This window comes from Artemia sp. Qi Xiang Cuo, chromosome 21 (assembly GCF_049724085.1).
Source record: "Artemia sp. Qi Xiang Cuo chromosome 21, ASM4972408v1, whole genome shotgun sequence".
NCBI lineage: Eukaryota > Metazoa > Arthropoda > Branchiopoda > Anostraca > Artemiidae > Artemia > Artemia sp. Qi Xiang Cuo.
The window spans coordinates 24,307,044-24,379,132 of record NC_142814.1 but is presented as its reverse complement, the minus strand read 5'-3'; the positions used below and the strand labels follow the sequence as shown (position 1 = coordinate 24,379,132).

The following is a 72,089-nucleotide window of genomic DNA, read 5'->3' as shown; positions in this document are numbered from 1 at the left end:
TTCTGCATTGCGAACAGTCGAAGCCTGTTTCCATTTGTGCAGCGGTCTCCGAGGCCATGCTTGCCCACCGCCTGTTCCAAGTTATTCAGCTTTCTGCCGATTCTGGCATTGAAGTCGCCTCCAGTTAGGAGGATATCTTTCAGGAGAATCTTATCAATGACTCTCTGCAGGTCACTGAAAAACTGATCTTTTTGCTGTTCAGTGGCATCTCTTATTGGGGCGTAAACGCTAAGGATAGTCAGATTGTTCGTGCGACCTTTAATTCTTGCCCGCACGATTCTCTCAGACACAGGCTCATATTTGATGAGCCCAGTGATTGCTTTGGGGGACAACAGGATACCTATTCCTGCCATGCCAGATCCATCTAATGGTCCCGAGTTAAAAAAGAGACCGCCTTCCCAGCCGAGAATTCAAGGGTCAAGATGTTATGTCCATTTAGTCTCGTGTCAGAAACACACAGATTATCAAAGTTATAAAGATAATATTCATCAGCTACCTAAGATTGTGTCAATAAATATTTAATCGAGCACAGGTTCCAGCAGCCGATATTCAGGCCTTGTCTTCTTGATAGGACGGTAGCTAGCATACTTTTCGACGAGAACGCCCTTCTTGTCACATTGCATAATACCGGGGATGCCGTAACCAAACTTTTAATCATCATACTTGTCATCATTATTGAGCGTTTCTTGAGGATAAGGTACATCACAAGGTCCCCAGTCTTGAGTCGGACTTAGTAATAGCCTGGGCAACTGATTTCGCAGCCTCTTGATCGTTCAGAACAACTTTCCAGTCGGTTTTGCGAGTTTTCAGTCCCACAATATTTCCACAGTTTCTTCCACATACTTTATCGAGATAATCCTTTCGTGAAACAGGATCGTCCAGTCCTTTCGGGGGATTCTTTACCACGACTGCATAAGTCGACACTGTCGCAGTTTTCAGTGGAACAGAGGAGGCTGCCGGTTGGAACTGACTCGCGGATTTCACAAAACTGTCAAACTTAGCACTAAGCTCATTCACTTTCCTGGTCAGTGTCGCTGAGATTTCTCCGGCGATCATAGGAACCTCGTCAGGCTCATAGATAACAAAACACGGCAAATTGACTTTGTTGTCATCGCAGTATTTCAGTGCTTTTATGATATCGAATATGTCGTCAGTAGGTTTGTCACGACTAGTTAGCCTAGTTAACTGGCCTAACTCACACTCGAATAATTTTTTTACATTCTGCACATCCAACACGATAGATAACCAACCCGTATATCCAATATTCATCCAACTCGAAGAACTCTGCAGCTTGTCTCATTATATCCGCACTCTGATATCTTGGTTTATACGCCCTTACTACGAAATTCAACACAGCAATTCGTTTTAGTCTCTCTTTGTACTAGTTTCATCCGGTGGCATATTTCGTAGAGAACGTAATCACACAGAGTCCAATATCAGTCCGTGGGCGGAGCCAAAAATGTTAATAGCAGAAATTTACTTACGAGAGAAGTAAGGGAATCGTTGTAGGCTGTCTACCTTGTCCCCGCAATTTAAGGGGCAAGCCCTGCGGGTACCACGGCTCTTGCAGACAACTCTCTCACCCCTCTTCTGCTTACTTCTCTCCTATCACTTTTATCGCAGCGTAATTGCCTATTCTGTTCCGAAAACTATTTTTGAATTTTGGCTTATTTCGTATCGTATGTCTAATTTATATTCGTACTGCTTAGCTTGATGGCTTTTCTCCAATATTATCACTCTTGACCTTGACCTATATCATATAGGTCACTGCTATGAAAATATCAATAAGAAAATCCACAGTCCCAAGGGTATTCTCACCCAAGTTGCAATACTTATTCAAATTATAATCCTTTGTTCACTGAATTAATGATTTTCAAAATATTGGCTGAAGGTCAAGAAGCGACTATAATCCTTTACCAATTATTAGCGATCGGTTAAATCCAAAAAGAGATCTTACCACCATGAACTCTGAATCTAGACTGAATATATGAACTCCGAATATATATGTCAGCATCTAGCCTCCGCGATGAAACCTCCGCTTATTATAGGCTACGAACGAATTCCAGTCGAAAACTTTCATTTTCTCCCGAGGCGTTGCTATAAGTGTCAGGCCTATGGGCATATTGCAAAGGACTGCTCTAATAAAGCAAGATAATCAAACTGTGGAGGAGGCCACACTAATTCTAAAGACACCCCGTGCCACAACCAGATGAAGTGCGTCCTCTGTGGCTCCGATAAGCACCCCTGCTACAGTTTCAGTTGTCCAGAAGTCAAATAGGCCCTATCTAAGCGATGACTAGCTCCAGCACTCTGAGAATAGTGACGTGGAACATAAATGGCGAAGTACTATCTAAATTACCCCTTTTCGAAAATCTTGCTAACAAATTTGACATTGTGTGCGAGCAAGAACATTTCCTGTCGGCTGAGGGACTCCAGCTCTTACAACTAAACGAAAACGTAAATGTGTTTGGCATTCCTTTTAGGAGGTCGGGAAGAGGTCATCCCTCTGGTGGTGTTGCTATCATTGTCCGTGACTCGCTTCGTGCCTCGACGTTTAAAGAAGCGGACTTTTATATTGCAGTGAAAATTGAAAATAATGTTGTGCTCTCATTCTATATGCCAACGTACTACAGGAATGTCCGATCGGACAATAGGTTTAATACTGTTTGTGGAAAAGCAGCAGTTGTTGCTACATTATGCGCGGCGGAAAACGTTCATGTCTTATTGCCAGAGATATGAACTCTAACCTCTCTGATGCTAATGATCCGAGAGGTCAAATCCTGCTCGATGCCTACCCAAGTCTGCGGGTACTGAGAAACAGAGTACACTTCACGTATGTGCATAATTCCGGTTCCACGTCCGTCTTCTGCTCTGCTCTCCCGACTTGAGGACTCACGGTGACTGTGAGGTTGATATCGGCTTCTGTTTTTCTGATCACCTTCCAGTGGCTAATACCTTCATTATTAATGACCTCCTGAATAATGCCCCAAATGATGCTCCAAAGGAGAAAAAGTGGTTCCGGAAGACTGAATGGCAAAAATCCAATTTAGCCATGTTCAGGTCTGTGTGTGACGGAATCCTGGAAAAGATTAAAGTCCCTTTCCAGCTACTACTCCAAAGCTCGCCGATTGCATGTGATGAGAAACAAATACTTCTAAATATCTACTGTAGTGAAATAACTCACGCCTTGCGCTGTGTAGAAAAAACTGCGGTTCCTATTCGTAAAGTGAGAATTGGGTCAGAAGTTCCAGGATGGTCGGAAAATCAAGTTATTGTTAATACGTGTCATCTTTCTAAAGCGTTGTATAGTGTGTGGATTGATTCCGGCCGTCCTAAACAGGGCGTTGTAAGCAGTGTTCAATTGTATATAAAGTGGCAGTTTTCCAAATGTCTCGCCTTGCATCGCTCTTGTGTGATTGAGGAAAGCAGTGAGTCGCTACGAGTCGATCCAAATAAAATTTGGAAATTCATCAAGAAGAATCCATCTTAAAAAGCGCTCAGTAACGAATCCTACCCTAGTGAAAATGAATAGAATAGTTATTTCACGAGCGAGTTTTCTGCACCTGATCCTGAATTGGATTGCAAGTTTGAGAGAGATCTTGATCTCTGTTTAGAATCTTTGGAACCGGATCTTGACCACGTAGTGAGTGTGTCGGATCTTCGTTCGGCTATCCGTAAACTAAAAAAGAAGTACTCTAAAGGAGTAGATAATATCTGTGGTATGCATCTGATTCTCGGTATCGAACTGTTAACAGTAAATCTAGCACTTATGCTCCAAATGATTTTTAGTTGCGATCTAGGGCCAGATATTTTTTGTACTGGTGTAATCACCCGTCATCAAGAAATGTAAAGACCCATCTGAATGTTGTTTTTACTGACCAATAACCGTTGCTCCCGTGTGTTGTAAATTGATGGAGTTATTAGTTATTGAAGAGATAAAGTATGTTGTAGTACGCAGATTCGCAGTTCGGTTTCAAGAGAAATATTACCCGCGAGCACGTGCATAGCCTATTGTCTAATGGTTTGTTGGATGCAGATGCTAAAGGAGAAACCATGGTACTTGCAGGCCACGACGTCCGCGGGGCTTTTGATTCGGGTATCCATGCACAACTGCTTGTCTCTGCGTTTAAGAGAGGTCTTGACAGATCTATAATTGCTACTTACTGGAACATGTATTTTAGGTTGAAGGTCAGAGTACGGGTAGTAAAATACAAGAGCCTGACTGTATCCGATTTCCTCATACCAGTACGGAAAGGCATTCGCCAAGGGGCTTTACCATCACCGCCTCTTTATAATAACAGTATCATCGAGGCTCAGAAGACGGTGAAAACGTGCTTTATTTTTCGTGGAATTGATTTGTCTCTTGTTAATTATGCCGACAACAATTTTAAATCTGAGTAGATCCGTCAGTGGCATAGAGAGTAATTTCAGAGTTTTGTCTAATGAATATGCTAACATAGGCCTAGAATTCAACTCCAGGAAAAGCGAGGTGGTCGCCTTTGATTGTCGTAAGAAAGAGTTGGCGCCTGTCATATTTGCACTAAGTAGTAATACTGTTACTGCAGCAGCATCAATGACTTACCTTGGTTTGCCAATTGGGTCTAATCTTAATGCTACCCGATCCTGTCTAATGAATGATCTCAAACAGAAAGTCCGAAAAGCGTATGGGATGATTTTGTCATGCAAACGCCTATATAACCGCCGCATTCTAGTACGGATCTTCAATTCCTTTGCCACCCCTCATATCTTAGCTTTGTCACCTTTCTGGTCTTTGTTTACTTTTGATGATAAAAAAACAAACCGTACAGTGTTCTATAAGTTTGCAAAATATCTGCTTAGCCTTCCCCCCTGGCGAAGAAACCGCCAGATTTCAGAACATTACGGACTCGATGTCCCTTCGTCGTGATCGTGACCAGGAGGGAAAAGTTCCTGAAATCTTTAGACCCAACGCATAGTATTTTTTAAGCTATAGTCAGTAATGTTTATTGGTTTTCTTTTTATGTAAATTTTCTCGCCATTTTTTTTTTTTTTTTTTTTTTTTAGTTAGTTATTGAAGTATTAATTTAAGTTGTTCGTTTGTTCAATGTGTTTTGTTGTATTCTTTTAATTTTCTCTATACTCCATTTTTACTTTTTTGTATTGCTAAAGATGGGTAATAAAAATCATTCATATATATATATATATATATATATATATATATATATATATATATATATATATATATATATATATATATATATATATATATATATATATATATTCGATCAGAATTATATTCGATATACAAATCCGATCAGAATTTCCAATTTGAATTGCCATCCTCAAAGACCTAATTTTCAGAACTTTCAACTACGTTGAACAAAATGGCTATCTCAAAATTTTGATCGGATTTGTTTGGGGAAAAGATGGGCGTGAGAGGAGGGTTCGTGTCCCTCCAATCACTTTCGAAAATCAAAAAGGGCACTAGCCCTTTGAATTTCCAATCGAATGAGCGTTTTTTGAAGTTTCTACAACAACACTTTTTATAAAAATCTTATATGTCCCCAAGGCACAACTTACAACCCTTGTCCTGAGGGCTGTGGGAGGGTTTCCTCCTCAAAAGCATAATTTCTATCTGGAAATCCACTACACTGAACAGAATGGCCATCTCAACATTTGGATTGGTTGTGTTTGGAGAAATGGTGAGCTTGGAAGGGGTGTTAGTTGCCTTCCAATAACTTTCGACTATTAAAAAGGGCACTAGCCACTCCAATTTCCAATCGAATGTGCTCTTTTCGAAGTTTCTACGACAACTCCTTCCATACGAAGTGCCCTGGTCTACCCCCCCCCCCCCCAAAAAAATACATTATGCCAACATCGTTCTTTACTTAGGCAGCGCGATTGCGCTGCCTATGGTATCCTCGGCGATAGAAACGTGTGTTAAATCCTCATGCATCTGATAACTTATTTTAATATTTCAGTTGCTAGGAGGTAGAGTTCGTTCTTAACTAACTTTTTTCATTTTTACTGCACTTGGTACTTCTATTGATTGTTGCTAAAATAGTAAAATAATAAATAGTCGTTATATAGTAGCTTTAAACTGAGAGGTGAAGTAAAATTGTTTTATCTGTGTGCCTTCTATAATGTTAAAAAACAGATCCTTTTTATAACTATGCGTATTTCGATTCAAAGAGTAGAATTGGTGCTGAAACACTATAATTTTTTTTTATATCATACAATAATTACTTTTTATGAAAGTCATTCTTTAAAGTTAAAAAATGTATTTCATTTTAATATTTCAGTTATTATGGACTAGAGGTTGTTCCTTATTTTTAACTACATATGGCGAATTATTTTTATATTTCAACTATGGAAAAGGTTCGTTCTTTACTACAAACGATTTTATATGTAAATGTACTAGTAACCAGTTCTATGCGTAAACGTAGCAGTGTCTAGTTTTATATACAAGTGTACCAGTTTTCAGTTCTATATATAATTGTCAAGAAATTGAATTATTTAATATATCGTTGTTTGTTAAATATTATTATGAGTATTTATATTCGTCTACAATTAGCAATAAACTCCTCGGAAATTAAGTATATTATTTGAGTCCGTGAAATAACTTTTCGTGGAAAGCAAAATCTGCACATTTCCAAATTGTTACGAATTGTCATTTCCGTGGTGTCAGCTATCTCTACAGCCATTATACCGATAAAACTTCATTAATCCCTATTTATCATGAACTATAGTCCGTGAACTAACTTTACGTGACTTTTACAGTTACTTTTTTTTTGCTTCAGCCTTTTATAGTAAACTTCTTCATGCATAAAAGTTTTAAATTTTTCCAATTTTTCACATTGCTGTGGCCACAAATTTACCATTAAGAGCTTGCCTAGATATATACCCGATCACAAAACGGGAAAAGCCTACGGCTATTTTTCTTTGGAATAGTAAGGGACGAATCTAAAAGAATCGGGCAGCTAAATATGTGCAATATGTTCAATTGTTTGTTCTTCTAATGATCGTTTTTTATTATAATACCACGACGAATTTTTATCCTTTATATACTATGGGCTAGTTATCGTTCTTTATTATAAAATAAAAATTTACCGTTAAAACTTGCCTAAATACCTGATTACAATCAAGAAAAAGCCTACGGCTTTTTCTTCTTTGGAATAGTAAGAGAGGAACCTCAAAGAATCAGGCAGCTAACTAAGTCCAATATATGCAATGGTTTGTTCTTCTAACGATCGTCTTTTAAAATAACCTTTCTAGGTTGCTAGCTACTGCTGTAACCAGGACATTAATTTACCGGATCTTTTACAAAGCCTCTAGAGATGCGTGACCAAACAATTTTTTCAATTTTTTCCTTACTTTTTTTCTATTTATTGTTATATTTTATTTCTATTTTTTGCCATTACTTATGGCATGACGTCGTCATATACTGCGCTGAAGTTATTATAATTATGATGTAGGTTTTGCTTTTTACGTTGTCTTATAATCCACGTTTATGACGTCATTCATCATCTTGTATACAAAAATGCTGTTTTTCGTACAAAATTGATTCTATTTTAAAAATTATTTGTTAATTACAAAAGGTTTTAAAATATCTATTTTCTTTAAAATGAGCCATTAAACAACTCTCTATGATGTTACAGTGCCACGCTAGCTGCGGAGAAAAAAAAAAACGGAAAAGAAAAAAGATGCCTTCGATGCGGAATATCGTGGTTTCAGCCACCTTTCTTATTTTTCAAGCCAATAGATTTTCTTTGTTATTCAAGTCAAGGGACAGTAAGTTTCCTATATAAGGATTTCGGAAAAGGCGGTTCTAGTAGTGTACTTCTTGTTTTGATCTGACACTGTTTCCAGGAGTTATAGGGTGTTGTAAATTCTACTATGGGACGTGATCGTCTCTTACTAGGTTGCTAGCTACCACTCCAACCCGGAAAAAAGGAAAAAGAAAACAGGGGAGACACATCAGTGCTACAAATCCCAAAGAGTGATTTTCTTTGCTTTTCAAGGCGGGGCTATGTAATTCTCTTGTATAAGGTTTTCGTTTCGACCACGACGATTCCAAAGATGCAGTTTTCATTTCGATCAGGCAACAATTTCGAAGGATTTTAGGTTTTTTTTTCCAAAATCACTATAGTTTTCTTTTGGTTTTAAACTTTTATTTTTAAAGTGCGCAGAAAAAACAGTCACCATTTCTGAATCACTGCCAGATGGCAATTTTTCTCATTAGGCAGTTTTTTTTCAAGACGTACTTTTTAACTTTTGGTTACTATGGGCTGCGGTTCAACTTTTTACTAGGTAGCAGCAAAAACTGCAACCGTGATAATTCTTTACTATAACAATGATGAAAATTATTTTTTTTATAGCTATATCTAAGTGCCTTTTATAATACTCTTAAAGCAAAAAACCTATTTTGATCTTTGTATGCAAGATGATCTTAATAACATTCGTTACTCCAGCGTTATACAAAAGGTTACTAAATACAGCAATTACCTTTAAAAAGAGCAATTAAACAGCTCTCTATGATAATAAGATGCTGTCGATGCAGAATATCTTGGGTGCGGTCACTTTTCTTCTTTTTCAATCCAATGGATTTTCCTTGCTATTCAAGCCAAAGGACTGTAAGTTTAATTAGGGGTTTCAGACTAGGCGGTCCTAATAGTGTACGTCGTGTTTTGATCTGACATTATTTTTGGAGTTATGAGCTATTGTATTTTTAGTATTGGACGTGATCGTCTCTCAGTAGGTTGCTAGCCACCGCTGCAACCCTGATTATTCAGTGCCAATTAATTGTAGCAACGAGTTAGTAGTAGTCGTGGTAAGGACACTTGCATTTGGAGTAGTCATTGTAGTTGAGTTTTGCACATTCATGGCAGGAGCCGTCGAGGTGAGAGCAGTAGTAATCAGTTAGTGTTGGCAGTTGTATGAATAGTCGTAGCCTTGATGGGCGAAGTTGTGGCGGGACTATCTGTCAAAGGAAATGTTGTCTCAGGGATGGCAGCGGCAGGAGTAGTCATGGTAATAATTGTAGTAGCAATATTTCCACTGTAGAGGTAGTCGTGATAATAGGCAGTGCAATAGCACTACCTAAGTAAAGAACAATAAGGGTTGCCTGTATTTTTTCCAGGTCACTTCTTATGAAAGGAGTTACAGTAGAAACTTCGAAGGGGTTCATTAAGTTACAAATTGAAAGTTCCAGTTTCCTTTTAAGAGTCAAAGTAATTGGAGAGCAACAGCCCCCCCCCCCAACAAACTTTTTTTTAGATGCCCCATAACCAACAGACATCCGATCAAAAGTCTGAGCTGACAATTTTGTTCAAAATCGTTGAAAGGCATAATAAATATGCCACCGGGGATGACATATAACCCTCGGCCGCTGGGGCAAGGACTGTAAATTATTTGGTTGCTTATTGTTTGCATACATATTTTATTATTGGTAAAGTAGGGCGTGTTTGATCCTGGGTGTCCAAAAAGTCTAGAGATATGAAGATGAAACTTTCAGGGAATCTTGAGAGAGATACAGAACTAAATCCAAATGTATTATGTGCATACAGTTTGTCAAAGAAGTGTATCTGCAATATCTCAGGTGCGGCTGAGAGTTTTAAGTTGAAAATTTCACGGCATGTTGAACTAATCAAAAGATAGTATGTGCATTCAGGTTGTCAAGAGGGTTTATCTGCAATATCTCAAGAACATCTAAAATTATTACGTTCAAACTTTAAGGGCATCTTGACAGGGATATAAGGCTAAATCAGAAGATACTATATGCATCTAGGTTGTCAAAACGGCACGTCTGCAATATCTCAGGAACGGCTAAGGGTATTAAGTTGACAATTACAGGGAATGCTGAACTAAATCAAAAAGCAATCTGTGCATCCAGATTGTCACAAAGACGTAACTGCAATGCATCACGAATGGTTAAGCACATTAAGTTGACACTTTCAGGGAATGTTGGATAAATCGAAAGACACTATCTGTGTCCAGGTTGTCAAAAAGGGCATCGGTACTTGTTAATTAAACGAAACACACTCATGAATTACGCTTAGGTTAGATCCGAGAACTGGTATCATAGCCACAAAGACAAGCGACAGGTGATAGAATGCATTAGATTTATAAAACTTGGGCTATATATTTGCACTTAAGGGTTGGGAGGGGGGGGTTAAAGTATTTGGACAGCGTGAAGTAACCTAACCTAAGCGTAATTCTTGAGTGTGTTTCATTTAATTAACAAGTACCGGGGCATCTGCAATATTTCTTGAAAGTTGAAACTTTCAGGATAGGTTGGGAAATGTAAAACTAAATCAAAAGACTCTGTGTGCATGAAGGCTGTCACAAGTGTGTATTTTCAACATCTCAGCAACGCATGAGGGTATTAAGTTGAAACTCAAGGTATCGTGAGGGGATGTTGAACTAATTAAAAGACACTACGTACATTTAGGTTGACAAAAGGGCCTATCTGCAATAGCTCAGGAACGGCCAAGGGTATTAAGTTGAAATTTTCTGAGAATATTAAACTAAATCAAACGAAACCATGGGTATCCAGGTTGTTAAAAAGACGTATTTGCAACATATAATGTACAGTTAAGGTTATAAGTTAACAGCTTAAGGGACCCAGCTGAAAGTTTGAGGGAATAATGGACCGGGTGATCAATTAGATTTTAAATTTTGTCTCGAGGGGACGAAAAGGGTAATACGTTTTCGAAGAAAAGTGTGGTTGAATTGATTCTTAGTGAGAAATATTCTTTTTTTATTATACTGATCTGCTTGAAATTTCAAGCCATCAAAACATCTCAATTACTGTTTAAGAGCAAAGGGGTGCTCATGCGGAAACATCATCTGGTTGCATTGATTCTTGGCGGTCTATTTTTATTAACAAAACAGAACTATTTTAGATACATGAGCTCAAAATGCATTTATTTAAATAAGCAAGCAGTTTTAAACAGAATATAACGCAATGAGATTCTTGAAATAAAATATTCAATCAGTAATAGTCTATATTCAAGGTTGTAGCACCTTGGAGGTCAGGATGGCTTCAGCTCTATAGCAAGTGAAAAATTAAGCAGAATTTCTGTCCGTTTATTCGATATAATATTCCCCCGAATTTGCTGCAAATTGTATAGAAAGCCAAAATCTATCTCTTAAGTAGAAGAACCTACAGATATTCCTTCTATTAACCAATATAAAAACAGTATTAATTAAAACGAACAGAAACTAATTGAAAAATAAGCTTTCCAAAAAAGGGTTTAAAATATATTTTAAACTTTTTTCTTTTATAACTTAAATAAATCCAAAATTATCAAGACTTAATCCTGCAATAAATACCATTATAAACAACCAGTCTTTCTTTTCAGTAATCTTGGTTATTATGGTGATTTCCTTTATTTTGTTGTTGTTGCTGATGTTTTAACAAACAAAAACCTAACTGCTCGAAATAAAGTGCTTTCATCTAAGCACAAATGACGCGTTTATAATGCTTATAGGATATTAGTCCTACTTCTGTTTGGGGTAGTTTCTGTTCGTTTTAGGCTTGACTTGATTATTCAACGTAACTAAGGTTTGTTTTAGGTTTCATTTTTCCCTTGATAGTTTCTGTTCTATTCATTTTCAGTTTGAATTATTACATTATTTCATTTCTTCTCGTCACTGGTTCAATATACCTCTTTACTTTTCTTTAAAAAACCTCTTGAAAAAAAGATTTTCTTAAATTAGTAATTTGAAAGAAACAGAAATTAGCTTGTATAATATTTTAAACCTAGAACGAGGAGAAATTACAATGAACCGTGAATACCAACAAATATTATCAGACAGGTGCAGTGTTGCCTCCCCTTCACTCAATATCCCCAAATTTAGAGTGTCATTTGCACAACACTGATAACTAAACAGATTGCTAAATACGAGAGGTTTATCTAGCCAATATTTGTTTTGTCTTTTATGTACGTTTTCAAGGAATGGATTTAAGGCGAAAAATGTAACGCCTTTTTACATCAGTGAAACTTAATTCTCTCAAGTCCTTTACGTTGAATTTTTTTACCATAAATAAGTGTTGTGTCTTCGCCCTTAGAACACCTGGCATACTATAGTGTCATTTGCACTTCATCAAAACTAAATAAATAGCTTAAATTGAAAGCTTACTTCAGCCAATTGATTTTTTCCCTTTGAAAAGAATGGATTTCAAAGCATGAAACTATTGACGAGACATAATACTGCGTATTACATTTTATATCAATAAAACTAAATTGTGTTGCAAATCCCCCGATATTAAAAAATAATTCCTGGAAGTTTCAGCAATATCAAATTTTTTTATTGTTATAATGAGAAAAGGGTATAAACATAACATTTCGTTCTCAGTAGATCGCAAATGATATTCTATGTTTTGTTAGCGTGTAGAAAGCTCTTTACTGCAGTCTGGTAAGACAAATAGCGTGTCAGAGCATTGCTATAAGTCTTTTGTTGTTGTTTGTTTGATGCACTCCTGGGCGGGCAGCCCACTGTGCACGTCTCCTTGATTTCATCAGAGCCTTTCAGGGTGAAACGTGTCCCACGTCAAATTATCAGCCATCTGGCTGTCGTTCTGTTATGATCAGGAGTCAAACAATTTAAATAGCCGTCTGGGTTTTGTCACTATGGTTAAAAAGCGGTCTTCAAGGGGAAAAGATTCTCAAGGCAAAATCCTTTAAATCAGGCACAGCTGTAATCAGCTCCATCCAATGATGTCACATTTGAGCCTCCATATTTACATTCCAAACACAAATGGCTGATATGACAATTAAAACCCATGAGCCTGGGTTGCAATATATGCACGTACACATACATACCACTAATATACAATTAATATACATATACAATATTATAATAATATACAATAATATTAATATATTATACAATTATTAATACATACTACAGCACTAAGTGTAGCTTAGTATCTACAATAGAGTGACCTAATACTTCCACGTTTTTTTCCCAGCCCATGGTGGTGCCCGTGCATGACCCAGGATACTTCTGAGTGTAATTGCACAGAAATACTTTAGGCAAGCTTTTTTCAGGGGCAGTCCCTGTGTCTCATACTTTTTATAATACATTAAAATATGCCTAGCATCCTCTTCTACATTGCATACCTCGCATAACACTCCTAATTCGAGTAAGGCCTGTTCTAAGCCAGAATATACGAATAGCCAGGTGCCTGACTGGGTGGCATGGATCAGGAGTTGGGGTACCATAATCACACAATTCATGAATCTTGTTCTGAGACCTCTGAAAGAAAGCCTCTTTCTCCCTCTTCTTTAATGACTCATAGTAGCATAAGAAATCATTCACTGAATACTGACACACTAAATTCTCCCCATACCTAGCACCCCATTTTGCTATCTTATCGGCCTGCTCATTTCCCATAATACCAACTTGCGCTGGTATTCATGTTGCTACAATCTCATACTTAGATGTTATCAGTTTTAGCAGCATCTTTTCTAAAAGCAGCACTGATTTTCTTGCTGACCTGTGGCCACACATAAAATAATTCAGTGCTGAAAGTGAGTCACTACATATCAAATTTTTACCTACTGGCAAAGCACTTGCAATAAATTCAAACGCTTTCAATAATGCATACAACTCAAGTGAAAAGACAACAACTTCTCTGTTACTTTAAAAGACAATGCATGACGTAGCCCAGGGATCACAACCACAACCCCGACCCCAGTGGCAAAGCATGATCAATCAGTAAATACCAGTGGTTCTTCTAGACTACCCCTTGTAAATGGAGGCAGTGCTATATTTGACTTTATACCTGTACAAGAAACTGAGCCTACCTCACCAACGACATCAGTATTTGGGATGGGAGCAATTCAGAGATGTGTTTCACCATTCGACAGTATGGCAGATTAGATTTTGATGGGAATCTTTGACCGAAAAGTTGTTGTCATAATAAAAAAAATTGTTAGTTCTAAGAAAAAAAATTGGTATCTATGTCAGAAAGATTGTTACTTCTTGCAGATAAGTTGTCATCATAACAAAAAAAGCTACTTCTAAGGAAGTGCCTGTGAGTCTTTGTATGTTTCAAATGTTAGAAGACTCTTACACTAATGATGACGTGTGCCATAGCTCTAGCAGAACGTTATTATTGCCTATTGTCAAGAAACATTAAACCTAAGAATGGTTGGTGTTCCAGGAAAAAAAAAATCATATTTTCTAACGGTCTTACAAAACATCAAGTGAGAAAGAATTTTCTAACGGTTCATTCCAAAATATGTTCAAGATTTATATCACTGCAATAAATAAGGAAAAGAAGTGGGCTTAGTACCCCCTCCCTTGAGGTACTCCCACATCTGGCTTAGTTCTTGATGGAGATACACTCTCCCCCATACTTACCTCCAGTTCCCTGTTTCTCAGGTAATCTTCTATCCACATTCTCAGTTCTAAGCAAATTTTGAAAGAATTTAACTTTCCCATCAGCTTATCTGCACTAACCCTATCAAAAGCAGCCCTCATATCTAAGAAGGTTGCTAGTGTCTCCTTACCCTGCTTGAACCCCAATTTTATCTGGTGTTCTAGCCTTCAAAGTGCATCTGTGGTCCCTCTATTAGGGAGAAAACCAAACTGTTCATGCTGTAGTGAATTTGGTAGTTTTGGGAGCATTCTTACCCTAACAAGGTGTTCCATAGGTTTGCAAAGACATGATGCGAGGACTATAGGTCTGTAGGAGGCTGGAAGTTTTGGATCCTTTCCTGTCTTCAATATAGGAGTTATTGTGGCTTTCTTCCATTACTTTGGGACTGTTGATGTAGCTGCGGACTTGTTGAATAAAGCTGTAATGATGTTTACTGTTTTGGGGCTAAGGTTTCTTAATTCGATTATGCATCGGATCAGGTCCCATTGCAACAGATTTTAGTCTCCTAGTTTGCTGAATGACTTCTGAGGCAGTAAAAGGCTCCAATAGGATGTTGTATTTGGCAGAAGTGGGTCTTTTGATGATGTTCTACACTTTCAGGTGCTTGTTCAGTGAACTGATCCATACGAACATTAGATTTTTCTTGTGTTGAAGTAACTGGGATGTCATTTCTCAAGGAGGATTGAGGGTCCCTTACTTGTTTTCTTTTTCCCCACAAATGCTAGGAGATTTCGCCACAGATCTCTAATGGAAGTTGACATCTTGAACTTTGTCTCAATTAGGGAGGTCCAGCTTGCAGTTGTTTCTTGGATTAGGGACCATTGGAATATTTGCTACTTTTTTATTCCATTCAAAACGGTTTTCAGTGCTAGCTTTCCGCTTGACTTTGTTCTCAGCTTATTTCTTCCTAGTGTGGGCTTTTTGGCATGCTGAATTCCATCTAGGGTCTGAGTTGAGCCCTTTTTCTTAAATTTGCACTGCGCTGATCGGCACAAACTACCTTCTGAACTGCACTGACTAGGGTGTTGGTGATTGTGTCGGTCAGTTCATCTATAGTCATGGCAACCGTATCTTGGATTTTGTTAAGCTGCTGGCCAACTTCATATCTCCAGGCTGGCCACATTTCTTCTTTAAACTCCAGTTTCATTTCTTGTACTTTGTATATAATCCTATACTCCTCAAGTATGTGAAGGGTAGTTAACACTAGATAGTAACCTGATAAGAAAGTGTTGGGGATTCTAATGGTGAAGTCAGTTGATAGGTTTGGATAAGTCAAGGTCAAGACAATTTTAGATGTTCTTCCAGTTGTTATATTAAGTCTTGTACCAAGATGCAGAAGGGGTTGAGTAAGCTTTTTGTTCTAGAAGTAGCGACAAATCGATCCATTTGGGCTACTTACTGGATGTATAATTTTCATATAGATGGCAAATATGGCCAGACTTACCTTATAGTAGTAATCCAAGGATAATTGGCTGTAAAGAGTGCCAAGATGCTAAAGTTCCCATCCATATTTATGACTTTTTTGCAGGCAAGTAATTTGGCCAGGTTTGTAAGATCACCTTATTGTTTTTAGGATTCCTGGCCATCGATTAATTTTCAATTTTCCTATCCGTGGTGTCATCTGAACAAGAAACAAAACTAAGCATTTCTTCATTAATTGTCGTCAAAAAACCTACCTAAACTGAAAGCTTGCAAACTATTTTTCAACAGACGAGTTAGTTAATTCATCAATAATAGGAGGTTCTTTCGAGAACCAGCTAACTCACTTCAGTATCACTTAAGACCAATAAGATTATTTGGCAAGCTGAAAGGCAGATTGCACTCGCCTAAGAAGCAAAAAACATAACTTAAAAACCAAGACAAATTAAATTATGAAGGGACAGAAGGCAACACATTAGACTACAACAGTGTTGTCTCATAAAAAAAAGTGGACAACGGCTTCTACGTCTTTTCAAACAGGAGCTTGTTCATGGAAGCAATCATGGTCTTTCTTGAAGCCAATAGAAAAGGCCGTGACCAAGGACAGAGCGCCGTTTACCAAAACTAAGCACAAGATAATACAGAGTACAAGACATCAAAAGCTCATAGTACCATCACAAGCCACAGCTTATTATTATTATTACGCTACTATGAACACTGGTCCCCTTTTACCAGAAATAAAAGGAGAAAAGAAAGATTATTTCTAAAGAAAAATGATGATATTCCTTTAATACGGTCTCAAAATATGCTTCCACTTAAAATCAACTTTATTCTTTATTTTTTCACACCCAGTCAATGTTGTTACTTTCAAAAAGTAAAAATAACAGCTCCAAAAGGAAAAATCAAGACATAATATTATTCCTGAAAACGCAGTACGTACAAGCTAAACCTACTTTACTTTGTCTTAAAATATAACACACACTATTTGTTGCCTATATATTTCATCGTAAGAACCAATTTAGCTATGTGTCTTTCAGTTAAATAGCCACATGAATAAATCACTAATAACTACCAATCGACGGCATTGCGTTGCATAATTATTCCTAATCGTTGCGCAATCTCATTAAAAACACATAAAAACAAATATTTTGTCGATGACCACACTGCCTTTCTATGATGAACAAATAACAGTTTAAATAGGGATAATTAAAGGGCGTATCCCCTCGCCCTTGAAGATGAATATACATTACGATTTTCGGTTCTGAGTCATTCAAGGTGACAGGGATCGAGACAAGTTTTTCCTATTCTCAAATACATACTATAAACCAACAATGGAACACAAGGCGCAAATATCTAAACAATCTCACCTGAAGATAAAAGTGCTTGTCTATTCTTGCTTATAAGTCACTCCTCGATATATGAAACATTCCTAATTTTTGAAGCCTGATAGGGTTCTAGACCCTATATCTCAATGATAAAAAAAGTTTTGACAAGATTTCCTTAACAATAGACATCTGCCTAACAAACTTCAAGTACATTCGTACAATTTGGCAAGGAAGATGGCTGGTGTCAGGAAGTGAAAAAAAAAACCCAAAATGTTGCTCCCGCAACACAACAAGTAAAGGCTACAAATAAGTGTCATATTGCAAAGAACGAAGGAAGGCAGGGGGCCGAAAACGGGCCAAAATCATTTTTTCTTTTATCAGTTTGTTTATATATATATATATATATATATATATATATATATATATATATATATATATATATATATATATATATATATATATATATATATATATATATATATATATATATATATATATATATATATATATATATATATATATATACATATATATGGAAAATTGTCGTATACAGAAAAAATAAGCCATGAAAGCTATATAAACAGCCATGAAAGAGTAAAACATGAGCAACAAAAATTAAACCAAAATAAAACTTTTATTGTGTAAACACTGTGTATCAGTTTTTCCCTTATAAAAGAAAAGTAATACAAATATTACTGGAAACAAAAAAGGCATGAACATTTCACTACATAAATTTTTGGTGAGAGGAGAGAAAAAACAAAGTGTAAGGGGGGAGGGGGTGGACGGTATCTGGGACTAATGAAAATCACTGATAGATACCTGGACATCAGAGTTCCAAAAATATTCATGAAGAGGAGAGCATAATGGAAACTCTCGACTTGATAATGAATAGCACTGTTATCTGCACAATTACTACAAAAATGTATTAATATAAGACCGTTCGGTCAATTTTCAAAGCCTGTTCGGTCCTTTCCAAAAATGATAAGTTTTCTTATTGGTTAAGGTTTTTAAAAAATGAAGATCCAACTGCTGTTGTCAAAAAGTTTATTTCAACTACCCAAGAAACATCTCAAGAACCTCGTTTTCAGACCACCCACATCCAACACGGAGTTCGACACGGGTTGTGCAGATTATAGTTTTGAGTGCCTTGTTAAACACGGGTAAATGTCTTCTCAGAACCCGTGTTCAGCCATGCGATTCTGCCGCGTTACAGTTTTGAGAAACTCGTGTCATACACGCTTGGAACCCGTAAGATGAAAACGCTTTATAGTTTTGCCGGATTGAACACGATGACCGTGAAAACGATTTTTGTGGAACCCACTCAAAACACGCTTCAAACCCGGTGCCTGAAAACACAACTAAGGACGGATAAATTAATCAAATATAAATTTCTTGAATGCAAAAGCAACCTTATCGCAAAATCAAGACAACTTTGTCATTGCAGAAGTTACTTTTCAAACACAAGCCAAGAATTTTTCAGCTCACCTCGTATTTAATCCAACAATCTTAACACTAAACATAATTCGCAAAACAGGTTTTCAAAAAATGCCCTCATTTCAAACACTCCCAAGAGGGAATGTGGACCCTCAACTTGCCAGTTGATCCCCCAAGCTAGCCGATGCACAACTTAAATTGGCTGTTTCACTTAACTGTTGACTTTAGGAAACTTGGGCTTGAACAGGAGCAGCAGAAACACTTGTTTTGAAAAAGTGGGGGTCAACAAAATATTTTTAGCCCTACGATCTAGAAACTAAACAGTCAAACTAAAATCAAATTGTCGCGTCAAACTAAATTTTTGATCAATGAAGATAATTTTACAAAAACTTCTAATTCTCCATATTTTTCAGCTCTAGATTTTTTGAGGCCGTTTAAACACTTTAGTCATAATTAAAAGAAAGTGTATTCAAAAATTTTGGCGTATTAGTTTTAATATGAAACTGCAAAAAGGTGAAAATAAACACTAAACTCGATAGTTCGCATTTAAAATATCGATAGTTCAATATTTTAGGATAATAGTACGATAGCTCGATAGTTCGATGAAAGCCCATTTAAAATTACTTTACTGTGGTCACCTCAGCCACCAAAAATCAAAACACATTCAATAATTGTTTTTGAGGACGGGGGGGGGGGGAGGGTGAATAAAACTCAAAGAATAAATAGTGGCTGACCTTGCTAAATTCCTAACTAACCTTTGATAAACTGCTAGATGTCTCTTTTCAAATATGATCTAAATCGAAAGATGCTAGACAACGTCATTTTCAACAAAACTATCACAGCTATCAAATTTAGTTTGATTTAGAGCAAAGGGATTTTTTGCTACGAAACAAGAAAGATAATTTGAGCAAAAAATCAGGAAATCAGCAAGCAATTCTTCCAAATTTTGTTGCAAGTATGAATAAATAAGTATTCTACACTGGCTTTGTTTGAAAGTTCAAACGGCGTTATTTCCAGCTATAATTTTAAAGAAAATTAGGAGCTTCGAAAAAAAGAACAAAATTGTTTGTGCCAGAATTGGATGTACATAAGTTATCTATACCTAGATTGGCCTAGCAAATTCATTCTTTGCATAAGCTTTAAGCATTAAACTTGCATAATTATTATTACCGTTAGATTTTAAATACGTTTTGGCATACGCACTCTCATGACAGAAGAGTTGGTGGTTGTTATTGCTCATTAGTACAGCTCTCAGTTTCCAAGTCCAAATTTTGACGTTTAGAACGGTACGATTTCATTTCATTTTTCTCCAATTGTATATTTCATTTCATGCTTCACTTTAATGTGTTCTAAACTCACTTTCATTTTAGACGGCGGATCATCTGAAGGAGCCTTGTCGCAGAATATTACGTTGGCTATTCTACAAAAAAAACAAACATAATAATTACAAAATAAATAGAGCCTACGAAAAGATTGTTTCAGTGGCTTTTTCTAGATTCCATGAGCATGATGATAGGGCGACTCTGGCAACGTTTTCCTCAACACCCATATCTACGAGACGTCTAACTTTTTCATCACATTCAGGCACTTTATACGGACCTGGAACAGAAAAAAAGAAGTAAGATTGTTCTTCGAATTATAATTTACCCAATATTCACAGAATAAGATTTATTACTAAATTGATTAAGCAAAGCAAAAAAAATACTACTCATGACGTCTAGCCTTGCTTCTTGGATTCTCTTTTGTCTTACAACTTTCACTACATAAACTTCTCAACAAATAACAGAACGCCATAGACTATCTAATAATTTTTATTTCCGTATTTACTGAAGACTAAAGCTTTTCCTTTGGTAGATATAAAGTTTATATACCTGATTGCAATGGTGTCTTTAATTTTTTCAATGAAATTACGCATTTTCCAGTAGTTACCAAAAAAAAAAAAAATACATTTTCCAAAATCTAGGGACAAACACCCCTACCCAATTGACGCCCTTGCCTGATGAGTGCTAGATCTATTTTTTGGTCAAGCTATTAAACCACTAAGGTCTTTTTTCTCTGTTGACAAAATGACATGTAAGCCCAATAGCCTTTGTTGCTCATAAGGAAGCTGAAGCCTGATTTCGAGTGCATGTTGTTGGTGCCTATGAGCTTATACAACTGAATTGTGTTAATGCTGGTCTCTTTTTTTTCTTTGTTTTCTTTTTTTTGCATTCATGACTAAGAAGCGAGGGTTAAGTTGAAAAAAAAATCAATCAATCAGAGAATCAAAGTCTTTTGCAATTCAAGTAAGATCTTAGAGATAGATAGCGTGAAATTTATCAATTGTGATGCGTCTACCATCTGCTTTTCTTTTGTAGTCTCATCATTCAGGAGGTTCGGTCGTAGAAATTTGCGCAATGGCTTGTTCGATTAGAACAAGTTCTTTGTGGTCTTTTTACGGGCTGTGAAACGTAGCATAGATAAGAAAACATTTAAAATCTTATAATTCACAAGTCAGCGGCTATACAAGAACTTAACTGTTTTTCACCAAACAAAGAAAAACACGAGAAACCACCAGCGGGATTCCGAGCCAATCAGCGACATCGAAGGGTGACGTTGTGTTACTCTCCACGCTCCGAATATACGGCTTACCCCCTTCTCTGGAACATTATAGACTTTAACCGTTTCAAAATTTCCGTATGTCAGGCTGGTGAGTCATAGCCAGTCTGTCTATTGTAATCATTCAGCTTATTAGCAAGTCATAATAACAATAGACATGCAAACAATTATTAAGAGTCTAGACCCGGCTAAAAAGTATTCAAATAACAAAAAATTAACGAAATCAAATAGAATTAGAAACACAACTCTCATAGAATGCATTAAGAACAAATCGTGATCCAAGAAAGATTGTGTTCTAATTAACCATCCGGGACTATTATATTCTTAAAGAAATTAATTATAAAATTATTGAAATAAAATTGTGTTAGCGATGCGTTAATACAGTTAAAATATTTGCTTTTCTTTCTTTTTTTTCATTTTACGATTCCTGAGCCTTGCTAAACTAATAAGACAGTGCAAAACTCCTGTTATTTTGATCTGGCGCACTTCCATTCGAACACAAACGACAGTAAAGAAGAAAAGAAAGAAAAAAAAACCCATACGACTAAAAAGCGACACTAAAACCTCCAAGGTGGCCCAGAAATTCTTTATAACTTTTGTTTGCCTAGAAATCATAGACAACAATTAGACAAACCTAGAAAACAATTAATAAATAAAAAACAGGTTTAACCCCTCTACTACAGTTTTGTCTTGCATGTCTGCAAAATACTTTTTCCATCTCTTGTATTTATAAAAGAAGATTTTTTTTTCTTTTTGTGTAGACAAGAGGTGGCTCAGTCTTTTGTTTTCAAGGCCAAAACATGAGAATTAATTTTTCTTGAGCTGCAAGTCACATAGATGCATTACACACAGGAGCGTGAGCATGAAAGATGGATCATAAGTTTCACAACTTCCAGGGCCTTTTCCTGAATCAGTCTCTTGTCAGAAGTGCTTTAGAACTATGCTTTATAAATTACGTTTTTGAAGCTGTTATAATAGGAAAAAACTAGCTAAGAAAAGAAAAAAAATATTATATCCATAGTCAATCACGTAAGTAGCGCAAAAACGAATAATATTCACTATATTTCTACCTATCGTTAAGTGACTTCTCCTTCCTGAATTAAATTAAAAATTCAAATGAACATCAATAGAACTCAAAAAGGAGCCGATTACTGACTGCCTGTCACAACTCCCAAAACGAAAGTTTTATTGTTTAAATCAAATGTGAACAATAAACTCTCCCATTCATGAGACAGTGTGATTAACAAGGAACTTTTTATCACATCACTCTCAACAGAGCATTTGTTCGTGAAGTATTATGGAATAAAGTCAAATTTTAGCATAAAGAGTGGAGGGTTGAAGGGACGGCAGCTCTCCTAATAAGCAGGTCATTTTACATTCCTTTTGAGTTCTAATATCACTCTTTACTTTCATTTCAAAAAAAAGTTTTATTTCATTCCATTTCTTTTTTAATATCGTATTGAGAATATGTCAGGGAGCTTACCACCAGATTAGTTTAGATCAGTCAGATCAGCCCTGTTTAGCTTATTTGGCGATTCTAGCGTATTTGGTCATTTAACAGAACGTTCTGAATTTTATCTAGTAACTTGAGTTGGATAATGTTTCATCAGCGTCAGTTTCGCACTGGCAAATAAATCACTGATAATGACGGGTGTAAGTACTGTCAAAATCCCGTGAAAACAAAAAGGAACCCGAGGATTTTTGCCAAAAATACGCACTTTAAACTCTTTTACATACAAACCTCCGCTAGAACAGAGAAATCTGTCTACTTACTACCAGCATATACATTATTCCAGTGTTTGGCCGTGAGAATGAAGGTCTTAAAAGATTCTTTATATTGCTTAGCGACAACGGCATCTTGCGGATCATCGGGTTCTGCTGCTGCCAGTAGCGCTTGGAGGCTCAAAAGCACTGTCCGGAGTGTCATCGCTGCTGCCCTGAAAAAAAGCATACAAGTATTGAATATGAGCAAGGGAGAAAATACGACAGAAAAAGAAGGACGAACCCATTGAACAAGGATATGTTTTCCTCACAAATTGATCATCAGATCAAGTCGCAATTGACCATCTATCCAATTTTTGTTTTAAGTAATACATACATTCCGTGAAGAAAAGGCGATATAGTAAAACTAAAGTGATATGGTATAATAATATAGTCAATTTCTTATTTATTAAACGAACAATAATTGTATTATATGTCTAAATTTTCTCAAAAACAGCACAATACTTTTTTCTTCTGAAAATTGGCATACTACCATTTTCTGATGTTAAAACCAATCTAGATAGGTCATGACTTTGGAAAATTTGTTTCCCCCTCCCGGTCTCCTGATATTTTCATAAATCGTCAGCTGACTGAAATTAGAGATTCCTGAAGGTCTTGAGCACAATAAGGAGGAGTCAATCAATTCGAGTAGCCTGTTTTTCAATCAGTTAATTGATCTAACTTTTAATCGATAAATTTATTTATCGCTGAGTTTTTGAGTAAATTAGTTTTCTTTGTTTCATATTATATTTCACGGATGACGTCTGTTTGTTATACAGCCATAATCATTCGCTTAAGTTGTATTCACCGCCTTCACAAAATTCCTTGTTACCTTCTTTTATTTTGTATGTGCTAAATATTAAAAACAAAACAAATTACGAGTTGATTTAATTGTCAGAACTTTCCACGTAGAGGGGGGGGGGCATTGGTCAGAAACTGCGATGAAACACTCGGACAAGATAAACATTAATTTCATTTTGTTGAAATCAAATTATCAGAGGATATAATTTTCAGCAGTAGTTTAATCAAAGAAGTATTTTGTTGTTCTCGCGCTGCTGAACAAAGAAGTCAGTAATATTAATGCTAAAATCGTCGTCTGTCTCCCAGGAGAATAAAAATCGTATAAAAGGTATGATTCTGTGATGGATAAGCAGGAAGGAGGCGTCAAATCCACGTCAGGGTTTCTTCAATAGATTGAAATCGCTGATTTGCCACCCCAAGACTTAAAGAAAATAGATAATTATTTTATTGCGTAATTTAGATATTTCGGGGGTTATGTGCAATGGAACATGCCTGATTGCTACCGTATTATGTAAAAACGTAGTTAAAGCAAAAACTAATATTGGGGGAAAATTCACTGAGCAAAACTCAGTTCCCTAGTACTATATGTAATATAAAATGATATTAATTTCTGAAAACGTTGGCAATTTTTGATTTTTCGATAATATAAACATAAAAGGGAAACTTCTTAAAATATATTTTGTTTTCGGATAAGCCCATGCGAAGCTCTGACCTTTAGAAGGCTTAGGGAGTAGCAACCCCATTCTTGTTTGTGGTAATTTATGTTTGTTTTGGGTTGCGTTTATTCATTTACACTAATTTCTGTTCTTTTTAGGTTTGAATTATTTATTACTGCTCTTCTTGGGTTTTAATACGCCTCTTTACTTTATCTGAGAAGCTGCTTTTTTTGGAAAACGTCTTTTTTTTAAACTAATTTCAATTCAGTTTTCTGTGGGGTTATTTTATAATTAGTTAATATTAAGAGTATTTGCAAGCCCTCTGATTGAGGATCTGATTTTATTTTTTGACATTAATTTTACAACGGAATTTCTGATGGATTCGGGAGTGGGGGGGGGGGGGTGGAGAAAGTTTTTACTATAATAATTGAAAATTCACGCAGTATTTTGTCTTCTATGGGACTGAATCCATTCTTATCCCCATCTTGTAAGCACCCTAGAACATAAATGCATCTTAATCCATTAATTGATTTAAATAATTTTTTTATATCATATTTTGTTACAACTGCTTGTTTTTAATAAATGCATGTTAAGGTCATTTATTAAAAAGAGTTCCGTTTTGTTGTCTTAAAAAAAGAATAAGATGTCGTGAATCAATTCAACCAGATTTGTTTCCTTAATTTTTTGCCTTACTTTTGGTCCTGAAATTTTAATTGAAGTGTCTGCATGACTTGAAGTTTTAAAGCAGATCAGCGTAAAAAAAGTTTCGAACTTTTTAAGATAAGAAACGATGTAACCATAATTTTCTTCTAAAATTTATGGTTATCGGTGAGGTCTGCTTTTTCCGGTCTACTTACCGCAAACAGCTTCAAGCCGATTGGAGAAAACAACGGTTTTGTCCAATTTGGAGTGTGACGAATCGATCCGTTCCACTTTTTAAAATTATTGTTTTCTTCGTTTTTTTTTTGTCCCAGAACACATATCCAGTAAATTACTGGCCGATCGAAGACAGAAAATTGGTGGCGACGAATCAACGCAACAATCTTCTCGCATAACTTTTGTTCTCATTGGTATCCCTTTGGGTCTGTCTACATGTCTGTAAGCTTAAAACATTCTCAGAAAACAAGAATTATTGGCCCAATTTCGGGTCTCGCATTAAAACACTATCAGTCTTCAAAATATTTTTGTTTTAATCTAGTTCTACTTGACAAAGCTATCGGATAGCGAAAAAAATTGGGCCCATTTTTGGGCATCCCGAATCGACAGAGCCAAAATTAGTTTCAAATGTGTTGTCAAAGTTATAAATGTCATTTTCAAGCTGATTGGAGAGGAAATTAAAGGTTGCGTTTTTTGCGGCCCGAATAATTTGGTATGCGGATCTGGAATGGTAAAAAACATCCACAGTAAAGTAACAGGGCTGAGTCCTAGCCCTAGATGATCAAAAAAATGTTTTGAATTCATTTTCGGGCAAAACAGTTTTTTTTCAAGTTTTTTTCTGAGGCTTCCCTTGACCCAATTAGTTGACCACCATAAGTTTCAAGGCTTCTAGAAAAATAGTCTGTTTTGTTTCGGACAAATCAGTATTTAAAAGAAAAAAATTGTTACTTTTCCCTCGTTTCCTAAGCATAATATTTTAGGTCCCCTTACCCTACCTAAACAATCTCTGAAAGTTTTGAATCACCCCCCCCCCCCCAGACGTTCGTTAGACAATACAGATTTTTACAGCCTAGGTGAATATACTGACTTTTGATTTAACTCACACGTCACCATAAATAAATTCAAAGTTCCACTGTAGCTAATAGTGCACACTGGGGCTAGTACATTCTTTCTCATTTTAAACCATCATCCTGTGACAGCATTAATAAACATAACATCCGTAGGCAAGCTGGGTTAATCGCTAGGGACAGAATTATTGCCAAATGTAATTTCGTATAGTATTTCATTTGTTCTGGTTTGATTTTTTTGTTAGTTGTTTCTCAGTGTTTCTTCTGCTTTGCTAGCCTTCACTTCAGAATGTTAGTTTTTGTTGTTGTTATTTTTTGTTTATTTGTCTTCTTCTTTTTTTGCACTGAAGGCGGCTTGGTGGTGGTCCTAACCGAATATATTTTTTTGTCTCTTCGCTTTGTTTTTTTTTCTGTTTTTTTTTTCAAATTGCCGAAAGTCACCCTTGTCGTCTTGGTTATCTTATTATTTTTTTTAATATATTTTTTTCTTCTTTTTTTTAAGTGCCTGAAAGTTTCAACTTCATCTCAAGTTGTTCCTGAGGGATTGAGAGTATGTTGTTTAGATGACCTGGATCCACATAATGTCTTATGGATGCAGAAGGACTTGCACCTTTAAGTTTCAAACTGATCAGAGAAAAAAGGTTTTTGGCCTATTTTAGGAAGTTAGGCATTAGCTGGGATATCTTTAATATTATCTGCCTGTTCAAATACCCAGAACATTACTGATAGGAAATACCAACTGCTGAAATGACCTAACAATCGATCAGTTAACCTCACAGCAATAGTGGACCAAATCCACTTGTTTTGTTTTGGTTTATTGATCCCAGCTTTTACAAATAGGTTATCAAACCACTCATTACAGGTTAATGTCACAAATATTTACAGGTCAGACAAAATAGTAGTCCAATGAAAAGGGGTCGCAGTTTTTTTTTGTCCCAACTTTAGAACCCCTTATTCTGAAAGTTACTTCTTTCTGGACTTGGTCCAATTTAATATTAAACCATCCAAATATCCCCTCTTGTTAAATTAAAAATTAAGTAGCACCCGTGATACTCGATAGTTATTGTGCGCAGGGGCGGATCCAGGATTTTTTTTAAGGGGGGAGCAAAATAGGTTGATCCGAAAAAAATTTGGGAGGGGGGGGGGTCAAAATAGGTTGATTCGATAAATTTGCGTTAGGAGCAAGTTTAATTAACGCAAACTTGAGTTAATTAAGTAAATTACACTACTTTAGACTACGCTACGGGGGGGGCCTTCCGTCCACCTCCCCTGGACCCGCCACTGAGTGTGCGGTCCATCAATGAGGGAGAGGGGCCGTAAAATGACCAGTCAAAGCCACCAAAGAAATATCTTTAGCTAAAAAAGAGATGAAAAAGAGTACCTCCTTTTCAAACTGACTCCTGTGGTTATTGCCCTCCTAAGGCTAGTATGTGCATCACTATCCTACTTTTCTTCTTTTCAAGGTTATATCCACTTTTGAAAGCTCAAGGAAAGAATTAATTTACTTGTTAATAGCAAATCCATACCCAACTGGGAAATGATCATTTCCAATTTCCAATTCCAAGTCATTTCCAAGAAGTTTTTGGAAATGGAAAAATATAAAAGACAAAACACAATGCGATATGAATGTTGCACAGGGCCTTATCAAAGAACCCTTTCCAAAATTTAGTGGTTTCTTGAAATACATTCTATTGCTCTTAATGATAGTATACATTTTTCATCCTCTATTTAAAAGCATAGTGAAGTGTTCTCCATCGGAAGAGCCAGTTTAGCTGTAACCCTTTGTTCATAACCTTGAGATGGCACAGATTTGCCCAATACTAAAACACTAAACCATATCTAGGGGTATAGAAATAATACCCCGCCCCTCTTCTACCTCCTGCAGCTATGGCAGCTTCAGGCATGAGTTCAGGTATGAGTTTGCCAGCTCTTGAGACCCAAATCCCACCATACTCAGAAAGTAATTAAACTTTTGTATAAGATGTTTGACTCTCTTTCGGTGATATATCCTATAATTTGTGTAATATATAACTAAAGACTTACCATTGAGTTTTTAAAATATCTAAACAAATTGCCCCAGTTACGGACGATATATTTGGATGCCATATTTTTGTCAAAAACTTAACCTGAAAGGAGACAAGAAATTTTAGAGTGAAAAACATGTTGTCAGGCTTATTAACAAAGTAAAATGAGACTGGACTATAAACTGTACTATTAGAGAAAGTTTAGTATAATCAATATAATCTCTCCTTTATAGACGACCTTCTTTATTTTTCGTTACTTTTTTCATTTCGACACTATCGGTTTTTATGAATAAAAGCGAAACAGAAGCAAAAAATGCGCTAAATAATGACATTGTTTCACACTTATAACACATCTGTTTTCGCCTGGTCCTTTGCCTAGCTGCATTACCCTAGCTCCTTTTCTTTTTTTGAATTCGGAAATATTTCATTTATACAGCGTACATTCTTTCATCCACAAATCAAGTCTAGTTATAGCATCTCTCTTTATTTTTTAAAGAAAACTTCAACCCAAATTTTTAATGAAGTTATGTACAAGAAAAAGCATATTAAGCACTTCCTCTAATATTTTGATTCTGCAACAGTTGTTCACGACCTATAGCCTGCATAGCACTAGTATTTTATGAGGCCCTTGCAGGGTGTACGTGAAACTTTTTGGGATATTGCTTCTATACTCTTGGAAGAAACAACTATGAGGGTAAATTTAAATTATGGATTTCTGTCTTACTTTACCTGAATGTAACAATACAACTATGAAGTTTGAAGACGCATTGTAGGGCTTACTCACCCCCCCCCCACCCAAAAAAAAACAGAAAAAGTATTCAAAATATAACTCATTCGTTTCTTTTAATGAAAAGCCAAAACATTGACGACCACCATTATTGCACAATTGACAGCCCCTAGGTTTGGGTTAGCCGTTAATCCTAACGAATCGACAGACGACGCCGACTGCTCTAAACTACTTGTCTATGGTAATTTCAAGCAGGATTGTAAAGCAAAGCCTTAGACATTGCTGGTCTATGACATGTTTAGTAGAACACAGATAAAGGTCTTTCTTAACACTTTTTATAATCCATCTAAATAAAATGACGTGCAATTTGGGTATGTTGGTTGGAAGCGTGGAAGTAATCAGGGCTTCAGATAGATTCAAAAATTTGCAATAATAACAATAATTTATGTTTATTGCTACACTCACAGATTTGTCTCGCGTTCAGGGACTTTCTTCAGTGACATACTGTTGCTGGAGTAAGGAACTATAATTCTTGACTTTGTAAAAACCTGCTTTATTTACCTTTTCTTCATCTAAAGCCATCTGCTTCATTGATGCTGGTTATTCTGGGGACTAGTTACAATCTAGGGACGCCAAACAAGTGCCTGACAGTTTTTTTGCGTGATGTAATAAATAATGGTTAATACCAACCAAATGGAAATAGAGAAAATAAATTAACTTTATAGGAAGTAGATAAATTATAAATCCCCTGAATTGGATTATGCTTCTTGAAGTAGAATATTCTTAATTTGCTATACTGGGAAAGCCTCCTTTGTCCCTCTCCTGTTCTAAGTTGTCATGTTTTTTTTTTGTTTTTTTTTTCATTTGTGTCTTTTGATGGATCATAGAATTAATTTTGATACTAGGTGCCTTTTATTCAAGCTTAGCCCCCTGTTGAGTCTATTTGAATATCTTCGTTTGCTCATTAAATAAAAATCACGAAAATCTTAAAACTATAACATGCAACAAGAAAAATTCAGACCAGAAAGGCTATCAAAAGTTATCAGCCTCTGCCTTGCTTCCGCATGACTATACTGACTCAACTCAGCCTAATTTGTACCCTCATTATACTAAGGTAACTTATTTCATATTGCACAGAGCTACACAATCTCGCCTAAAAAATACAGCTTTGAACTAATCTATGAAATCAGGCAGAGGCAAAATACAACCACACAATACTCCAATGTCAGACTTTATTCCAAACAAGATTAAGTCTGGGGAACTTAGTCCCCAAACAAAATTTAACAGAGTAAACCTAATTTTGCAGGGTTAAATATTATACTGGCTAAATTTCACAATGTTCAACTGTACCAGACTGAAAATTACTATTGAAAACCCCATTGGATACTCCTTTTTTCAGTATAAGTATCTTGATTTTAGAAAGCCACTAGATAATGAAGCAATTCATTGAGTAATATCCTAGACTCATAGAATTATCTAGGCCAGACAATACATCTAAAAGTTTATTTTGAAGATCCTCATTTATTTTGAAGATATTTTCATATATTTTCAAATATATGAAGACCCCCCCCTCATTGGTTTCAATTGTTAACCCCTCATTGCTTGTTTGGTGGTTTGGAATTCCCTACCTTCTTCAGTACAGAGATCCCACTCGTTTGGGACTTTGAAAAGTATCTTGAAGACCATTTAGTAAAGAATCAAAAAGAATAGTTTTTTTTTATGGAGTTGATATCCCTTGAGTTTTTATTTAATGATATATTACCTTACCTTAAATTACCTTAAATCGCACATGCTAGCGATAAGATGAATATATGGTGGTCTTCTCTGAGCTTTGACTTCTAGGCCTCATGTCTCTCTTTTTAATCTCATATGTTTAGAAACTGATCTATTTTTAGTTGTTGCTTATATTGAATTTTTTTTTATCCCCCTTTTATCCCTGGTCATGGAGCCTTTCGAGGAGGAATAAGAGTATTGTGATTCCAATTTGTATTTATTGGCGAACAAAACTCGGTAAATTCTACCAAAGCACAGGCAAATTTTATGAAATTATTTTTCAGGAAATATGGAAATAGTATTTTTATATTTTTATGGAGTAGTCCTAGAGCTCCTCAATGCCTCCGCAGACGTACCTGACCTGAATAAAAAGCTATTAAATTCTTACTTTGGGGGGGTTGAATGGATAAGTATCTGGAATGACGATTTCTAGGTTGTATTTGCCTCCTTCATATGGTGTATCAGGAGGTCCGGATATCATCCCACTTAATTGTGTACAATTATCATTTATTGGTTCCAGATGAATTGACCATTTACATCCCTGGAAATGTTAAGAAATTGGGTTTAAAGTACAACTGAAAATTCAAATTAAACTCCAAACATAAAATGTTGCTTCATTACGATAGTTTTTATAAAATCTTCCTTGTCTTTTAAGACCAGAAGTAGAATCAGTATTACCCATACATACACAAGTATAAAATGAGCAATTAATGACAAAACACATGCAAACAAAAACTTATCCCTCATTCTATAAAGATCTTGCACCCCTTTTGGATTTGGAAAATGCTAGAAAATTTTATCTTTTAAAAGATAAAAGAATACCTTTATCTTTTTCATCTTTTATCCTAAAATATTTAATTGTTTCCTATGTATCCTACCAGATGAAAATTTTTCTTTTAAACACCATATTGATTTGATTAAAGTGATGGTGTGCAGAAACCTCAGTATTCTAAGAAAACTCAAGCATGTTTTTCCTGGACCAATTTTAAGAATCCTATTTCATAGCTTAATTCATGCTTATGTTTCCTATTGCCCAGTTATATGGATGTCTACTTTCCCTTCTTTTCTTATACCACTTTCAAATACTTACGATAAAGCTATAAATCTTATCCAGGATGTAAATCGTTCGTCAACTAAACCATTACTTGATATTAAAAATTTTTATATTCTTTCCTGTGCGTCTTTCGCTTTTCTTCAGTTCCATGGTGGTATTCCTAGGTCTCTTAGATTTACGTCTTCTTTTGTATCTGATCAGTCAAATTATCAGCTCCGTAGTTTTCTAAATATCCAAATGCTGCATACACCAACACTAAGATCCGATTTTAATCCTTTTGTTGCGTGTCATTTGACATGGAACGCCCTTCCCAATTCGGCTCGAGAATGCCACTCCTTTGGCACCTTCAAAAGACTTGTAAAAAATTTTTTGGTTTTCATGTGATTACATTTCCTTGACATATATAGTGCTATCTATTTTTTTTTTCATTATTATTATTATTATTATTATATTTATAGATGTTGTGATTAATTGCAGCTTATTTAGTGAACTCTCCATGTTTTTTGTCGATTTTATTTTTACATTTTATGAAGCAAATGCTTTACAAGTTAAAAGTTTAAATGTTTATCATAGGCAGCGCGCTAGCGCTGCCTAAGTAAAGAATGATGAGGGCACAATGTGTGTTTTTTTTTCTTCAGCCGGATACTTTGTATCAAAGAAGTTGTCGTAGAAACGTCGAAAAGGGCTCATTCGATTGGAAATTGGAGTGGCTAGCGCCCTTTTTAATAGTCGAAAGTGATTGGAGGGCAACTAGACCCCCCGCCCAACACTCCTTCACACATGTCAAATAAAACCGTTAAAAGAGCTAGTTTGCTCAGTGTTATTAACGATCAGAACCAGAAAATCTTTTTGACAAGCTCACACTTCCAAAACTCTCAGGTCAAGGGTTTTAGGCATTACCTTGAGGGCATACAAGAATGATGTGCGGACAATGTACTATGTATTATTTTTTTCCTTTTCAGAAGGGTACTTCATATGGAAGTGGTCGTCGTAGAAACTTCAAAAGGGGCTTATTCGATTGGAAATTGAGAGTTCTAGTGCCCTTTTTAATAGTCAAAAGTGGTTTTTGGCAACTAGCCCCCCCACGCCCATCATTCCCCCAAACACATCCAATCAAAATTTTGAGATAGCCAGTTTGTTCAGCGTAGTTGATTTCCAGATAGAAAATATGTTTTTAAGGAGGATACTCCCCCACAACCCTCGGGACAAGGGTTTTAAGTTATGCCCTGGGGACAAATAAGGTTTTTTATTGAAATCTATGTCGTAGAAACTTGAAAAAGCGACCATTTGATTTGAAATTCAAAGGGATAGTACCCTTTTTAATAGTTGAAAGTGATTTGAGGGCAACTAACCCCCCTCTCACGCCCACCATTTACCCAAACACATCCAATAAAAATTTTTAGATAGCCATTTTATTCAACATAGTTGAAAGTTTTGGAAATTAGGTCTTTAAGGATGACAACCCCTCCCCCCACAGCCCTCAGGGCAAGGGGTGTAAGTTATGCGCTGGGGCATATAAAGTTTTTATTGAAAGCGTTTTCGTAGAAACTTCAAAAGGACTCATTCAATTGGAAATTGAAAGGGCTAGTGCCTTTTTTAATTCTTGAAAGTGATTGGATAGCGACTAATGCCCCTCTCACGCCCACCATTTTCCAAAACACGTCCAATAAAAATTGTGAGATACCGATTTGGTTCAACGTAGTTGATTTCCTGATAGAAAAGATGTTTTAAGGAGGACACTCCCCCACAACCCTCAGGGCAAGGATTTTAAGTTATACCCTGGGGGTATATAAGATTTTTTATTGAAATCTTTGTCGTAGAAAGTTGAAAAAGCGACCATTTGATTTGAAATTCAAAGGGATAGTCCCCTTTTTAATAGTCGAAAGTGATTTGAAGGCAACAAACCCCCCTCTCACGCCCACCTTTTCCCCAAACACATCCAATCAAAATTTTTAGATAGCCAATTTTATTCAACATAGTAAAAAGTTTTGGGAATTAGGTCTTTAAGGATGATAACCCCTCCCCCCACAGCCCTCAGGGCAAGGGTTGTAAGTTATGCGCTGGGGCATGTAAAGTTTTTATTGAAAGTGATGTCATAGAAACTTCAAAAGGGCTCATTCAATTGGAAATTAAAAGGGCTAGTGCCTTTTTTAATACTTGAAAGTGATTGGATAGCAACTAATGCATATTAGTTTTTTTTATAGAAAGCGTAGTCGTAGAAACTTCAAAAAGGGCTCATTTGATTGGAAATTGAAATGTCCAGTGCCCTTTTTAATAGTCGAAAGTGATTGGAAGGCAACTAATGCCCCTCCCACGCCCACCATTTTCCAAAACACATCCAATCAAAATTTTGAGATATCCATTTTGTTCAACGTAGTGGAACGTTATGGAAATTAGGTTTTTTAGGATGATCACCCCCTCAGACCCCTCATTGCAAGGGTTGTAAGTTATGCCCTGGAGGCATATAAGGTTTTTATAGAAAGTTGTTGCATACATCATAGGCAGCATGATTGCGCTGCCTAAGCAAAGAACGGGGACACTCGAAAACGTGACAAGAAACGGGGACTAAGTAAAGAGGAGGACACTCCCCCACAACCCTCAGGGCAAGGGTTTTAAGTTAGCCCTGGGGGCATATAAGAACGATGTTGGCACAATGTTTTATTTATAAATTTTTTCCTTTATAGCAGGGCCCTTTGTATAAAAAAAAGGTTGTCGTAGAAACTTCAAAAAGTGCTCATTCAACAGGAAATTCGAGTGGCTTGTGCCCTTTTTAATAGTCTAAAGTGATTGGAAGGCGACTAACACCCTCCTCACGCCACCATTTCCCCAAACACATCCAATCAAAATTTCAAGATAGCCATGTTGTTTAACGTAGTTGAAAGTTATGGAAATTCGGTCTTAGAGGATGGCAACCACTCTAACAGACTTTAGGGTAAGGGTTGTAATTTATGCCCTGGGGGCATATAAGGTGTTTATAGAAAGCGTTGTGGTTTCCAAAAGTGCTAATTCGATTGGAAATCGAAAAGGGCTAGTGCCCTTTTTAATAGTCGAAAGTGATTGGAAGGCTTGGCTTTATTATAGTAAAGATTGATTTTGGTATAATGTATTATTTTTTGTTGTTGTTTTGTTTAGACTAGGGCACTTCTTATCGAAGGAGTTGTCGTAGGAACTTCGAAAAGGGTTCATTCGATTGAAAATAGAAAGGGATGATGCCCTTTTTAATAGTCGAAAGTGATTTGAGGGCAACTAATCCCCCTTCCACTCCCACCCTCCCATTTCTGCTCTTAAAATTTATCCAAATCAAAATAGCGTATGTGTATCCAAGCTATCAAATAAAGTAAAAAGATTTTTCTGTAATGGTATCAAGTTTTCAATTTCAGGTCAAATAGAGGAGGTATGAAGCTAAGTAAAACAGTACTATTTGTGTCCAGATTTTTAAAAGGGTGTATGTTGTTAAAAATTGCTGAAAATTTTTCTCCAGCATACAAATAGCAGGCCAAATTATAAAGTCTTAAAAACGATGATTTAAAGTAGGCCTATTATTTTCTTTTTCCCTGAAAAGACTATGTCAATATAAAATGAACAGAAATTAATTTTAAAAAATTTTTCCACAAAATAAGTTTTTCAAAGAAAAGCAAAGAACTCCATTAAACAAAAAATGAGCAAAAATAGAATCAAATAATCTACCAAGCATGAAACTACCACAAATTAGCATCGATAAATAAATGAAACCCGAAACGAACAGATATTACAATAATTAACCAAGTCAAACTCAAAACAAGAAGAAATTAGGCGCGAAACCCCTATGCCTTCCCAAGGCCAGAACAAAATTTGCACTTTACTGAAAAAATACAAATGAATGTGCATTGTCAGTTTAATATACATATACTGATATTTAGTAATCAAAATGCTAATATTATTTGATTTATTAAAGTTATAAAAGTAAAAACATTTATATTTTTTCAGTAAAGAGCAAATTTTGTTCTGGCCTTGGGAAGGCATAGGGGTGAGCTTAGTAGAAATCGTTGTTAGAAAAACATCATTACTGAATTTCTTTTCTTATAGGTAAAAGCAATGTCTTTTTAAGACATGCTTGATAATTTATATTCTCCAGGGGACAGGTTTGGACATTCACCATAGATCCACTTCTCACAAATATCACACTCTATGGCAGAGGACCCCTCATCCAATTCTGTAGAACAGGCAGTACATCTATCATAGCCTTTAACTTGGCTTATGTAATTTTGCTTAGCCTTGTGGGACATAATACAATCAACTGTAAATATAAAAGCAACAAACCTTAGCCAATTGTCAACAAATTGTTTTATTAGGTAGACTCAATTTGGTAGGCTATTTGAATATAGACTACTGTTGTTATTTTATTTATATACACAATGATGATTATGGTGGCACTATGAATCATATGCTGAAGAAAAAAAGCTGTTCACAGCACTCCCTATCCAGTTTAAACTGACTTGAGGAGCTCTAGTTAATAGATGGCAGGACCGTATGGTAACTAAAGTACCCTAAATCTGGGGAATTGTTAAGCATTTTGTATTCCAGTCAATTTCTTTTGATAGATTAGACTTTTCTGAACAATTTGGTATAGAGGAGTTATTTATTTATGCACTGGGTCTTTTTATTATTTCACAAACTTTGAAAATTGAGATTTATTTCACTGTAAACAAATTCATCACCATCATCAAATAACATCCCTGCCAAATTCCTGTTCAAATACTGAATAGCTGGCTTCATTTCCTGTTGACTTGGACACAGCTTGGAATTTGTTCATACAGTCTAAAGAGAGAGCAATAATTCTGGTTCTGAGTACAAGCTACAAAGCTTCCTATTTTACAGAGTTAAAAGTGGCCTCAAAGTAAAAAAAAATATATATATATGAATGCCTTCTATCAAAACTCTAACATATTTTTTATCACTTGCTGAAGAGTGAATACCTGTTTGCTCATGGAATAACAAGGCATGACTTCTGTTTATTTAATTCTTTAGTTTCTAAGAAGTATACATGAGCACCTGTCAAGGAGGGTCATTGCAAACAGAAAAGCAGGCACAGAGAGCAATCTCATGCTTTTGTAGTTAGAGCATTGACTCCTGGATCCTTTTCATTTCTAAACTGGCAGTGTTTTTCCAGCCCACAAACCCTTTAGAATGATCTCAATATGCCACACTATGCAGAACAGTGTTTGGAGCCACAGCAGCAAGGAGGGACCCTGTACTCCAGTAACTTTTTCTGAGGGGTTTGTTGGCCTAGAGAATGTGAACATCTATACCAAGTTTGTTGAGAGACTATGATGCTCTTTGAGGAAAAAAAAATGATAGAAATAAGGGATGAGGGGTATGTGCCACAAAAAGTACATCACTAGATTCCTATTCCTTGAAACCTATACACCAGAAGAGCACCTTTGCCATTTTTTCATCTAGGCTTCACAGTTACACCCCCCGCCCCTGGGTTAGAGCCCTTATCTCACACAGCCAGGAGGCTGAAAGGAGGGACAAACCAAGGGGGGATAATGAAGCTACATCCCCCCCCCCCAAAAAAAAATTCTGGGAAATTTGTCCTGTAGGATTGGCATTCTTATAGATCTTCATTAATAAAAAAGGATAATGTATGCTGTATTGCGATGAGGGAAAACACTGAATGATTTATTCATTTTATAAAATAAAATTTAAAACAAAACTGTTCTAAAAGCTAACCAAATTCATTATGGGTTTTAATCCCATCAATGTAGAGTAATGTAAGCATAAAAAGAAGGTAATGTGTGATGATCTCCATACAAGAATTTTTGTTTTGTGAAAATGCAGTTGGGAACAATGCCAGGCGGCTGCCAAATAAGCCATGTGCTGTTATGACCTTGGGCTCCTAAGATTGCTGAACTTCATTTAAATCACGTGTTTGCTTTTTCAGTGATTATATAGAAGTTTACATCCCTCTTTGTTAATTAGATGTCCATCATTTCAAAACAGAAATAAAAATTATAGACTTCTTCAAAAACAAACAGTTGGTTGATAGCAAACCTTAGTTGGTTGATACAAAGCTTAGTTAGAATGGGAAGCATTTAAAATACTTAAGGGGGCAAGGTTATGATAGAGCCTCATCTATGAGTGGCCAGTTTCAAGGTTGGACTGCTATACTATGGGAAATTTTTCCACATGCAGTCTATGTTCACTGTGCAAGTCACTCCTTAAACTTAGCCCTGTGTCAATTGTCTAGGAACTTTGAAAGAAGTAATTAATTTCTTTATAATTTCATCTAAATGCTCTGAAACTTTCAAACAAATTGTCCAAGCAAGTAATCTTATCACAGGGACAAAAAGAATAAGATTGAACAAATTGTGTGAGTTAGATGGGTGGAGCACTCCAAAATAATCGTTTTGTTTAAAGAGATGTTCATTATTGTCTGTAAGGCTATGAGGGGAAAAACATCCTGATTCAGATTATAAATCTTCAAGCAAAGCTTATTCTTTGCTATCTGCTATTGAGATGCAGTTTTGTTGCAGCTATGGTTACTGTCAGCAAAGTTTTTAGCCTGTCACACAATTTGTCAACATCTTTGTAATCAGAAACTATAAATCTTGTATACTTTAACAAACATGCTAACAATCTTAAGAGCAACGAAGTTGCTCTTTTTTCATCCACTTTCTACTGAAGGAACTGAATTGTCTCCAGATTATGAAATCAGCATCAGAGTGCCCAGATGAGCTCCAAAACAAATGTATAGGAATAATTACATAACAGCATCAGAGGATCCAGAAATATATTACTGACTTTATCCCATCTATAGACTACTTTCTCCAGCAGATGTACCAGCAATTTCTTAGTCACAGAAAGTTGCTGGAGTCACAGCAATACCTACTTCCTCAGCACTATATTTCCCTTCACAAAGAAATAAAAAAAGATTTATTGGATACTCTGACTAATGTTTGGTATCTTGATGCAGACATCTATAAGGGAAGCTTACAAGCTGAGTCAGCTCTGTGGAGGAGAATGTGGATACAGTTGGAAGACTTGGCACCAAAATATTTCATAGCATGCTTAAAAGAATGTGATAAAAAACATTTTCCTCACTCTACATTAATTTTTGAAAATTGGTGCAACAATTCCAGTCACTACAGCTATGTGCAAGCATTCTTTTTCTACCCTGAGAAGAGTGAAATCTTATACCAGGAGTGCCTCAGGTCAGGAGCAGCTAATGGATTGGCCTTATTATGCATACACAGAGATATTCTAGTCAATGCAGGGTTCGGACAGGTCGGTTCGTTTCAAATTATAGACTCTGTCCTATTTTTATAGGATTTCCCGGGCCCAAATATAGGCCAAATATAGGATTCGGAAGTCCTCGGGATCAGATCTGTGGTAGAAGGCGTGGGATGCCTGGTCACATAAATTCGTCATTTCCCGAGTTTTTGCATTTGTTTTTCTATTTTTTCAAATACAAAATGTACAAATAGTAAAAAACAGCAAAAAATCAGATACACATACTGTACCAACGATCGACTGATACAGGTAAAATATTTGGAATCACTCTTGCTGCTTCTTGGGCATCAATTTCGACATGAGGTCAGTTTTCCTCTTTGCCAGAGACTGCTCCATTCTCGAAGATTCCACCATCTGCTTTCTTTCACTTGTTCTGGACTTCATAGCTCCTTCAAGCAAAGAAACAGCTAGGGCAATATCTATGGAACTCTTGGACTTGGCAGCCTTCTTCATTCTGTCGGTTGCTTCTTGAAGTAGAGTATCTGCTACTGTTCTCTTTTCTTGCTCTGATGCTCTAAGTCTTCTTCTTCTTCTTCTTCTATTTAACAGCAGGTGGGCTTTTCAGTAAAACTATTTAGCCCTTTTCCTTTTGCTTCACTCTGTGGGCTACAGAGCTACTGGCTTGATTGCCAGTAAGTTTTTTCCTTTTGCTTTCCAGATCTTCTATTTCTTTCTTTTTGTCATGGACCTCCTGCAACTTCCAGTTGCTGTCCTCTTCAAAAGCTGTTTTCTCCTTCTCGGATAGCTCTTCTTTTTTCTTTTCATCCAGATATTGTTGATACCGAGACTGTGCGGAACGTGCAAGATTCAACAGCTCTTTTGTAAAAACAAACCGTTCTGGATTTCCTCAATAAAGCCTCAACGTGTCATATACCATGAGTCTCGCATCCAGAACGCGTTCAGACATCAAAGCCTGGTCTTCACCGAGAATCCTACCAGAACGCGTGAACCCACGCTCAACATCTACGCTGCCATGCGACAACGTCAGCACCGCTTTGATAAGCTTGGTAAGTTCTGGGTACTTGCTGTCCCCGCGCTCATTCACCAGTCCAAAATAATGGCTCCAAAAATGATCGATCCGAGTAATGTCCTCACGGGGTCCAGTTTTCGTTCACAAAAGCAGCCACTCAGCCTGGGCAACGTCTGAGCTTACTCCAATTGCTATCTCGCATGCCACAACCGCTATGTCTGCAATGCTTCTTGAATCCTTCATCTTGATCGGACAGTGTAAAGCCTCTAGAAAACCATCCTTTTCCAGAGGACATTTGTTCAAAATAAGCCTGCAATAAAATGTTTTTGCACATTGACATAGAAAATGGCCTTGTCTTTCAGTGCTGCTTTCTCACCGAAAGCTTGTTCCACATTTTCTGAAACTATGGGCTTTTCTGCAAATTTTTCAGCAAGGTTCAATATTTCTGGTGAGAAATTTTCAGTTTCGGTCACGAAATCTGGAGTAAAGGCCCGTCCGCAAAGCTTCAAAACTAGTCTTTTGATCTCTGAGTGCAGAACATGAATGAGAGGCTCTTCTTTCTGGAACAGTTGGTTGAAACTCATGAACAGCTCTGCTGAGGCTAGAACAAACTCGAGTTGGGCCTTCATTGTCGCACTTTTGATATAAGCCACAATCTTCAGAAATTTGGGAGTGGACAGAAGATTCTTGAGTTTTTTCTCTCTTGGCACAAAGTTCAGGAAGTACTCTAAGATTGCCGGTCACTGCTGCATGATTCTAGTGAGAGCACGTCTGATTGTCAGCCAGTGGCTTGGGACATGCTTCATGAAAGCATTCTCTGGCACTCCCACTTTCTTCTGGCACTTTCGATAGTCTTCACAACGTGCAGGCCAGCCGTCAAAAAATGAATGCACAAGAATAACAAAGTCGGAACTTTCTTCTCCGAACACCTGAAAACCTTTCAAGAAAGCGTTATGAATTATATGGATGTTGTAAGTACCAATATTCAACATTCCTTTCCCGTCACTTTCTTTTTCTCGGCATTGAACTTGTTCCAAACGCTTTTGTTGACGTTTGGTCCGTCACTTCCAAGCGTGATCAGTTTTTCAAGTGGCAGCTGATACTGCTCGGTGGCTGACATAATCTTCCTATACAGGTCATCACTTGTTGCGTGGCCCATGAAACTTGTGCATAAATGTCTGCTCTGGATTTCGTTTCTGTATAAGGACCAATATTGAACACGTATCTGTAACTCTTTCATACCAGCGTTGTTGGTTGCCTTGTCATATTCTAGTACAAAATATGACTATGTCCTTCACAAGCATTTGCTTAAAGTAAGGATGCAGCACATCGGTGATCAGATACGTGAGTTTCTTTTGCACATAGGGACAATCCGTCGGGGATCTTACCGGGGAACATTGCATGGAAGGTTGCGACAATACGGACTGAAGAGTGAGCAGACATGGAACTCTGTACCGTCTGAAGTGCCCACATTAACTCAGCTTTATAAGCGGCATCACACTCACAAAACGCGTTTGTACCAACTAATGGTTTATCCTTGGTTGTTTCATCGACTTGAGATTGTCCGGTCAGGTGAAGCTGTAGTGGATGTAGTTGAGCAGTAACTGCGGCTTTGTGTTCTGCAGATCACACGCGTTGGTTTAGCTGAGCAACCCCAGCTGTGCAACCAAGATTTTTCAAGCAGAGTTTGCAAAAGAATGAGGACTGGTCATCCCCAGTCTTACACCATTCGCCAATCTTTCTACCCCAACAGTCCGTCTTAGCAAGCCATGAACTATTGAACATGGTATGCCCCATACTTAATTACCAAGCATCAGCTGCAAAATAGTATCCCGCGATTAAAAGGCCATAAAAAGAAAAATGTGGATATGTCCAAAACTGGGCCATATTTGCATCAGCCTTTTATAGCGTTAAGCCAGGAAACACAGAAGTTGCAAGAACTCACAGTTTCATTAAGAAGAGACTGCTAGCCTATATACTGATCTTCGCTCATTTCGGACAGGCCTAAAATGACAAAAAACAAAACATAGGCTACTAAGTCAACACAACAGCATAGGCCAGGCAAAAGCAGCTTACTAATCCCAAAGCATTAGTTAAACAAAGCATTAGTTAAACAAATTCACAAAGCATTAGTTAAGTTCAAACAGCTCAACAGTTGTAATTAATTATTGATCTTCACCTAAAGACAGCACAGTCTACAAGCAGAGTGAAAAGTAAAGAAAAGCACATCTCTGCTTACTTAACAAGCAGTGAAAATTGCAAATCATGAGCAATGTTCTTGGTGCTCTTCCGCCGAAAATATAGGAATAATAGGATTTTAACCAAAATATAGGCATTTTATAGGAGTGCATTAAAATATGGGAATTTATTAGAATTTATAGGCGAGTCCGAACCCTGTCAATGCAGAAGACATTTTGGAGAAACTAGCCTACAACAACAAAAAAGGCAGTTTAATTTTATTTTATAATTACATATTTACAATGTTGTCTGAATAAGGAATGTACAATATATTCTAAAAAACTTTATTTTTCCTTTTTTACTCTTAAGATTGTCAGTATGTTTGAAAAAGTATACAAGATCTACAGTTTCTGATTACAAAGATGCTGACAAATTGTGTGACAGACTAAACATTTTGCTGACAGTAACCATAGCTGCAATAAAACTGCATCTCTCAATAGCAGAGAGCAAAGAATATGCTTTGCTTGAAGATTCAAAATCTGAATCAGGATGTTCTTGAATTTCCCTCATAGCCTTACAGATAATAATGAACATCTCTTTAAACAAAATGATTGCTTTTTAAACAAATGAGTGCTCCATGCATTTAGTCTTGCAAAATTTGTTCAAACTTATTCTTTTTGTCCATCTGATAAGATTACTTGCTTGAACAATTTGTTTGTAAATTGCAGAACATTTAGAGGTGAAATTCTAAGGAAATTAATAACTACTTTCAAAGTTCCTAGACAATTACTTGTAACAGTTATGTTGTACAAATGACACAGGGCTAAGTTTAAGGAGTGACTTTCACAGTGAATATAGACTGCATGGGGGAAAATTTCACAGAGTATAGCAACCCAGCCTTGGAACTGACAACTCATAGATGAAGCTTCATCATAACCTTGCCCCCTGAAGTATTTCAATTGCTTCCTATTCAAAGTAAGGTTTGTATTAACCAACCAAGGTCTGCTATCAACCAACTTTTTGGTTTAAAAAAGTCTATAATTTGTTATTTGTGCTTTGAAATGATGGACAACTCATTAACAAACAAGGGCGTAGACTTCTACATAGACACTGAAAAAGCATAGACTAAGCATGATTTAAATCAAGTTCAATAATCATAGGAGTGCAAGGTCATAACAGCACATGGCTTACTTGGCAGCAGCCTTGCATTATTCCCAACTACATTCTCACAAAACAAAAATTATTGTGGGGAGATTATCAAACATTACCAACTTTTTGTGTATATATTACTCTACATTGATGGGATTAAAACCCATAGTGAATTTGGTTAGCCTTTAACACAGTTTTGTTTCAAATTTTATTTTATATGAAATTAATAAAACTACCACAGATCACTATCAAAAATTAAATGAAAGAGGGGGCAGGGGGGGGGGCGCCCCCCCCCCCCCCCCCTGGCTGAATGACGGTGTCATATATTCGTATTAATTTAAAAAACTTTCCACGTAATAAGTTTTCAAAGAAAAGTAAAGAGCTCTACTAAGCCAAAAATGGGCAGAAATAAAGTCCAATAATCTTCCAAGCATAAAACTACCACAAATCACTATCAACAATTAAATTAAACTCAAAACGAACAGAAATTATAATAAATAGCTGAGTCAACTCAAAAAGAGCAAAAAATAACATTAATAGGGCTGACAAACCCCATGCCTTCTTAAGACCCGAACATAACTAAGGCTTTACTGAAAAAAATAATAAAAAAAAAATGACCGTGGATTGTCAGTTAACTTTACCTATACTGATATTTATTCCTTAAAATAAAAAACTGAGGTTAAAAAAGGTAGTAAAAAAGTTTTTTACTTATTTAAGTAAAAAAAAAGTGAAAACATTTAGACATATTTTGTTTTCAGTAAAGCGCAAATTATGTTCTGGTCTTGAAAAGGCATGGGAGTTATCGGCCCTATTGATGTTAATTTTTGCTTGTTTCGAGTTTGACTCGGCTATTTATTCTAATTTCTGTTAATTTTGAGTTTCATTTATTTATTGATAAATATTTGTGGTAGTTTTATGCTTGGATGATTAAAGTCATTTTCATGAAAAAAAAAATAATATTTTATATCTTTTCGTTTTTTTTTCTATAAGAATCCATAATTTTGCATAATTGCGAGGGTTTGACATGCCCAATATCCCTAAAGACATAGTTGCTGGATCATTCTACTATGCTCAACGAAATAATTGTCTCAAAATTTTGACTAGATGTGTTGGGGAAATAAATCGGATTGACAGACGGGCTGAATTTCTTTCAATCTCTTTTTAGTCTTAGAAAGGACACTAGAACTTTTAGTTTCAAATTAGTATATTTTCTTTACATATTTCGATGATACTTGCCGCTACTATAGAGTGGTCTTTTATGCAAAATTATTCATATGTCTTTTTGAAAATCGGCATGTATACAGTTTCTTTGTTTAATTGAAACACCTCCTAAACACTTCCTAGAAGTTTCACCTTAATACTCTAAGCCTCATTAGTTACAGTAACTGTAGTTGTAGTACTAAAAGTATACACATAATGCCTTCTGGCTAGTTCAAAATCCCCACAACTTGCAATTAAAGATCTAACTTAATAATATAAATTGTTTTGCGATATTGCTTTGTCACCTTTTTGAAAGTTCACAAGTTCATAGTTTGTTTTGATTTAGTTCAATGTCAGCCTAAATATTTCTTATATTTCATTGCTGAAGACATTGTTGTATTCTCTTGGACTACTGGCTACCAAATGGCTGTCTCAAAATTTTGATTGAATGTGTTTGGGGAAAAGAGGATATCAAGGAGAAAGGGGCTATTTTCTCTCCATCATGCTTTACTCTTAAATTGGAACTAGAAGTGTGTATTTCGAATCAAATGAGCCTCCTCTAAAGTTCACAAGACCACTTCTTCATAAAAACCTTACATACCCCAGGGCATAACTTAAAACCCTTATCCCCATACTTTGGGGGGTTGTTTCAACCCTAAAGGCCGTGTTATGAGATCTTTGGAATATTTATGAACAAATGGCTATCTTAAAATTTCTATCAGATGCATTGGGGGAAAATACAAAGTAGAGGGGGGGGGGGTATAGCTGCCCTCCAATAAATTTGACTACTAAAAATGGCTCTTCAACTCCCAATTTCCAATCCAATGAGCCCCCTCCAAAATTTATACAACCACCATTCCCATAAAAACCTTAAATGCCCTCAGGGCATACTTTACAACCCTTGCCCTGAAGACTGTGAGGGTTCTCACACTCAAAGACATAATTTCTGGACTTTTAAACTATTTCAAAAAATAACTATCTTGAAATTTTGACTGGAAGGGTGGTTGTCCTCTAATCACTTTTGACTATTAAAGAAGGCATTAGCCCTTTCAATTATCAACTGACTGAGCCCTTTTCAAAGTTTTCACAACAAAAAATGGCCATCTTAAAATTTCTATCAGGTGTGTTTCTGGAAAATACAATGTATATGTGGGGGGGGGGCTATTTGCCTTCTGATCACACTGACTCTTAAAAAGAGCACTATAACTTCTGATTATCAATCCAATGAGCCCTCTTTGAAGTTTATATGACCACCATTTCAACAAAAACCTTATATGACCCCAGGCACAACTTACAATCCTTGACCTGAGGGCTATATGGGGGGGGGGGGTATCCTCAAAGACATAATTTCTGGACCTTTCAACTACACTTAACAAAATGGATATCTCAAAAATTATGATTGAATGTGCTTGGGGAAATGATTGGTGTATGGGGAGGGGCTGCATGACCTCCAATCACTTTTGACTGTTAAAAAGGCCAGTAGAACTTCTGATTACCAATCAAATGAGCCCCCTGTGAGGTCTATACAACCACCCTTTCTTTAAAAAACCTTATATCCTCACAGGGCATAACTTACAACCCTTGCCCTGGGGGTTGTGGGGGGAGGGGAGGTGTCATTCTCAAAGTCATAATTTCCAGACCTTAAAACTAAACTGAAAAAAATAGCCATCTCAAAATTTTTATTGGATGTGTTTGGGGAAGTGATTGATGTGGGGGAGGGGTAGCTGGTTCCCCTTCATGAGCTCTTTTGAAGTTCCTATGACATTTTTTCTATAAGAAGTGCCCTGGTCTAAAAAGAACAATAGGTTGTGCCCACATTGCTCTTTACTTAGGCAGCACTATCGTGCTGCCTAAGATATTTTGTCTTGAGATTTCAATTATACAGCAATGGAAGTGCTAATTAGACCAGGTAAGCCCCCCCTAAAATTCAGTCTATGTGCACCCATGCATACTCTTAAAGATCTAACTTAATAATATAAATTGGTCTTGATATATTGCTTTGTCACATTTTTGAAAGTTCACATGCTCATAGTCTGTTTTGATTTAGTTCAATGTCTGCCTAAATATTTCTTATATTTGATTACTGAAGAACATTGTTATATTCTCTTTGGACTATTGGCTACAAAATAGCTGTCTCACAATTTTGATCAAATGTGTTTGGGGAAAAGAGGATATAAGAGAGGGGGGGCTATTTTCTCTCCATCACACTTGACTCTTAAAATTGAACTAGAAGTATGCAGTTCCAATCAAATGTACCTCCTCTAACATTCACAAGACCACCTCTTTGTAAAAACCTTGCATCCCCCTAAGGAATAACTTAAAACTCTTATCCCCATATTTTGGGGGGTTGTGTCAACCCCAAAGGCCATGTTATGAGATCTCTGGGCTATTTTTGAACAAATGTCTATCTTAAAATTTTTATTAGATGCATTAGGGGAAAATATGGCATGGGGGGTATAGCTGCCCTCTGATAAATGGCTCTTTGACTTCCAATTTCCAATCTAATGAGTCCCCTCCTAAGTTTATACAACCATCATTTCCATAAAAACCTTAAATTCCCTCCAGGCATACCTTACAACCCTTGCCCTGATCACTTTTGACTATTAAAGAAGGCACTAGCCCTTTCAATTACCAACTGACTGAACCCTTTTCAAGGTTTCTACAACAACAAATGGCCATCTTAAAATTTCTATCAGATGCATTTCTGGAAAGTACAACATGTGTGTGTAGGGGGAGGGGGGGCTATTTGCCTTCTGATCACTTTGACTCTTAAAAAGAGCACTATAACTTATGATTACCAATTCAATGAGCCCTCTTTGAAGTTTATACAACTATCATTTCTATAAAAACCTTATATGCCCCCAGGGCATAACTTACAATGCTTGACCTGAGGGCTATATGGGGGGGGGGGTTATCCTCAGACCTTATTTCTGGACCTTTCAACTACACTGAACAAAATGGCTATCTCAAAAATTATGATTGAATGTGTTTGGGGAAATGATTGGTGTAGGGGGGGGGGGGGGGCTGGCTGACCTTGAATCACTTTTGACTGTTAAAAAGGCCAGTAGAACTTATGATTACCAATCAAATGATCCCCCTCTGAGGTTTAAACAACCACCCTTTCTATAAAAAACCTTATATCCCCACAGGCCATAACTTACAACCCTTGCCCTGAGGGTTATGGAGAATGGGGGGGGTTGTAATTCTCAAAGTCATAATTTCCAGGCCTTAAAACTACTCTGAACAAAATGGCTATCTCAAAATTTTGATTTGATGTGTTTGGGGAAGTGATTGACATGAGGCAGGGGGAGCTGGTTGTCCTCCATGAGGTCTTTTGAAGTTCCTATGATGTTTCTTCCTATAAGAAGTGCCCTACTCTAAAAAAAAACAATATGTTGTGTCAACATTGCTCTTTACTTAGGCAGCACTATCATGCTTCCTATGATATTTTGTTTTGACATTTCAATTATACAGCATTGGAGGCGCTGATTAGATCAGGTAAGCCCCACCCCCAAAAAAATTCAGTCTATGGGCACCCATGGGCTAAGTGTAAATTTTCTCAATGTAAGAAAATCCAAATTTGAGTATCAATGTAAAGTTGGGGCAGTTGAGAATGAAACACTATAAAACTCTCAAAACAACCTTTAAAAAATCCTAGAATGCTTCAATTACTAATACAATTCTTAAAACTGCTTCACTTTATTTACCCTAATCCTCTCCCTTAATGTGCAAATAGCCTATATGGCCCAAATTATAGGCCCATATTTATCTTAAATTACCTTAAATCGCATCTTCTAGCGACTAAGGTTGCAGGAACCTGTAGATGTCGCCAGGTAGTATTGACAGGAATTCGTTGCACAATTCATTAGTGGATCATCACATCCTACACGTATACAGGACAGTTGAATATCACATACTAATAGACCCTGGTGGTGGATGCAGGCTCATCCCACTGCGTCCTCCATGGCTTGTTCCTCCAGTCATGGTCAACGCCAGTCTTGAAGCTGTTAACTGAAGCTGCGGAAACAGTTGAATCGCTCAGTGAATTCCACAACGGAACAACGCGATTGGTGAAGAAGTTGTATTTCTCACGCTTTCTGCTGAATCTTTGGCGGAGTTTTATGGGGTTACCTCGCGCTCTGCTAGACTGGTCCTGTTCGAGAATGGGCTTGATAACACTGCTGTTCATCAACTTATATGCCAAAATTACGTCCCCCCTTTTTCTACGGTAGGTCAGAGTTTGCAAATCAAGCTTTTCTAGGCGTTGCTCATATGGGATTTGTTGGTTGGCAAATGGGAGCCTAGTAGCTCTTCTCTGGACTTTTTCAAGCAACTCTGCATCGCATTTGAAGTGGGGGTTTGCAACTGCCATCCCAAACTCAAGATGAGGGCGGACAAGGGCTGTGTAAAGCTTCTTAATGACCCTGGGGTGGCGACTAGTCACTGATCGCTTGATTAGGCCTAGGATCTTATTTGCCTTTGCGGCTTGAGTTCGGCAGTGACTATGGAACTTCAGCTTATTATCTATGATTACCCCGAGATCACGTTCTTCCTCTGCGCTTTGGATGGGTGTTATAGCACCAGTAGAGTCCAACATATGGTAGCTATGGCAAGGGTTGTTCAGTCCAAGATGTAAAACTTTACATTTGCTTGGGTTAAACTCTAGTGTCCAAGTTGAGGCCCATTGGCAGAGGTTTGTTAAGTCTTGTTGCAGGGCATTGCAGTCTTCGTCAGAAGCGGCAGGTCCAAAGAGTTTGGAATCGTCTGCATATAATTCCAGCAGATTCTGGACAACCTCAGGAGCATCGTTAATGTAGAGGTTGAATAAAGTCGGGCCCAACTTAGTTCCCTGTGGCACACCACTTCTGACATTTACTGGTGCCGAGTACACGAGGTTTCCGTTGTGGTCGTAGACTGCAGCAATCTGGATTCTATCAGACAGAAAGCTATGGATCCACTGGGCTACGTCTACATCAATGTGGTATGCTGACAGTTTAATCATCAGGTACCGGTGGGACATTTTATCGAAGGCTTTTGCCTGGTCCAGTAGGAACACGTCTACAGGGGATCCTGATTCGATAACCTCAGTGATTGATTCATAAGCTTGGATCAGGTTCGTTTCAATGGACATTCCTTTTCTAAAGCCATGTTGGCCGCTGTAAAGGAGACCATTCCTTGTCATGTGAGCTATAACGGCATCATTGACAATTCCTTCAATCAGCTTAGCAACGACTGAGGTAAGGCTTATGGGCCGGTAGTTCTCTGGCTGACTTCTGGAACCTTTCTTAAATATTGGAGTTATTGTTGCTGTACGCCAATCAGGTGGTAGTTTCTTTGTCTTCAAAGACAGATTATACAAGGAGCATAGCGGTTCGGTGACTATATCAGAGATTTCTTTGAGCAGCCTGGGATGGATGCCGTCTGGTCCTTTGGCTTTGTTAGGGTCCAGCTTTGATAGTCTTTTCTTAACCTCTTCAGTCGTGATGATGAGTTTCGGCATAAGATGTTCGATATGTCTGGGGTCAGGACATGAGGGTTCAGCTGATGAGTCTGAGGAGAAGTTCGAAGCGAATGTAGTGTTAAGCAAGTTTGCTATAGCTTCTGGGTCTTCCAACCTTTTCCCTTCAGCGTTGAATAAGAATGGTATTGATCGCCTGTTCTTATCTTTCTTGGACACATACCTCCAAAATCGTTTAGGGTTTTCCTTTATACTAAAGGCTATCTTCTCCTCATATTCTGCCATAAAATGCCTAGTTAGATGTCTCAACTTATACCTGGCTCTGGCATAATGCTCCCAGTGTCGTGTGCATACACACTTCTTGTACTTCGAAAGTGCCTTTTTCTTCCTGTTCATGGCTCTTTTAATGGGTCGATCTATGTGAGGCAGTGTTCTAGGTGCCTTGACAAAAGACGTTGAAGTACAAAGCTGCTCAACATGGAGGACGGCGTTCTTGAAATTTAGCCAGGCTTGCTCTATATCATCACTGTTAGTCACTTGATCCCATGCAACCGCCTGTAGTATTTCCCTGATCCTGCTGTAGTCGGTATACGTTTGTTTGGTGCAGTTGTTTGGTGGTTGACTTATTAGCAAGTCATGGGAAATACAGAGGTGATCGCTAGCGCCAATGGGGGGCAGGTAATCAGTATTCACTAGCAGTCCTGGGTTGTTAGTGATTGTCAAGTCTAGTAGAGATGGTATCTGGTTGTTTTTGTAACGGGTTGGCTGATCAATTAATTGGTACAGATTATTGTTGCCTAAATATCTCACAAACTGGTTAGTTGCAGTTGAACTTTGATGGTAACCTGCTCCATCCACCCACAAAATATCAGGCATATTTAGATCTCCAATTAAAATAAAATCTTGGTTACAATGCTTAGATGCATGATCAGCTAATTGAGTAAGAGCCCCATAAGAGGCAGCTGGGCATCTGGGCTGCTTTGGGCTTCTATAAACGCATCCTATTAGAAGTGGTTTCCCCCCAATAACAACTCTGAACAAAATGGCTATCTCAAAATTTTGATTTGATGTGTTTGGGGAAGTGATTGACATGAGGCAGGGGGAGCTGGTTGTCCTCCATGAGGTCTTTTGAAGTTCCTATGATGTTTCTTCCTATAAGAAGTGCCCTGCTCTAAAAAAAACAATATGTTGTGTCAACATTGCTCTTTACTTAGGCAGCACTATCATGCTTCCTATGATATTTTGTTTTGACATTTCAATTATACAGCATTGGAGGCGCTGATTAGATCAGGTAAGCCCCACCCCCAAAAAATTCAGTCTATGGGCACCCATGGGCTAAGTGTAAATTTTCTCAATGTAAGAAAATCCAAATTTGAGTATCAATGTAAAGTTGGGGCAGTTGAGAATGAAACACTATAAAACTCTCAAAACAACCTTTAAAAAATCCTAGAATGCTTCAATTACTAATACAATTCTTAAAACTGCTTCACTTTATTTACCCTAATCCCCTCCCTTAATGTGCAAATAGCCTATATGGCCCAAATTATAGGCCCATATTTATTATACATTTTCTGTTTTTTTATTGTGTCAATGGTGATTTAGTTTATGGGTATTAAGTTGAAACAGAAGGGACAAATAGCAAAATCCATGGTAAAAATATAATATTGGATATATATGTACAAATTAGAGGAGTTGGGGGTACAGTGAAGTGCTTTTAGGAATGATGTAGGGCCTAAGTAAGAATGTTAGGCTTTTTTTTATTGTTTTTAGAATTTGATGAGGTTTCTTCCTTGACTCCCTACTGTGCACTGATACCCAATGATTTGGTAGTCTATTATGGTGTGTAGGCCTAGGCTATTCCAGAAGAGGGGATAAACTAGACTGTTACTGTCTTACCTAAGGTAAATTGTTTTGCTAATTCTCAGGGGATACCACTGGATGGCTAATTTGACAGTGTATATATATACAAATCTTTAAATTAGCCAACTGGCCAACCAGTATTTTAAGCCTAGGAGTCCAGCTGGACATAAGGAAACATTAAGAAAACAATTCTTACTCCATAATATGCAGAATAATCTTAGTTAACATATCTGGCAGGGGGAGAGCCTTTATCTTCACTTCTTTCCTTGTCTTTCCAGTTTATCTAAGAAATTCATGAATTTCTTAGGACCTAGGCTATATATTCATAGAACATATACCCCCACCCCCTAATGTGCAAATATATACCTAGAATTGCATCCTCAATCTAAATATAACATCCATTTGCATCACAAAGGAACTTTACTCCCATATTAGCCATAGGCTATGGTGGATGTTCAATCCTCAGGTAAATAGGCTAATGGTTGCGCTCTAAAGTCATTCTATACTATAGCCTAGCGTCACAACTGGAAACAAACATATAATAAGTCTATAATTAGTCACCTCATCACTTTTACAAACTTCTTTCAGCTCCCTTTTTATCCTTTGGTATGCAATATTTGTTGTCATTTTTTTCTGGAATTTAAAATCTTCTAATCCAGCTCAGTTATAGTTCACTCATGCCATCTATAGCTGGTTGTAATGTGTTATGTAAACCATTCGGCTGCATCATAAATGTTCTATGCATTTTTCCTTACTTTCCGCTTTAGTCGATTCCACAATGTAAGCTTCTTAATGCAAGCATTTATGATGATCTAGATAGGTCAGGTAAAACTAATCCAGTTATCAGAAACAATTTATCATCCATATGAGCTTTATGCATTCTCCATTGTTCTTCTTTACAGTGTCAAAATCTAGCTGCATCACGGAAACACTTTTTGTTGATCAACAGTTTGGAGGAGCCAAAAAACCGTAGAAACATCAGTTTGCATGAATTCTGAAAAGAAGTGTCATATTAGAAATATCCAAGCCGAAGTATAAATATTAGTCAGCTATTCATAGCAGATTCAGACCTGAAGAGTGCTTTTGACTCGATATATAGAAAGTTGTTAATTGAAAGTCTGTTAGAAATAGGCCTGATATCTTGTTTTGTATTGATATTAGCAAATATGTATAGGAGGGTGAAGTCTGCTGTGAAGACTATGGGGAAATTTTCTAGGCTGGTTACGTCTCGTGTTGGAGTAAAACAAGGAAGTACTTTATCTCCTAAGCTTTCCTCTTTGTTTTTTAATGATTTAAATAGTTTTAAATATTACAGGAGCTCCTTATGTATCTTTGAATTGGCTTAGGCTATCATGTCATGTATATTATTTACGGATGACATAGCTCTAGAGGCGAATAATACAGATAATCTTCAGAAGCAATTAGATATAATAAAAAATTATTCTCATTTGATTGGAAATTGAAATTTCTAGAATAGAAAGATTTACTGTTAAATGCTAAGAAGTCAATAGTATTAGAATTTATGACTAGGGGGGGGGGTGATTCTGAGGTTGAATTTAATTTTTGAGGAATAATTTTAGAAGAGTAATTTTTTATTTGGGTGTTATGTTTACCGCGGTAAAGGGGATGTCTTGGTATGTAGAACATTGGACGGCCGTCCAAAGGGAAAAGGATATATCTACCCTTTTCATAATTTCGAGAAATCATGGCTCAAAGTTTGAGTTCTTTTGAGAGCTACTAAAACGGTTTACGGTAAAACTGGACACTGACTAGTCCTGGAAATTGGTTAAGTAGGTAAAGAGATATGGGGATTTAATATTTTTAAGTTAAATTTTTCATTATTACCTTCTCGAAGCCTCAAACAGTAGATATGTGATTTTACCATTTGACCGTTACTAATATAAAGAGGCGCTACCAAAGGTAAAAGTGCTTATACGTACTTTCAACTTTGACTCGAAACTCAAATTTAAGTCAAGTTCCAAAGGTAAAAGTCTGGATAAAACATATAACACCGTTTTACATGGCCGAAAACCAGGCAGCTAAGAAACAACGCCGAGTTTCAGCAAGTCGAGTTTCGCCGAGTTTGAATCATAGTAAAAGTAAATTTATTCTATATGGAAGAAGTGCTAATTATTATCCTTAGATCAGTGGTATTCAACTAGAAAGTGGATATCTCCAGAGACATAGATATGTCCAATATCTTGGTGTCAGTCGATGAGTGTCTTCCGTTTAAACCTCGTATTGAATCATTGTGTAGTAAAATCGCCAGGAATGTTTGAATGCTGCAGAAACGGAAGCTGTTTTTCCCTCCTAAAAATTTAAGAATGCTATATTTTTCGCTAGTTCGTCCGTATTTGCTATGTTGTTATATTGTTGTATATTTTTATCAGTACCTGGAAGACCAGAGAATATTTACTCCTACACAATTTGGATTTCGTCAAGATCACACTACTGAGCAAGCAAACATATATTTGACTAGCATTATTAACATGGCGTTAGATAACGGATATAAAGTTGTAGCTGTATTTTTAGATTTTGTAAAGGCTTATGATATGGTCAGTCATGATATTCTGTTAATGAAGTGTGAAATTTATGGGATTAGGGGTCCAGCTCTTTCGTTTTTAGATTCTTTTTTGTCTTGTAGAAAACAATATGTTGAAATGACCCTTGTGTTTCAGGAGTCGCTCTCGAAGAATTGGGACAAAATTCAAACTTTAGCATAAAGAGCGAGGTACTGAGGAGGCGGCAACCCCCTTTATATACGTAATAATTTCTGTTTGTTTTAAGTTTTAATGTTACTCCTTACTTTCAGTTGAAAAAACTTGTTTTTTTTATTTAATTTCTGATCGTTTTTTAATAATGCCAGGAAATCTGGCCCCACCTCCACGGAGAAACCCGCTCCCCACCAAAATATCCTCTATACAATTCAATCCCGGTGAAAATTTACCCCGGACAATTACTCTTAACCACTCTGCGCGTAAAATTGAGACGGAAAAGAGAAAGCAAGAAATATAATAAAAATTGTGTGTAAGAATTCTGGCAAATTCTCCCAGTGTATAATTTCCCATAGAAAGTTCACTCCCTGGAAACTTACCTCCCCATGGAAAATTCCTTCGTGGAAAAACCCCAACCAGAAAGTTTGTCCTCCCCCCACCCAAAAATTTATGCGTACATCCCAATAACAAATACTATGCGCAAACAATGGGGAAATTTTATAACTTAACGACCTTTCCCCTGGGGCTTTGGGGGGATCATGTTATACCCAAAGGCATAGTTATTGGGTCTTTCAACTATGGTGAACAAAATGACTATCTCAAAATTTAGATCGGACGATTTTGGGCTAAAAAGTGGCGGGGAGAGGGCCTAATTGCCCTCCAATATTTTTGGTCACTTAAAAAGGGCACTATAACTTTTAATTTCCGTTCGAAGGAGCCCTCTCCCAATATTCTAGGAACACTGGGTCGATACGATCACTTCGATACGATCACCCCTGGAAAAAACAACAACAAACAAAAAAATTAATTATTTCTTCTTCTTTCTTCTGGCAAATCTCTCTTTCTTCTTTCTTCTGGCAAAAAATACGAAATTTCACATTTTTGCAGATAGGAGCTTGAAACCTAACCAATAGGTTTCTCTGATACGATGAATCTGATGGTGTAATTTTCATTAAGATAACTTGACTTTTAAGGAGTATATCCCCCTTTTTTCAACAATCAGGAAAATTATCTCAGGCTCGTAACCTTTGATTGGTAAGATTAAAATTAATGAAATTTATATACTTGAAATCAGCATAAATAGACAATTCTTTTGATATATCTATTGGTATCAAAATTCCGTTTTTTAGAGTTTCGGTTACTATTGAGTCGGGTTGCTCCTCACTTACCACGTTACCATGTTCGTTACCACAAACAATTTAAAAAGATAAGCATAATTGAAATCTTTTCTGTTTTTGACATAAGAATCATAATTTGGTCCACTATTTGTTAATTTTAAAAACTTTTTCCACAAAATAAGTTTTTCAAGGAAAAGCAAAGAGCTCCATTAAGCCAAAAATGAGCAGAAATAAGGTCAAATAATTTTCCAAGCGTAAAACTAACACAAATCATTATCAATAAATGAATGGAGGTCTAAAGGAACGGAAATTACAATAAGTAGCGGAGTCAAACTCAAAACGAGCAAAAATTAACATGCGTAGGACCGATAATCCCCATGCCTTCTTAAGATCCAACATAATTTGCGCTTTACTGAAAATAAATAAGTTTTAAAAGTTTTCACTTTTTTCTTTCATAAGTAAAAATTATTAAAATTTTAAGGAATAAATATCAGTATATGTCAATTAAACTGAAAACACATGGTAATTTTTTTTTTTCAGTAAAGCGCAAATTGTATTCTGATCTTGAGATGGTATGGGAGTTATCGGCCCTACGCATGTTAAATTTTGCTCATTTTGAGTTTGGCTCGGCTATTTATTGTAACTTCTCTTCGTTTTGAGTTTCATTTATTTATTGATAGCTATTTGTGGTAGTTCTATGGTTGGAAGATTATTTGACTTTATTTCTGCTCACGTTTGGCTTAATGGAGCTCTTTACTTTTCATTGAAAAACTTGTTTTGTGGAAAAATATTTTTAATTTAATTACATAGAATATCGATGTATTTCCATACAAATGGCGATTAGGTAAGTTTTATAGGTGTCAATGTTGTAGAGTCAGCTTAAACCTAGTAAAATACAAACCACTACATATAGTAACTAAAAGTTAAAATAAAACGAGCGTCCTTTTTCTTTTTTTACAAAAATCTAGTTTTTTAGTAAAAAATTGATTTTATTTTCATTATTTTTAAGGTGAATGGATTAAATATTAGTTACCATTTCTGTATAACTGTTAGATATCAATTTTTCTCATTGGGCAGTCTTTTCAAAACGCATTTTTTCGCCTTCGGTTACTATGGGTTCGGTTCACCTTTTGCTATGTTGCAACTAGAGCTGAAACCAAGAAAATGTTACACAACAATCATAGGCAGCGCGCTGCCTAAGTAAAGAACGATGTTGGCACAACGTATTATTTTTTTTTTTTTTCTTTGGATCAGGACACTTCGTATCGAAGGAGTTGTCATAGAAACTTCGAAAAGGGCTCATTCGATTGGAAATTGGAGTGGCTTGTTCCCTTTTTAATAGTCGAAAGTGATTGGAAGGTAACTAACACCCCTTCCACGGCCACCATTTCCCCAAACACATCCAATCAAAATTTTGAGATAGCCATTTTGTTCAGCGTACTTGATTTCCAGAGAGAAAATATATTGTTGAGGAGGACACTCCCCAACAACCCTCAGGGCAAGGGTTGTAACTTATGCTCTGGGGGCATATCAGATTTTTATAGAAAGCGTTGTCGTAGACACTTCAAAAATAGCTCATTCGATTGGAAATTCAAAGGGCTAGTGCCCTTTTTAATAGTCAAAAGTGATTGGAGGGCAACTAACCCCCCTCTCACGCCCACCTTTTCCTCAAACACATCCAATCAAAATTTTTAGATAGCCATTTTGTTCAACGTAGTTGAAAATTAGGTCTTTGAGGATGACAGCCCCTCCACAGCCCTCAGGACAAAGGTTATAAGTTATGCCCTGAGGGCATATAAGGTTCTCATAAAAAGCGTTGTCGTAGATACTTCTAAATGGCTCATTCGATTGGAAAATGAAATGGCTAGTGCCCTTTTTAATAGTCAAAAGTGATTGGCAGGCAACTAAGACCCCTCTCACGCCCACCATTTCCCCAAACACACACAATCAAAATTTTGAAATAGCCATTTTTTTTAGCAGAAAACTCCCCCCACAGTTTTCAGGGAAAGGATTATAAGTTATACCCTGGGGGCATATAAGGTTTTTATTGAAAGCTTTGTCGTAGAAATGTCAAAAAGGGCTCATTCGATTGTAAATTCAAATAGCTAGTGCTCTTTTCAATAGTCGAAAGTGAGTGGAGGGCAAATGACCCCCCTCTCACGCCCACCTTTCCTGCAAACCCATCCAATCAAAATTTTGAGATAGCCATTTTGTTCAACGTCGTTGAAAGTTTTGGAAATTAGTTCTTTAAGGATGTCAACCCCCCCCCCCCGTCCACAACCCTCAGGGCAAGGGTTTTAAGTTATACCCTGGGGGCATATAAGATTTTCATAGAAAGCGTTGTCGTAGAAACTTCAAAAAGGGCTTATTCGATTGGAAATTGAAATGGATAGTGCCCTTTTTAATAGTCAAAAGTAATTGGAGGGCAACTAATCCCCCTCTCACGCCCACCATTTTCCCAAACACACACAGTCAAAATTTTGAAATAGCCCTTTTTTTAACGTAGTTGAAAGTTCTGGAAATTATGTCTTTGAGGATAGCAACCCCCCACAGCCCTCAGCACAAGGGCTGTAAGTTATGCTCTGGGGGCATATGAAGTTCTTATAGAAGGAGTTGTCGTAGAAACTTCAAAAAGCGCTCATTCGATAGGAAACTTAAAGGGCTAGAGCCCCTTTTAATAGCCGCAAGTGACTGAAGTACAACTAACCCCTATCTCACGCCCACCATTTCTCCAAACACATCCAATCAAAATGTCGAGATATTCATTTTGTTCAACGTATTTGAAAGTTCTGGAAATTAGGTCTTTGAGGATGACACCCCCCACCCACTACCATCAGGGCAAGGGTTGTAAGTTATGCCCTGGGGGCATATATGTTTTATATAAAAAGTTTTGTCGTAGAAACTTCAAAAAGGGCTCATTTGTTTGGAAATTGAAATGGTTATTGCCCTTTTTAATAGTCGAAAGTAATCAGAAGGAGAATCCCCCCCCCCCCCCATGCCCATCATATCCACAAACATACCCGATCAATATTTTGATATGGCCATTTTGTTAAAGGTATTTGAAAGGTCTGGAAATTATGTCTTTGAGGATGTCAACCCTCCCCCATAGCGCTCAGGACAAGGGTCATAAGTTAAGCCTTTGGGATATTTAAAGTTTTTATAGAAATTTTTGTCGTAGAAACTTCAAGAAGGGCTCACTTGATTGGAAATTGATAGGACTAGTGCCTTTTTTATTAGTCGAAAGTGATCAGAGGGCAAATGTCTCCCACCGCACCTATCATTTCCCCAAACAGGTGCAATCAAAATTTCGATATAGCAATTTTTTTAAGCCTATCAGAAAGGTCTGGAAATTATGTCTTTGAGGATAACAAATCCCCCCAGCCCTCAGGGCAAGTGTTGTAAGTTATGCCCTGGGGACATATAGGGTTTTTATAGAAAGTTTGGTCATATAAACTTCGAAGGTGGCTCATTGGATTGGTAATCAGACGCTCTAGTGCCCTTTTCAAGAGTCAAAGTGATCAGAGGACAGCTACCATCTCCCCCCATATACATACATCATATTGTCCCGAAATGCGTCTATTAGAAATTTTGAGATAGCTGTTCTATTCAAAATAGTCTAAATATCATATAACAAGGCTCCTGGGGTCGAAACAAATCCCAAAGACTAGGGGCAAGGGTTGTCAGTTATGCCCAGGGGGTATTTAAGCTTTTTATGGAAGGGATGGTTGTTTAACTTCAGAAGAGGCTCAGAATTTCTCCCTGAAAAAGACTATGTCAATATAAAACGAACAGAAATTAATCACAAAAACTTTTTTCACAAAATAAGTTTTTCAAAAAAAGTAAAGAACTCCATTAAACCAAAAATGAACAAAATAGAATCAAATAATCTACCAAGCATAAAACTACCACAAATTAGTATTAATAAATAAATGAAACCCAAAACAAACAGAAATTAAAATAAGACATACCGAAAAGGATCGGACGTTAATCTAATTAAGGTTTTAAACCCTGTGATTTCCAAGGCACATAGTGTAATATTTCCTTTACTGAAAAAAATTCTTTTAAATGTCTTTACTTATAACTTTAAGAAATCAAAATTAATTAAGATTTTAAGGAATAAATATCAGCATATGTATATTAAACTGACAATGCACATTTTTTTCAGTAAATTACAAAATATATTCTGGCGTTTAGAAAGCATAGGGGTTTAGAATCCTACACAAATTAATTTCTGCTCGTTTTGAGTTTGACATATTTTAATTTCTGTTTGTTTTGGGTTTCATTTATTTATTAATACTGATTTGTGGTAGTTGTATGCTTGGTAGATTATTTCATTCTATTTTTGTTCATTTTTGGTTTAATGGAGTTCTTTACTTTTTTTGAAAAACTTATTTTGTGCAAAAAGTTGTTTTTGATTAATTATATTAAAGTATAATTATATCAAACTATAAGTCATGGTTTTTGCTGAAGATACAACCCAGTAAAAGGCGAACCGTATTCCCTAGTAACCAAAAAATGGCGAAGATCGAAATGAAGAAGTGCGCCATTGGAATCAGCATGGTCAAAAACCTTATTCAGGGGAATTAATGTCCTCCACCTTGATAAACAAGGAAAATAATTTTTTTTTCGCTTGTACCACTGATATGTCTCCCTTTTTTCTTTTCTTTTCCAGCATAGATTAAGAGCATTCGGTCCCTATGGTATAAGAAATCTTCAGAACTTCCTTATAATCATGGTGGCGTGGTCTTTATGCTTGCATTCAGATATACACTTTCGAAACGGGCAGATCTTTGTATTAAGCGGCGTTCACATACGTGTCTAGCTAGAATCCCATGTCTAGACATGTGTCAGGCCAGACATCAGTGTCTAGACAACTACCGTTCACAAGTAAAATTTGGGGCTTGGCTAGACAAGTTACAGCCAAGCATCCAGTTCTAGACTCCAGAACTCAAAGTCTAGGATTTTCGATTACAGCCAATCAGAATGTGTCTAGTTCCACTATTTTCATTATCTATATTTACATTTATAAATAAAATTGAATTTTTGTTTTCTCATTAGTTGTTTTTATCATTTAGGCAAATATACAACACCATACATAATAGTGAAGCACACTAAGGCAATTGTTTGGCTTGTCTCATCGATTATCTTGTGACGGTAAAAATAGGGATTACAATTTTGAAATTTTGTCCGCATAAGCTCTCTTTATTGGGTAGAAATGACAACAGTAATCTATTTGAAACTAAATTTGTAGTTTAGCTAAGCACTGAATTCTTCTTGTGAACGGTAATTTTCTAAACATTGACTTTTGGCCAGACACGTGCCTAGACATGAAATTCTAGCTAGGCACGCATGTGAACGCCGATTTAGCCACAATTACTTAAAACTAAAGTTTAGAAAGGGTAACTACTTACCAGGTATTTTTGAATTTGATAGACTTCAAAATAATTTCAATTATGATTGGCAAATCATTCATTTCAATGAATTCTTAAAATTTGGGTGGGAAGCAATGTCCTAATGGAGTGTGAATGAATGGTAAATGGTAAAATTGCCAAGATGGGCCGAAGAATTACTTTACAAAAAATATCATCTTTTACATTTTCGTAAATGCTTTGACTAAAATCACTAAATTTCACAAAATAACTTTATTTTCGTTCCATAAATATAATAATAAATAACGTCAATACGATATCACTTAAATATTTTCTAGGAGAAAGAAGCAAGAAAACTATGATTACATATGCCCCAAAGAAAAGATCCATGCTTTCACCAAGTTAAATATTTTAGGCTTGTTTAAATTTACATGCCAAATATGTCTCTTTTCGGTACGTTTCTGAGAAAGTAATTACATCCTTCATCAAAACGTTCCAAGACTAACGTAAAAAAAATTGTTCTCGGCTAACAGGTAATCTGACGGATTTTATTTTAACGGACTCTAAACATTTTAGTATTACAAGATGCTCCTGAGCAGGCAAAAACATCCCTCCAGGCGAAATCTATTGATTGTTTCCAATATTAAAAACAAAAGAAAAAAAAGTATCATAAAAGTATGTTACAAACTCCTAAAACGAACACCCAAGAAATATCAAAGGTTAGCATTTTTAAAATAACAAAAATATACCAAACGATTTTAAAAAATTCTCACAGAAAACGACTTTTCACGTAAGATTCTAATGTTTCGTAAACTATGTAAACATCTTTATATTTTATTTTAAAATTATGGCCTTTTCCCTTTTTTGAGGCACGCGCAATTAATTTGGTTAAATTGCGCAATATTACCGTTTCTTCTTTTCGTTTATTAGCTTATCCTCAAATTTGCCAGTAATTCCAACTTAGCAAATTGGTCTACTGAAAAACATCGGTTTTAGTCAGCAAATAAAATAAATTAAACTCATAATCCATGGGCCTAGTTTCGTTTTATAGAATTCTCTTCTGAAACATGTGAAAAGGAAGTTGACTGAAGAAACGAATCCGAGCCATCACTTATAGCAAGCTGAGAACAAATCGGCGTGGTTTTAAACATCAAGGATTCTTGTCCGTTTAGTACAACTTACAAGATATTTGATAATTGTTGTAAGGCCCTTCTCACTCTTTCTTTCTTCGACTGAGACTGAGGTTTATTCGGAATAGCTGATGTTGGGACAACTGAGTCATCTTCTTCTTCGCTAGATTCACTAACAGATGCAAGCCACCATTTGACATATTCAATATTATCGACAAATATTTTGATCGTCTCCAAATTCTCTATAAATCCTTCAAGGACTTTCTTTTCTGAGACAAGTTTTTCGGTTAAAGCATTGATTGATGTAATTTCATTGTCTGCAGGCTTTGCCAATGTGACAGCTAGAATACAACTAAGCAGCAACGCTGGCTTCATCATGCGGAAGTCTACGCCCTGCAAAAATAAAAAAGCCTATTAGAAATCTGTAAATATTCGATCCTCTTAGATGCCAATCCGATTAAGTACATTTTTACATTACTTCAGGGATAAGTTACTTCATTGACTTTTAGCTATCTAAATTCACAAGACTACTTCCTAAAAATAAGAGCTAATCTTGTAAAATGGTATAAAAACTGTTTGCCCTTTAAGGTGATATATATTTACTAGAAGCCTATTTCACTAAGTCAGAACTTAAGCTGATACATAAACAACTAGTTATGAGGCCTACAAAGGGAGAAAAGACACAACGGGCATTTGCCTCTCTCTCAAAAGACTACACGTATACAAAAGGGCAACATTTCGCAACATTCAGCATAAATTTGACCTTTTACTGGCATTTTTTGCAATCCCAATAATTCTTACGGTAAGTTTTTTTTTAAATAAAAATATCTCTCTTCCCCCACAACATCCATGGGCATCCGCACGGCTATAAAAATGGTAATTTAATTTTTAATTGTGAACATACTTTCTCCAAGCTGTTTTTAGCTAAAATTATGCTTCTTACTTCTTCTTGTTCTTCTGTATCTGTATCCTGGTTGCAGTTTACTACAGTGTTTTCTTGTTTTTCAGGTAAATCTCTGTTATGGTTACAGCTCCCTGCATCCTAAGATGTCAATATGGTCTGTAGAAACTGATATTTTATATTTCAGAATTAGGAATAAGAACATAGTGGGAAAAGTTAACAATAATATTTTGCAAGAGAAAAATAATGGCTAGGGCCGAAAGCTATGCAGTAAAGTTCTTATAGTAGACAATATATTTGCTTCATTTCCAGAAATAATTAAAAAAACTTTCCGAAAAATAAGTTTTTCAAAGAAAAGTAAAGTCCATTTTAAAATTAGGCTCAGAAGATACAAATAACTGTTACAATTAAAAATAGACACGACCATAAATTATTATTAAAAAATAAATAAAACCAAAAATAAAAAGAAATTAAATAAACAATCATAGCAAAAACACACAAAAAATAATGATCTAAATGAATAAATATATCTTAAAGTTAGTAATGATTTGATTGGATATGAACATCAAGCTTAAAACGAAAAAAAAATGGTTTGCTATTAAAGTATAAATTAAACTTAAAAGGAACAGAAATTAAATAAACAATCAATGCGAACAAACATTCAATATGTATTAATGCAAATGAATAAATAAATCTTAAAACAAGTGAAACTTAAATTGAATATGAAAATCAAGTTTGAATCGAATAAAAATAACTACAAACAAGAGTTTGGGTATCGCCTCACTGCAGAAATATAATTCGTTTTCAGTAAAGCGCCAATGACGCAGTAGGTTTTAGGCTTCTGCAGTGAGGCGATACCTAAACTCTTGTTTGTGGTTATTTTTATTCGATTTATTCAAAAATTTTGATTGGATGTGTTTGGGGGAATGATGGACGTGGGGGGGGGCTAGTTGCCCTCAAATCACTTTCGACTATTAAAAACGGCCCTAGCCCTTTGAATTTCTAATCGAAAGAACCATTTTTGAAGTTTCTATGAAAAAGCCTTTTATAAACACCTTATATGCCCCCAGGGCACAACTTAAAACCCTTGCCCTGAGGGTTGTGGGGGAGTGTCCTCCTCAAAAACGTATTTTCTATCTGGAAATCAACTACGCTGAACAAAATACCTATCTCAAAACTTTGATTGGATGTGTTTGGGGGAATGATGGGCGTAGGAGGGGGGTTTGGTGCCATCCAATCACGTTCGACAACTAAGCATGAAACTAGCTCTTTGATTAGCTAGTCGAATGAACCTGTTTTTACGTTTTCGCGAGAGAGCTATCTATAAAAAACCTCCTATGCCCTCAGGGTATGGTTTAAAATCCGTGTTCTGAAAGTTGGGTGAGATTGTTCTCCTTAAAAACATATTTTTTATCTGGAATTCAACCACGCTGAACAAAATGGCTATCTCAAAAATTTTATTGGATGTATTTGGGGAAATGATAGGCGTGGGGGGGGCTAGTTGCCCTTCGATCACTTTCGACTATTAAAAAGGGCACTAGCCATTTGAATTTCCAATCGAATGAGCCTATTTTGAAGTTTCTACAACAACGCCTTCTATAAAAACCTTATATGCCCCCAGGGCATAACTTAAAACTCTTGCCCTGAGGGTTGTGGGGGAGTATCCTCCTAAAAAAAATATTTTCTATCTGGAAATCAAGTACGCTGAACAAATTGGTTATATCAATTTTTTTATTGGTTTTTTTTGGGGGATTAATGGGCGTGGGGGGGGGCAAGGTGCCCTCCAATCACTTTCGACTATTAAAGAGGGCACTAGAACTCTCGATTTCCAATCGAATGAGCCCCCTTTGAAGTTTCTACGACGACCTCTTCCGTATGAAGTGCCTCTGGGAAAAAAAATAATATTAAAACATTGGAGCCGTATGGCCTTTACTATAGGCAACGATAAAGCGTTGCCTCTGAACGACAAAAACAGAATTTTGTCAATTGAATTCTAAACATTTGATAACCTCTGTCCTTGGGTTTTTATACTCAAAACTCTAGTTAACTCTAGAGTCTACTAGTCTCTGGTTTACTTTTCTTATGGGTAATCATATTGAACAAGTTGCCATTAAATTATAAAATAATTCATTCGACAGCTAACCTGAAGTTACACAAAACGTTTTGTCAGAAAAACCAATTATCACAGTGACAGCACCACTGTGGCAACATATAGGATCATTTCAGAAAGTAATGCAGTTAGAGCATCAGCTTTAGTATGCTTAAACACCCCTACGTGCATAATTTCAGTTTCTTTGGCCCTTGATGCAAACATTATTTATTTTTTTATTTTTTTTTATTCCTATATTCCAGGTACTTAAAGGTATCTGATATACCGCTATTCTTTTACGTCGTACCTAAACCTCGAGGTTTTAATGTCTGTTTAACCTTCTTTTGAAGGAGTCAACAGAGGGATTTGCAGGAATAATACCCCCAGGAAGATCATTCCAGATAGAAGTGCAACGCCGAACGAAGCTGTTCCTCAAGTACTATGTTCTTGACGTGTCTCCTTTAGATAATTGGTCCGAGCTGTGTGCCTTCACGTCTGTCTTGTCGGTTGGACGGAGGGGGGAATAATGCGAGAGAACTCGTCTGAGGGAGGCGACTTTATGTACTTATAGAAAACAATCATCGACGCTACATCAAACCTTTCATTTAGAAGCTGGAGCGAGTCATGTGCAGAGGCGCAGCCTGCCCTGTTTGCCCTATTCTGGATCTTCTAGAGTGGTGCCAACAGCGTTTTCGGAACACCAGCATATAGGAGGCATCCATATTCAGCTGTGGGTCTGATAGAGAACTTGTAAAGCGGCATAATCGAACTGGATGGAAGAAAGCTTTTGCAGCAAATAATAACTCCAAGCTTTCTTGCGCACGAGGTTCTCACCCAATCAAGATGCTTATTCCAAGAGAGATGGGTGGAGAAACGAATCCCCAGTAGAAGAAACTCGTCAACCCTCTTTATAGTTTCACTTTTGAAAATGAAACTGGGGTGTTCACGTGGCACCTTTGATCGGGTAATAAGAAGCTTCTTTGTTTTCGATGCTTTAAAGCTTATTGTCCATGTACCAGACCACTTTTTGATTTTTATAAAGATCCATCTGTAGGGAAAAGGAGGTTTGCGTTGGGTCTTCGTGTTTCGAGATGGCTGAGTGTGTCGTGGTATCGTCCGCAAAGTGATGCAGAGAACTTGTCAGGTTGTCTCCAATGTCGTTTATGTAGATAAGGAAGAGTGTAGGTCCCAAGACACTGCCCTGGGGAGCACCTGCTTTCACTGAATATTCTCGAGGAATAACCCCGTCGAGGACAACTCGCAGTGAACGATCTGAAAGAAAGTTCTCAATCGCTCGTAACAGACATCTGTGAGCACAATACGCACGGAGTTTCTTTAGCTGGCCACGATGCCATATTCTGTCGATAGCTTTGACAATATCAAATGACAATAGCCTAATGTCATACCCTATTTCCAGAAGTTCAGTCCACTCCCGATGCTGGACCACTAGGCAGTCTAATGTTGAGCTATTCCTCCGGAATCCATATTGGTAATCGTCAAGAAGTTCGTTTGATTCCAAGAACTGTTGAAATGTTTTATTGGAGATGCTTCCAGAGAGTTTGCCAACGCAGGAGAGGAGGCTAATAGGCCAATAGGAGCCCAAGCTCGTTGGATCGCTATCTGTCTTTATAGTAGGTATAACAAGAGTGGATTTCCATGTTTGTGGAAAGGTTCCGGAGCGAAAGCATATCCAGAAAAGCAATGGCAAGGGTCCAGCTAGTTCGGCACTGCAGGATTTGAGGACAACATTTTAAATGCTTTTAATTTAAATGTTTAAATGTTTAAAAAAATTAAAAAAAAATTTAGATGTTTTTACTTTTATAACTTTAATAAATCAAATAACATTAACATTTTGATTACTAAATATCAGTATATGTATATTAAACTGACAATGCACATTCATTTGTAATTTTTTCAGTAAAGTGCAACTGGCCTTGGGAAGACATAGGGGTTTTGAGCCCAAATCATTTTAATTTCTGCTAGTTTTGAATTTGAATCGTTTATTTATTTTAATTTCTGTTCGTTTTGGGTTTAATTTATTTAGCAATGCTGGTTTGTTGTAGTTTCACGCTTCGTAGATTATTTTATTTCATATTTGCTCAGTTTTGGTTTAATAGGGCTCTTTACTTTTCTTTGAAAAACTTATTTTGTGGAATTTTTTTTTTAATTAATTTATGTTCGTTCTATATTGAAATGGTCATTTCAGGGAAAAAGGAAAAAAAACTTTAAATCTTTTCGTTTTTTTTAAGAATTTATAGTTCAGGTATTTAATTGTATGCTAGAGAAGCCCTCTCTGCAACTTTAAATAAAATGCATCCTTTCAAAAATTTTGTCGCGAATGATTCTGTTTAATATGATTTAATACCTACTCTAGTTGATTTGAAATGGGAAACTTGATACCATTCGCCAAAAAAATCCGTTTACTTTCTTTGATAGCTTGGATACACTTACGCTATTTTGATTTGCTTAAATTTTAATAGCAGAAGTTGCCCCGAAAGTTTGAACATAGTACCATCAGTCGTTCTTGGGATACTGCTGAGATGCCTTATTGGGAATTAGCATTAACATAGTGGATTTTGATTTAATCTTATGGCAACAATTAGTTTTTAAACATAAAGTCAAATGGGAGGTGGGCGTGGGAGGGGGATTAGTTTCCCTCCAATCACTTTCGACTATTAAAAAGGGCATCAGCCCTTTCTATTTTCAATCGAATGAGACCTTTTGAAGTTTCTACGACAACTCCTTCGATACGAAGTCCCCTGGTCTAAACAACAAACACAGCAAAAAAATAATTCATTATACCCACATCGATCTTTACTATAAAAATGTCAAGCCTTTCAATTACTTACGACTATTAAAAAGGGCCCTGGGCCTTTCGATTTCCAATCGAATTAGCCCTTTTTGAGTTTCTACGACAACGGCTTCTATAAACACCTTATATGCCCCCAGGGCATAAATTACAACCCTTACCCTAGGGGCTGTGAGTGAAAGATCTTAAGCCGAACTGGCCAGCCATGACAAAAAAACAACAAAGAGAAAAATCTCAGTGAAAAAATGTCCATTTTTTTCTCAGTTACTCTGGTGTTCTCACTGAAGTAACTCTACAATATAATCTTTTCCCTACGTGGATCAGCTTGCGCCAATTGTATTTTTTTGTTTTGGTGGGGGTGGTTTTTATTGTGTTTTTTTTTTAGTTTTAGCTTGTTTTTTTTTTTATCACGTTCCTCTTCTGTTTCTTTCGTGCTGAAGACACCTTGTTTGGATACAGGCAAAATATCCGCGTTGTTTTGCATTTGTCGTTTCTTTCCTCTCCACTGGCCACAGTCTCGTTTTTTTTTTACTGATATTTTTCTCTTTGTTGGTTTTTTGTTAGGGCTGTGAGGGTGGTTGTCATCCTCTAAGACCTAATTTCCAGAGCTTTCAATTACGTTAAACAAAATTGCTATCTCAAAATTTTGATTGGATGTGTCTTGGAAAATGGTGGGTGTGAGAGGGCGTTAGTCGCTCTCCGATCACTTTCAACTATTAAAAATGGCACTAACCCTTTCAATTTCCAATCAAATGAGCCCTTTTGAAGTTCTCTACGACAACGCTTTCAATAAAAACCTTATATGCCCCCAGGGCACATCTTACAACCCTTGCCCTGAGGGTTGGGGGGTTGTCATCCCCAAAGACCTTATTTCCAGAACTTTCTGCTACGTTAAACAAAATTGTTATCTGAAAATTTTGATTGGATGTGTTTGGGGGAATGGTGGGCGTAAGAAGGGGATTAGTTACCCTCCAATCACTTTCGACTATTAAAAAGGGCACTAGACCTCTGAATTTCCAATTGAATGAGTTCTTTTGAAGTTTTTACGACAACTCTATCTATCAAAACCTTATATACCCCCAGGGCATAACTTACAACCTTTGCCCTGGGGGCTCTGGGGGTTTCATCTTTAAATACAAAATTTCTAGAACTTTCAACTACGTCGAACAAAATGGCTATTTCTAAACTTTGATGGAATGTGTTTGGGGAAATGGTGGGCGTGAGAGGGGGGTTAATTACTCTCCACTCACTTTCGACTACTAAAAAGGGCAATTTCATTTTTCAATCAAATGAGCCCTTTTTGAAATTTCTACAACAACTTTCTATATAAACCTTAGGCCTATATGCCCCCAGGGCAAAACTTAAAACCCCTGCACTGAGGGCTCTAAATCATCCTATCCTATCATCATAAAAGACCTAATTTCTAGAACTTTTGACTACGTTGAACAAAATGGATATCTAAAAATTTGATTGGGTGTGTTTGGAGAAATGGTGGGCATTTAAGGGGGCTTAGTTGCTCTCCATTCCCTTTTGACTATTAAAAGGGCACTAGCCCTGTGAATTTCCAATCGAATGAGTCCTTTTTGAAGTCTTTACGAAATCGCATTCTATAAAAACCTAATATGCCCCCAGAGCAAAACTTAAAACCCATGCCCTAAGGGCCCTGGGGGGGGGGAGGGGTTGTCATCCTTAAAGACCTAATTTCCAAAACTTTCAACTACGTTGAATAAAATGGCTATCTAAAAATTTTAATTGGATGTGTTTGTGGAAAAGGTGGGCGTGAGAGGGGGTTAGTTGCCCTCAAATCACTTTCAAGACTATTAAAAAGGGCACTAGCCCTTTGAATGTCCAATCGAATGAGCCATTTTTCAACTTTCTACGACAAAGATTTCAATAAAAACTTACATGCCCCCAGGGCATAACTTATAACCCTTGCCCTGAAGACTGTGGGGGGAGTGTTCTAATCAAAGATATATTATCCTGAACTTTAAACTGCGTGAAACAAAATGGCTATCTCAAAATTTTGATTGCATGTTTTTGGGGAAATGGTGGGCGTGGAAGGGGTGTTAGTTACCTTACAATCGCTTCCGATTCTTAGAGAGGGTCCTAAACCTTAGCATTTCCGATCGAATTTGCACCTTATGTAGTTTCTAAAACGCTGTGTTACAAGAAAACCTTATATGCCCCCAGGGAATAGCTTACACCCCTTGCCCGGCGGGTTGTGGGGGGGGAAGGGGTTGTCATCCTCAAAGACCTAATTTCCAGAGCTTTCAACTACCGTACGTTTAACAAAACGGCTATATTAAATTTTGATTGGATGTGTTTGGGGAAAAGGTGGGCGAGAGAGTGGGGTTAGTTGTCCTCCAATCAGTTTCGACTATTAAAAAGGGCACTAGTCCTTTGAATTTCCAGTTAATTTCCTTTTTTGAAGTTTCTACGACAACGCTTTCTATATAAATCTTATATGCCCCCAGGGCATAACTTACAACTCTTGCCCTGAGGGATCTAGGGGAGTGTCCTCCTGAAAGACATAATTTATATCTTGAAATCAACTACGCTGAACAAAAAGGCTATCTAAAATTTTAGATTAGATGTGTTTGGGGAAACGGTGGGCGTGAGAGTGGGGTTAGTTGCCCTCCAATCACTTTCGACTATTAAAAAGGACACTAGACCTTTGAATTTACAATCGAATGAGCCCTTTTTCAAGTTTCTACGACAAAATTTTCAGTATAAACCTTATATGCCCCCAGGGCATAAATTACGACCCTTGCCCTGAGGGCTGTTTGGGGGTCGTCATCCTCAAAGACCTAATTTCCAGAACTTAAAACTACGTTGAATAAAATGTCTATCTAGAAATTTTTATTGGATGTTTTTGGGGAAAAGGTGGGCGTGAGAGGGGGGTTAGTTGCCCTCCAAATACTTTCGACTATTAAAAAGGTCACTAGCCACTCCAATTTACAATCGAATGAGCCCTTTTCAAAGTTTCTACAACTCCTTCAATACGAAGTGCCCGGGTATGGAGAAAAAAAATACATTGTGCCAGCATCGTTCTTTACTTAGGCAGCGCTATTGAGCTGCCTATGATCAATCATACCAGGTAAAAGAAGCTTCGCCAGGTAGTTAGCCCGACAAAACCTATCCATCCATTGTCATGCATTGTTTGACGAGGAACGTTGCCAAAAAGCACCTCATTGTTCATTGGAGAGGAAATTTTGAGCTTGAAATGCTTTTTCCAAAAAAATTGATTGTTTCAAAGGCGGTGCAACGCTTGCAAAAATATTTCTTTCAGAAGTAGAAAGAGCCAAAAATCAAAAGCATCAGTACTAAATTCAGCAAGTGCTCACATGAGAGTAAAAAAAAACTAGAAAAAAAAAATTGTGGTGAAAAATTTGACTATGGCAAACTATAGTACCATTGTGGCAAACAATAATCGTTTTGTGAATGAATGGAACTAGGAAATCTGTTACTTGATTGTTACACAAAGTATGTCTAAAAACCGTCTGTGCTGAACTTAAACTCCTTCGCTTTATTATTTAAATAAATACAGCCCCTTCTTTTTCGACCCCTTCTTTTTCTTTTTCGATTGTCTTTCTTTTAGAAGACCCAATGATTACTAATAATCAATACATTTGGTCCAGAAATTATTTTTCTAAATGCAGCCGAAATTATTTCGGCTGCTTCCTCAGCACCTGACTCCTTATGCCGAAGCTTTCTAGTGCATTCAAAAAGCTTGTGCTTCTAATTAAAGAAAAAAAATGGACAGAATCCAGGGCAAAGTTTAGATATTTAATCAAAATCTCCAATGAATAATAGTTTTGTTGATTAAGTTCTTTATAGTATTTTTACTATAGAATTACGGATGGACGGAAAAGGGTATTGTTGTTCAGAAAGATTGAAATTCTGCGTGACTTTTGATCTTCCGCGCAGCTGAACCCATATCAACCTCTGCAATAGGGTTCTCTGAAGCTTAAATAGATTGTAGGCTATACATATGTTTATTAAAATACATAGTTGGAAAATTTTCAGGAGGGGGATGATGTCCTTGAATTTCATTTCTTTTAGCTTGTGAATTTCCCTTCTTTTAAGTAACAAGCGACGGATAAGCTAGTTGTATATAATAAGAAAATAGCAATATTAGGTTACCATTTAAAATTGCTGAAAACAAAGTTCCTCGTAGGAATTATTACTCCCCCCTTCCAAGAGGC

The 72,089-nt window shown here is 36.7% G+C and overlaps 3 protein-coding genes across 3 annotated transcripts in view; all 3 read right to left on the bottom strand.

The window, feature by feature from the left end:
* LOC148939365 (protein CFDP2-like) overlaps nucleotides 1-353 on the bottom strand; it is a 468-nt gene extending 115 nt beyond the window's left edge. Inside the window, exon 1 of the mRNA XM_089106857.1 lies at nucleotides 1-353. This exon is cut by the window's left edge and continues 115 nt beyond it. Within this exon, the coding sequence (XP_088962983.1) occupies nucleotides 1-353 (353 nt within the window).
* A 17,312-nt stretch (nucleotides 354-17,665) lies between these two features.
* Ubc4 (ubiquitin conjugating enzyme 4) lies at nucleotides 17,666-52,437 on the bottom strand. Its single transcript, XM_089106691.1, has 5 exons — nucleotides 52,316-52,437; nucleotides 31,002-31,154; nucleotides 28,133-28,215; nucleotides 22,921-23,084; nucleotides 17,666-20,148 (listed from the first exon to the last, which is right to left on the bottom strand). Exons 1-5 carry the CDS (start codon nucleotides 52,379-52,381, stop codon nucleotides 20,012-20,014), a joined length of 603 nt encoding a protein of 200 aa, XP_088962817.1. The 5' UTR covers nucleotides 52,382-52,437; the 3' UTR covers nucleotides 17,666-20,011.
* Nucleotides 52,438-61,209: 8,772 nt separating this feature from the next.
* LOC148939363 (uncharacterized) overlaps nucleotides 61,210-72,089 on the bottom strand; it is a 14,541-nt gene continuing 3,661 nt past the window's right edge. The window contains exon 2 of the mRNA XM_089106566.1: nucleotides 61,210-62,478. Coding sequence (XP_088962692.1) covers nucleotides 62,134-62,463 — 330 coding nt within the window. The 5' untranslated portion in view covers nucleotides 62,464-62,478 and the 3' untranslated portion in view covers nucleotides 61,210-62,133. The remainder of the gene's footprint in view (nucleotides 62,479-72,089) is intronic.

Coding starts and splice junctions, on each gene's coding strand:
- Ubc4 (XM_089106691.1), bottom strand. CDS start 52,381: ATGACAACAAATATTGCATACCAAAGGATAAAAAGGGAGCTGAAAGAA. Junction 31,155..52,315: donor AAGTTTGTAAAAGTGATGAG/GTGACTAATTAT, acceptor TAACATTTCCAG/GGATGTAAATGGTCAATTCA. Junction 20,149..22,920: donor GAATAATGTATATGCTGGTA/GTAAGTAGACAG, acceptor TTTCTGTTCCAG/GTCCGTATAAAGTGCCTGAA.